Genomic DNA, 71,790 nt, shown 5'->3' with positions numbered 1-71,790 from the left:
TTTAGACTTGTGGTTTCAGCCCTGACACTTAAAAGCATCTGGAGGAAAGTCATTCATTGAAACGTCAGTTTTCTTATCTGTATAATGTGGTCAATACACCCAGGCTCATAGGGTTGATTGCTGTAAGGATTAAATGAGGAAATGCCCAGAGTAAGTTCTCAGTGGGTATTGGCTCTTATAGACAGGGCTGTAATGAACCTTACGGTCCATACTTATCACAACCAATCATTTCCTTAGGATAAATTCCTAGAAGAGGAATTTCTGGGTTACAGTTTCTGCTCATTTAGAATACAGTTTCTGCTCATTTTCAGATACTGAAAATTGTTCTCCAGAAGGGTTTTTCCCATTTCTCCAGAACTTCATTATCTTTGTTGATTTTTTTAAAGGCAAAAATAGTATCTCACCTTTTTCTTATTAATTTTTAAGTCGGAAGTATCTTTAATGACTCATAAGGTCAATCGCTTTCTCACATTTGTTGATCGTTTGAATTTCTTTTGCAAATTTTCTACTTTTACCTTTTGCCTGCTTTTCTGTTGGGTCTTCAGAGGTGAGGGACACGGAAGAGCTGAAGTTGGTTTGGCTGATGCAGTGGCAGAGGAAATGACAATTAATAGATGGATCTGAGAGAAGTTTAAGTGGTTTAAGTTTACATGGTGGTTTTGATGATGGTTTGGATATGGGTAGAACAGAAGAGAAGGCAGTTAAGGATGACATCCAGGTTTCTGGTTTCTTCAGTTGGTGGGAGTGGGAGTTTCTTTATTTCTTCTGGTTAGGTGTAAGTGACCTCTTCTGCAATAGGGAAGATTGGGAAAGAAGATGATGCTTTTTCTTTTGGACATTTGAGTTTGAGATGCCCTGTGGAATATCAAAGGCTAGTAAACAGTTGGGTTTGCAGGTCTGGAGCTCTGAAGACAGATGTGAGTTGTAGTTGCTGCTCTGCTCCTGGAGACCATGAAGAAGGAAGACCTAGAGAAATGGGAGACATCCCAATACTAAAAAGATGGAGAGAAAAAGATGACTGGGAAGGAGAGATGGGAAAATAAGTGAAAAACCAGGCATTGGAGGGGCCATGGAAGCCAAGGGAAGAGAATGTATCAAGAAGGAGAAGGGAGTGAACAATGTCCAATTAAGAATAAGACAAAAGCTGAGATATGTCCGTTCAAGTTTCCACATGAGCAGGAGTAGTTTAATGGTGTGACAGTGGTGGAATCGAGCTATAGGGGGTTGAGGAATGAGGGTGAGGAAGCAGACGTCCAATGCCAGGTCTCTATAGGTTTGGAACCGCTGAGGAAGCAAGAGTCAAGGACTGGCTGGAGTGGCCTTGCCTCTTTCCCCACACCTTCCACCAGTTCTGGATTTGGCCATTTTTTACTCTTCATCTGCCTGATAGGTTAACATGCCTTCTCATTATTTTTATTTTCACTTATTTAATTGTCAGTGCAGTTGATTGGTTATTTCTTCTTTTTAGAAAAGTCTCCTGTCCCCAGGTTGCTAGACTCAACAAATAAAAATATGCACTCCCCAGTTAATATGAACTCCAGATAAAGAAGAAATTCTTCTCTAGGATGTCCCAAATATTTCATAGGCACTCTTTGTTTTTGCTGACAAATTTCTCCTTGCCCCAAGGTGATAAAAAATATTCACCTGTTCATGTTTCTAGTACATTATCATTTCACTTAGATTTTTTTCTCATTAAATTAAAAAAACATCTTTTCATGGGTCTCAAATTCTGTGACAGCTTTTCGGTCAAGTGTTTTTTGAAGCCATCTCATGTTTATTTTGTGAGATACAGTTCGAATTTAATGTTTTCCTAAATGGTTGGGAAGTTGTTCCAGCACTACTTATTGAATAATCTAACAATTCATCATGATTTAGAAAACTATCTTTATCACATCAATTTTTTTTTTTTTTTGGCTATGCTGTATGGCTTCAGGAACTTAGTTCCCCAATCAGGGATGGAACCCAGGCCCCCTGCAGTGGAAGCACCGAGTCCTAACCACTGGACTGCCAAGGAATTCCCTCATATAAAATTCTTTTACACACTTTGGTCTCATCTTTCTATTCTGTTTCATTGTCATTTGTCTACTGTGTTCTACTAATCATTTAAAAACTTTTTTTCCTGTATTTCAGGATGCTCTGACATCTTGGGGTCTTACTAACCCTGAAGAGACTGCCTCTCCCAGGGCTAGAGAAGCTAACTCCTAGAGATGGTAAACACAAGTTGCCTGCAAGCACACATATGCAAAGGAAAGTGAAAAAGCTGGTTTAAAACACAACATTAAAAAAAAATTAAGATCATGGCGTCCCTTCCCATTACTTCATGGCAAATAGAAGGGGACAAAGTGGAGGCAGTGACAGATTTTCTTTTCTTGGGCTCCAAAAACAGCGGACTGTGCCTGTAGCCATGAAATTAAAAGATACTTGCTCCTTGGAAGGAAAGCCATGACAAACCTAGATAGCATATATTAAAGCAGAGACATCACTTTGCTGACAAAGGTCCATCTAGTCAAGGCTATGGTTTTTCCAGTAGTCATGTATGGATGTGAGAGTTGGACCCTAAAGCAGGTTCAGTGCCAAAGAATTGATGCTTTTGCACTGTGATGTTGGAGAAGACTCTTGAGAGTCCCTTGTAGAGCAAGATCAAACCAGTCAATCCTAAAGAAAATCAACCCTGAATATTCATTGAAAGGACGGATGTTGAAGCTGAAACTCCAGTACTTTTGCCACCTGATGTGAAGAGCTGACTCACTGGAAAAGACCCTGATGCTGTGAGAGAGTGAGGGCAAAAGGAGAGGAGGGTGGCAGAGGGTGAGATGGTTAAATATTGTCACTGACCCAATGGAAATGAATTTGAGCAAATTCCAGGATATAGTGAAAGAGAGAGGAACCTGGCATACTCCAGTCCATGAGGTCATGAAGAGTTGGACATGACTCAGCAACTGAACAACAAAAACAACACAAATGCAAAGCGACCAACCCAAAACCCATATCCACAATCACATTCTCTATCTACCTCTCTCACCAGACCAACATTCCTCTTGCCCTAAATTACCCTAGGGTCACGTACCAGACAACTAGGGGACCATTCCCAGAGCAGCTGAAATTTTTCAGACTGACCAATCTTAAACCTGTTTAGTTGTTTCCCTCATGAAAACCACAATAAAGGCCCTGGCCTGTGGTTTCCTCTTCCTCCTTCCTCCTGACCTGCCTGGATTTCTTCTTTACCTGTCCTGGCATGGCCCGGCATGGCCAGTCCTCTAGGGAACTGTAAATAATAAACTCTTCTTTCAAAGGCAGTTAGTTGTGCTTGCATCTATCACCCTGTCATACCTGATTAAAACAAAATCCCAGGCACATTTAAAAACATCTGTTCCAGTACCATACTGTTTTAACTTCTAAAAGGTAATATTTTAATGGATGGGCAAGTCCTTTCTCTTATTTTTCAGACTTTCCCTGAATATTATTACAGTTTTATTCTTCAAATTGTCTTTAGAATTGCTCTGTTAAATTTGAAGAAAAGGTCTTTTGGGATTCTGAGTTGGAATGTGTGAATTTTTTCATTAATTTGAGGAAAATATTTGGATTTTAAATATTGAGTGTTTCTATTTAAGAAGTTTCCAGGTTCTCTTCCATGACCCTCAATAGACTTTTTCCACCAGAAAGTTTATTTCTAGTTACTTTATGTCTTTACTGATATTATGAATGGAACTCCTTCCCATTGTAATTTCTAATGGCTTTTTATTTGATTCTTATATATTTATTTTGTAAATTGGGCATGTTCTGGGACTCAATTTTTTAAAATTTATTTTATTGAAGTATAGTTTTTAAAAATTTGTATTGCAGTATAGTCGATTTACAATGTTGTGTTAATTTCTACTATACAGCAAAGTGATTCAGTTATACATATACATACATTCTTTTTCATATTCTTTTCCATTATGATTTATCACAAGATATTGGGTTCCTCTGGCGACTCAGACAGTAAATAATCTGCCTGCAATGCTGGAGACCTGGGTTCGATCACTGGGTAGGGAAGATCTACCTGGAGAAGGAAATGGCAACCCACTCCAGTGTTCTTGCCTGGAAAATTCCATGGACAGAAGAGTCCATGGGGTCACAAAGGGTTGAACGTGACTGAGCAACTAACACCTTACTTCACTTCACTGAATATAGGTCCCTGTGCTATACAGTAGGACCTTGCTGCTTATCCCTCCTATATGTAGCAGTTTGAATCTGCTAATCCCAAACTCCCAGTTCTACCCACCACCCCCTGCCACATCTTGGCAACTAGAAGTATGTTCTCTATATCTGTGAGTCTTTTTTTGTTTCATAGATATATTCATTTGTACAGTATTTTACATTCCACAAGTAAGTGATATCATATGGTATTTGTCTTTCTCTTTCTGAGTTACTTCTCTTAGTATGATAATCTCTAGGCTGGACTCAATATTTTTAATAGATTTTATGGGGATTTCCGGATAAATAATCACATTAACTCTAAATAATGATTACTTTGCCTCCTCTTTTCTAATATTTACACTGTTTTTCATGTGTTTCCCTAATCAAATTAATGAGTATTTTCAGAACCCCGTTAATGAAGAGTCATGATATCATATCTGATTTTTCTTTATATCTAGAGTTTCATTATGAAGCACAGTGCTTAAGGTTGGTTTGAGACATTTAAAAATAATAATCATTTGAAGGTATCATTTCTATTTTACTAAGATTTAAGATACTTAGTTATGGATATAAAATGTATCAAATGTATTTTCATTATTTTTAAATAATATATCATTTTCTTTTTCTACTTATTAATGAGATAAATTATATTCATAGATTTTCTAATATTGATCTATCTCTTTTTATTCCTATAAACAATACCCGCAAAAGCCATGATATATTTTTCTTTTAAACCAGTATTTTAGTCTATTTTTCAGAATAAATTATATTAATAGACATTAATATTGTGCTATCCTAACATTCCTATAATAAATACCTCTTGATCATGGCATATTTCTCTCTTAATACACTATTAGTCCTCTTTGTTAATATTTTTAAGAGTATAAACTCAGTGTATAGCTTAGTTGCACAAGAAATATCACATTTCTCATTCTGCCACAATTTTCTTCAGCAGTGTTGTATCAGTATGAGTAAGTGAAGTTGTTCTATTCTCTTCCTTTTCTACACTGTCCTTGAGTTTAGAGCACAGGGGTTTTGTAAAGAAAACCAGGAATATTTCCTTCTTTCTCTTTCGCCTGGTACAGTTGTCCCTATTAATTGACGTAACTGCCTGCTATGGAGGCGGCATCATTCCCTTGTGATACCTGAGGAGACTGAGGTTCAGACTTGCCATCATTAAGCCTGGTGTCAAGGTCTCTGGGATGCAAACCTCATCAATGAAAAACACGGTAGTGTGGTGGAAAAGTCTGGGCTCGAGGGCTAGGCTAACTAGCCAGTGACCTTGGGCATCCTTCCCCCTACCCTGTCATCTCCAGTTTCTTAACAGAGTTTTAACAAGATGATTGTGAATAGAACTGAGGACAATGCCTGACGTATAGTAAACACCAAACAGATAACATCTGAAAACCAAACTGGAACAGGACAAAATCCAGAAGGCTATCGGATGAACCAGATAGAAGGCAAAGGGAGAATAGTCCTGAAGATGGCTCCTTTGAGCTGAAGAAAAGCCTCAGAAAACATCTCTGCCCACAGCAGGACCCCCGCTCTGGCACCCACGTCTCATGTGCATTTCAAATTCAGCATCTCTTGCCGGGAAACAGTTGCAGGGATAATTGCAACAGTCATCTTTCTGCCTGGAGACCTCAGATTCTCCTAAACCAGGCCCTACGTGTGGGTCCATTGTGACCTGGGACTGCATTCGAACAAAGGCTGTTCAGCCACCAAAATAAAAGCAATTTCCATTTTTCCTGACGTGTCCTGAGTAATGTCAAAGGGGTTCAAATGAAAAAATCTCGTACCTGAAATGGCCTTTCTCAACTTCACTCACACCTCCCAGTTGCCTTGAAGACTCAGCCTTTGCTCAACTTCCACCCTAGCTGGGCAAGCATCCTCTCTCTCCTTCCATCCCTTCCACCCCTGTTCCCTTCCTTCTCCATCCTATGCCCACTCACAGCACTCAGCTCTTACAGGACCCTCCCCAGCAAGGTATTTTGTCTTGGGCTCTGATCGCTTCTCCCACAAGGAGCAGCTGTCCCTGGGATTTGTTGATGTTGTTCTCTGGTGCCCTTGAGGATGATTTTTGTCTGTAGAGAAGACTATTAAGAAAGTTTAGTTTTGGTTTTAAAAATGGAGTCAGTTTATTAAAATTACAAATTCACAGACTGTGGTTCTTTCTCAGGCTCTTATGTTCAGGTCACAAATCTTATTATTCTATTTATAACCCTAACACATTTTAAGAATAATTTTTAAGGAGACTTTGAATAATGTTTGGTCCTGTTTATGAGCTCAGTTAATTAAACACCTTCACCAACGTAAACTGCGTTGATAAATTTAAATAGATTTGACTTCTTTTTAAGCATTTAAATTTTCTCACTTAACAAACAAAACCTTCCTAAGTGCAAAATAATTTTTATCAATCTAGAAAATTAAACTAATAAATATGGTGAGCCAAAAACTCACTTTGATGTTCCAGCATTGTGCATTAGTTTAGTAAAATTTCTACTGACAATCATACATCTTAATCAATTACCCCATTACACATTTATGCTAGAGTTACACAGTTAATTTGTCATTCTAATAGACCAAGTGCTCTTAAACATTCCCAATACATAAAATACCAAATATGAGTAGATTTCTTCTTATCACAGCATTATTAATGCTATAGTTCTAGTTCTCTTAGACCTTTCGGCACTTAATTTTAAACAATAATAGATAATATATTGCATTTTCTATGTGCCAAATTCTGTTCTAAGTGCTTTTCATATATTATGTATTAGCTCATTTAATTCTCACAAATTCTTGACCACAGACTTCAAGTGGGCCCTGAAGGCTGCCTGGCAATCACACTGTATGGCAATGGACCCTTCACTTTCACATGCTTTTAAGTGACTATTTCATGCATTTTGTTTCAACCTCCCAACACCTCCTCCCCATGTCAGCCTCAGTCAGTGACCTGTCACAATGATTCACTGGGATTATTTCCATCAGAAACAGGCATATTGTGATTTCTCCCATCTTATAAAGTAAGACAAAAATAAATCTTTTTTAAAAGCCATATTTTCTTTGCTAACTATCAGCCCATTTTGCTTTTTTATTTTTTTGTTCTAAATATTTGTTTGGCTTGCAACAGGTCTTAGTTGTGGCTTGAGGGCTTAGTAGTTACAGTGAGTGGGACTAGTTGTCCATGTGGGATCTTGGTTCCCTGATCAGGGATCAAACCTGTGTTTCCTCCATTGGAAGGGGGATTCTCAACCCCTGGACCACCAAGGAAGTCTCAGATTAGCCCATTTAAAAAAACCTCACTTTTGCAACCAAATTCCTCTAAAGCGTTGCTGCCCTTGATCTCCACTCCTTTCCTCTTGTCTCCTCTAAACCTGCTCCCAGACATCCTTCTCTCCCAGTACTCCACTTTTGTTCATCTTTTTGGACCCATCAGCAGCATTTGACACAATTAATCACTCTCTCTTCCTGGAGACACCACTTCCAGGACCTCCTTGCTCCTGGCGTGTCCTCCTTCCTCACCACTCTCCCCAACTCTGTCTCGTTTATGGTTCCTCCTCTTTTCTTTTCTCTCACATCGAATGCCCCAGGCTTGGGCCTTGTTGTTCCTCTCTTCCCTTTGTCCTCTCATTCTCCTGATGCTTCCATCCAGTTACATGGTCTTCAATACATTTATTTACACACCTATGATTCCCAAACTATATTGTTTTCCCAATACTCTCTTTTCAACTACATGCTCACATATCCAGCCACATATTTACTCAATATTTGTACTGGGTGTCTAGCAGACATCTCAAACTGAACACATTCAAAACTGAATTCCTGATCTTTCCCTCATTCCCAAAGACTGTTCCACCCAAGTCCCCCCCACCCTACCTCAGTTGATGAGCATCCTTCTAGTTTCTCAGACTGAAAACCCTGGATTCCTCTCTTTCCAACTGGGAAATTCCACTGGTTCTGTCATCAAAATATACCCAGAAAAAAAAAATATATGCAGAATTTGGCCATTGTTTCCCACCTCCACTGCCTCACCCTCGTCTGAACCATCGCCTATCACTTGGATTACTGCAATAGCTTCCTTGTTGATCTCCCTGCTTCTACCTCGCCCACGGGACATTCTGTGCTCAACATAGCACTGAAATGGATTAGGACACTGTGATCCCTCCCCCCTAGCCCCATGTCCTCAGCCTGCCTTTTGTCTGTGGAAAAACTTTAGCCAAAGAATAAGTTTAATCAGAGAAATGAGAACATGTGGAAACAAAGGAAACAGTCAAAGGAGACCAAATAATAATAATGTACTCATTAAACATAGTCAAGGACTTTTAGTTCCTTCTCAAGGGCTATACATAATATTCTGAGCCATATCCTGTGAGCTGTCTTATAGATCCTGAAAACCCCACCAGGTTGGAGAAGTTAACTTCATGATGATCAGACTGTAGCCATGACATAAGCTGCCACAATTCTGAGAATTAGCCTCAAAGAAATGGAAACAATACAACCCTGGAACTGAAGATTAACTGTACCTAAAACAATCAACATAACACTGATTAGACCACCGATGGCCAATTTCAAGATGATGGCCAGAGCTGACTGTACTGTTTCTGCATGTGACCCCCTTCCTCTGTCTATAAAAGCTCTTACCCACTGACTGTCCATCAGTGGGGAGTTGGCCTTTGGACAGACGTCTGCCCCCTCCATCTAACACCCCTGCTCCAGGTTGCTGGCATGCAAAATAAAGCAAACTTTCCTTTCCACCAACTTGGCCTCTTTATTGGCTTTTAAACAGCGATCAGCCAGACCCCACATTTTCAGTAACAGGACTAGAGGGATCCTTTTCTTTTTGGCTAAGCTGGGTCCTTGCTGCCGCGTGAGGGCTTTATTTAGTTGTGGCAAGCAGGGCTACTCTCTGTTTGCCATGCTCAGGCTCCTCACTGTGGTGGCTTCTCTTGTTTCAGAGCACAGACTCGAGGATGCCTGAGCTCAGTCGTTGCGGCGAGTGCGCTTAGTTGCCAGTAAGTAACCGGCCCTCCCAGCCGTCTCTGCATCTTACCCTGCTCTGCTGTTTGTCCCCACAACATTTATCAGCTCCAAAAAGACACAAAACCTACTTGCTGACTGTGTTTACTCTTTGCCCAGCTAGAGGCCAAGATCTTTGTTTTGTTCCCCAGTGTCTCCTAAATGCCTAGAATGATGCCTGGCATTTGGTGGGCACTCAGGAAATACTTTTTCAATGAACAATTCCATTACATAAGTACAATTTTAATTTGCTTCTTATAGATGAGGAACCTGGGGCACAAAGAAGATAAGGAATCTGTCCCAGGTCACCCAGCCAATGAGTGGTGGGGCTGGGATTTGAACTGACAATCCTTGTTCCTAAAAACAACACTGAACTGCCTCTTTGAGACTTAATACATGGGAAGGTCTATGTAGGCTATTCCCGGGATTCAAGTTCCTTATATTATCTAATTCTTTTTACTCCCCAAAGAATGTACTCCCAGGAATTCCTTGGTGGTTCAGTGGTTAGGACTCCTCGCTTTCAGTGGTGCAGCCAAAAAAAAAGTGCATGACCATTCAGGTTGAGGCTGAATTTTGCTTTCTTTTTTCCTCTTAAGATATGTAAACATGATTTTCCATTTACAGTAAAGACCTTTGAACTGGATGGGACTGTTCATTCTGTCACGTTCTTATGGTCACGTAACTCTACAGATGAAACACAAGCTCTATGAAGACGTGTTTTTGGATATTCTGTGTCTTTTATTCCTTACTGATTCCCCAATATCTAAAACAGTGCCTGGAGCAAGGTAAGTGTCCCACAGATGTTTGTCAAATGTTAGATAGATGATATTTGAGATGATAGCCAGTTAAATTTTAGCTATGTTATATGGCTTTGTCTGATACAAGGTCACCATTCATCATGCCATTTTCCAGTTTATTGCACACGCTACTTGTTCCTTCCTGTTTTCACTGTCTGAAAGTCCTGGAGCACCTACAGTGGACGGTAGTCCTCCCCTGGCTTTTACTTCCTTGCATAACTCCTCCCAACTCCATGTGATCTGGGTAGAGTTACCAAACTTGGTGCCCCAGCCATTAAGCCATGGAGAGGTGAAGCATGGCCTGGCCCAGGCCAGTCCTGTGACTGGTGGACCCTGTGACTGAAGCTGGCCAATCAGCTGGGAGATTTTATTATTATTACTATTATTATTATAATTAACAAGATGGATGGTACACTTTCATATGTTTCACAAGGGAATGAGGTGTAGGCTGTCAGTGAGGTTGCCCCTGAGGATGTCAGTGGATCTCTTTCTGGTCGCAAAGAGAGTATGTGACCTGAGGGCATGGAAGGAACATAAGGTTAAAGGTAGGGAGAGGAGAGGGAGAGGGAGACCTATGCCATGTTTTAATGGCAGTTCTTTAGTAGTCTTTAAAATCTTTGATTATTGGTCAGTTCAGCTTTTCTACTTCTACTAGAGACAATTCCGGTAATTTGTTTTGATAGATTTTGATCCTCCTGTGAATTTGCACATTAGTTGCCATGATGTTATCTTGTTATTTTTAAATTCCCTTAGCTGCTTCTATATTCATATATATATGTATGTATGTTATAGCTAATTAGGCTTGCTAGTGATTTTGTACTTAAAAAAAATGTTTTTGAAAACCCAACTTTAGTTTATCCTTTCAACTCCTTTTTATTTCTTTCTTTGCTACTTCATTCATTTTTTATTTTATTTTTATTCATTTTCTTCAGCTTTTCTTCATTTTGTTATTTCTCTAGGCCTTAGGCTACATGTTCAGCTTATTTGCATTCAGCAGTTTTTTTTTAACAGTAAAATAATTTGAAGTTATAAATTATCTTCTGAATAAAGATCACTGGTACCCCACAGGTTTTGCTATAATGGGTTTCTCTTTCCCTTAATCTGATATTATAATTTCTGTTTTTATTTACTCTTTACCAGATATTGTCTTCCACCAACTTTTACTGGCTAATCCTTACTTGTTCATCAGATTCAGCTCAGACATTCCTCAGGAAATCTTCCTGACTCGGCAAATCAGGTTAGGACTTCTTGTTGTAAACTCTTCCAGAACTGATACTTCTTAATACATCATGAATGATTATTTGTGCCGCCATCTGTTACTTTCTCTTCCTTACCAGACTGAGCTCCTCTGTGCAAGGGCCATGTTTATCTTGTTCAGGGCTTCCATATGTATTTATTGAATGAATGACTGAAAACTGGTTATTAGGGAGAATGTGAAACAGTACAACTCTTTGGGAGGAGAACTTGAAAATACTTTTTAAAAATACCTGACTGCTTTTGCAATCACCCTTTAATCCAGCAATCCCACTTCCAGCATTTTAACCTAAAGACATGCTGGGAAAAAATGCTAAAATGATTTTTCGCACAAGGTTATTCATTGTGGCATTATTTGAGATACAAAAGGTTGGAACCAATCCAAATGCCCATCATTAGGAGACTGGCTGAATCAGCTGTGGTCCATTCACACAGTGGAATACTCTGGCTGTAAAAAGAAATGTGGAAGGTCACTGCAATGGCATGATCTCCAGATGTATTGCTACGTGAAAAAGCACAACTTTGTAGAACTGAATATCTAGGATGCTATTTTCTGTGTAACAATGGGGCAGGAAGAGTTATAAATATGTATACAAACTGTTTATATTTGCAAAAAATAGTAAAAGAATAAACAAACATATAAAAACCCCTGAAAATGATGACTTTTGTGGGAAAGAATAGAGCAGAGGGACAACGATGGAAGGGGAATTTTCTTACACATAGACTGTTGTGTGGTTTTGACTTCAGAATCAGATAAATTTTTTTTTTTCAGATAAATATTTTACACATTCAAAAATAACATTAAATCAAAAGGAAAGGAGGAAAAAAGCATCTCTAGAATTTGAAAGCAACCTGAAACGAAAGGACCTTGAATGTATATCAAGTTAGTGATATAACCCAGTCAGTAAAAACGATTGTTCCAATGTTCCAATGGGCTTTACGACACAACATAGCTACTATATCTTTAAAAAAAATTAATCTTTTTTAATTGCTATTTTACTTATTTACTTAGCTGTGCTGGATCTCTGTTGCAGCATTCTGGATCTAGTTCCCTGACCAGAGACTGAACCCAGGCCCTCTTCACTGGGGCTCAGAGTCTTAGCCACTAGACCACCAGGGAAGTCCATAAAGAAACATTTTTGAAGGTCAAAGAGAACTGCAAAGAAATCTTAACATTTCATTTGGAAGTCTTACTGTTAGTAAAAATACCGGCATTATTTCTGAAACTAGTTTATATAAATCACAGGATAATGCAAATAAGTAATGATGATGGACTGGAACCTAAGATCTCAGTGGATCCGAGAAAAGAGATATGAGGATAAGACCAAAGAAGTTAAGTAAAAACCTTGAAATGTTACATTTGAATTGGAAATAATAGCAGAAACCTGCAGTCATTTTATTTTTCTGTTCGAAAGTATATATTTTCCAGTTCTGTCCACTGAAAATGTTGGCAGCAATGATAACCCTTTATCAATGAGCATATCTAGAGCCCAGATTGTTTTCTCCAACTACCAAGAATCTCAGCTCCTTGGAGACTGGCTAATCCCAGATCTGTGGCAGAAAATAGACAAGATGAGCCTGGGATATTTTGTTGGGCCAGAAAGCAAGGACATTGTCAAAGAGTAAGGGGATCACGTCCAAAGGATGTATAGGCGCCAAAAAGAAAAGCAAGATAATGATTGAAACACATTGACTATATAAACATTTATATGTCCCTATTGATGCTTAGAGAAAAGAGGATTCAAATCAACCAAATATCATTAAATACCTTTGGAGGTAACCAGGGCATAATTCCTCATCCTGAGGATTAGCCATGAAAAGGAAAGAATTAGGCCTTTATCTTGTCATTTTTCTACTATTTCATCTCAACTTAAAGCCCTAGTTTATGAGAGAAAGTTCCCTATTAAAAATTCCAACTAATAAATGTAGAAGGATTGATAGGATTAGAAAATCATCTTTTTTACAGCCCTTAATAAAATAATGGGTTCAGACTATAATCACCAACGGATGAAATTATTATACTAAAAGTTGACAGGGAGTTTTATGATGGAGGGATCAGATTGTCACTGCCTGAGCCCACTGGTTAATCTTAGTATCACTGAGTGTGTTTCCTGCTGCAATGTCGTGTGACACACATAGCCCTGCCTATCAAGTGTCTGCCTTTGCTTGGATTCCCTCAAAAAAGCAGATAATAGGAAAAGGATCTGGGCGCAAGTAGCTTATTTGGGAGATGATCACAGGAAGTATCTTTATGGGAGTTTGGGGAGGTGAGGCCAGGAAGGTAGAAATATAATACAAAGTGAATTAATGAATGGCATATCACTTAGACAACTGGGTCCCAGTTCCTCTGGGGACCCTGTGAAATGCTATGCAGGCAGTGTTAGAAACTTCCTCTGAGAGGCAAGCAAACTAGAGTGTTGAGCCACCCGCTCCCATCCTGCTTGGTTAAAGATTACTCCTGGGAACCTCCCTGGTTAAGAATCTGCCTGCCAATTCTGGGGACACGGGTTCAATCCCTGGTCCGGGAAGTTCCCATATATCATGGGGCAACTAAGCCCGTGGACCAAACTACTGAAGCCTGAGCATCCTAGAGCTTGTGCTCTGCGCCGAGAGAAACCCACCCCTTCCCCACAATGAGAAGCCCAAGCACTGCAACTAGAGTAGCTTTTGCTTGCTGCAGCTAGAGATAGCCTGTGCAGTGATGAAGACCCAGTGCAGCCATAAATAAATAATACATACATACATACATAAAATTCTTTTTAAAAGGTCACTTCTATTGTATTAATACCCCCGAGAATGCCCTCAGTGTGCAAGACTCCGCAGGGCATTGGTCCAGCATGTCTGCAAGTGGAGTCTAGGATTGACCAAGAGGATCTAGCTGGGTATCAGCTCCAGTGGCTTTGTGTCTTGCTGGAAGAGTTGACTTCTGGTGACAGGATCTCCACTAGGAAGAACGAGATGAATGATACATAGAAGTAGGCAGACAAATCCAGAATGGAGGACATTCTACAGGACAAATGACTTCTTCAACATGCTGTTCTCTGAGCTAGTTACCCTTGTGAGCAATGGGCCCAATCCCACTGGGGCCCCTCTGAGGACCCACGAGGAGTAGGCCTTGGAGTTGTGCCTCTTAAGACCAGAGAGCTGAGGCGTTTATCGAGCACTCCACGGTGGAAGGTTACTCTCAGGCATCAGCTTTCTGCATTTCCAAACTGTGCCTGCTGGAAGGCTGAGTGGCTTTCCCCAGCAAAGCAGAAAGCCCAGGGAAGCCACAGAGCACATTTGAAGCCAGGTGGCAGGGCGAGGTGCACAAAACTGGCTCCCCAGCTGCCAGGAGCCTGCGGGCCAAGGGGTTGTGGGGAGTGACACCATCATTGTCTGTAAGCATCTTGGCAAATTCTCACGTGTTCTCAAAAACAAATGCCTTTTGCTACCCCTGCTAACTAGGTACCTCCAGCAGATACCTCCGGTCCTCACCAGGTACCAGAATTTCCCCTGTGAAAGCAGGCTGTGATGTGTGATGTGTGATGTGTGTGTGTGTGTGGCGGAGCGGGGAGTGTGAAGGCACTTGTAATACCAGGTGGTGCTCGGAGTTTCTGTGCTGGGTGCAGCTCATTTCCTCCTCACAGACATGGGCTCTGTGAACGTTCAAGTTCAAACATGTCACTTCCCTATTTAAGATCAGGCCAGCAGCCCTGCCCCTGTTCTGGTCACCATCTCTCATCTCTCAGGCTCTCTCAGCCTCACTCTTCCCCAGCCCTCCACCTGTCTCTGTCTCTTCCTTGCTCTCCCACCCCGACCCCTGGTTCCCATTTCTGCCTCTGTCAGGCCTTGGGCCTCCACCTGGAACTCTCCATGGCTCTGTGTCCTTCCTCCTCCTTCAGGATAGTTTTCTGCTTTCCAAACAGGAGCCAGTTTAGAAAAACAAAACTCTTATAAAATTTTGCATTGTAAACATACCATAAAGAGATATTAAAAGTTAGAAAGAGGAAAAAATTAACAGTCCCTTCATTCTGACTCAGCAGCTGTGGTCAGTTTTGGTTATTTCCTTTCAGCCTTTTAAAAATGAGTTTTTAAGCATATCATCCTATTTTGTTGTTGTTGGTTAGTCACTTAGTTGTGTCTGACTCCCTTGTGACCCCACAGACTGTAGCCCACCAGGCTCCTCTGTCCATGGGATTTTCCAGGCAAGAATATTGGAGTGGGTTGCCATTTCCTTCTCCAGGGGATCTTCCCAATCCAGGAATCAACCCACATCTCCTGCATTGGCAGGTGGATTCTTTAACCACTGAACCACCGTGGAAGCCCCATATCATCTTATACTTTTAATTTAATATGTTGCTTTTTTATCTTAATAATAAATCCCTCCAGTGGTTTCCAATGTCAGAGCAAAACCCAAAATGCCTTTAAGATGGCCTATGAGGGGAACCCTGATGGCCCCCACCTTCTGGACACTGTCACTCTTCTCCAATCACAATGACATTCTCGCTTTCCTGAATGTGCTAGGTGTGCTCCAGCCTCGGATCTTCACACTGGTTAACCCCACTGCCTGAAATGTCTTTTTCCCCAAAGTCTGCATGGATCAGTTCTCACCTCCTTTAACGGTTTACTCAAGGGTCACTCTCTTGGCCAAACCTGCTGTGACCCACCCACCTAAACAGTGATAGCTGCCCTCCGAATTTGCTACCCAATTTTTCACTCTAACAATGATGTTGCAGAACAACTCTACTGCACACACTTTATCGATGCTTTTCTCAACCATCCTCTAGAGGAACATTTTGATTGAAGTGGAATTCCTGGATTTAAAGGTATAAACATTTAAAATTTCTATGGAATTGCCAGATCACCCTTCACTAAACTTCACCAGTAAATACCTCCATCAAGGGCACATGACTGTGCTCTGTCCCCTTATCTGACTTTTAAATTTTTGCCAGTTTGCTAAGGAAAATGTATGTTAGTGCTGTTTTAATTTGCATTTCCCTAATTAGAACTGACACTGAACATCTTTTCATGTATCAATACTTATTGGATGTTTGTATTTCTCTGTGAATCTTATTTTTAATACCCTTTGCCTATTTTTCTATTGGGTTACTGTCTATTTTTTATTGGTTTATAGGAGATATTTGTATGTTGTGGATCTATTTAGCCAGGGTAGGTTTTACCATTATTTGGTTCTAGTCACATGTAGGTTGCAGGGAGTCTTCATTTCCCTATTACCACCTCTTCTATATGAATAGCAAGGAGAGATAAGAAAGGCTTCCTCAGTGATCAATGCAAAGAAATAGAGGGAAACAATAGAATGGGAAAGACTAGAGAGCTCTTCAAGAAAATTAGAGCTACCAAGGGAATATTTCATGCAAAGATGGGCACACTAAAGGACAGAAGTGATATGGACCTAACGGAAGCAGAAGATATTAAGAAGAGGTGGCAAAAATACACAGAAGAACTATACAAAAAAGATCTTCATGACCCAGATAATCATGATGGTGTGATCACTCATCTAGAGCCAGACATCCTGGAATGTGAAGTCAAGTGGGCCTTAGGAAGCATCACTATGAACAAAGCTAGTGGAGGTGATGGAATTCCAGCTGAGCTATTTCAAATCCTAAAAGATGATGCTGTGGAAAGTGCTGCACTCAATATGCCAGCAAATTTGAAAAACTCATCAGTGGCCATAAGACTGGAAAAGGTCAGTTTTCATTCCAATCCCAAAGAAAGGCAATGCCAAAGAATGTTCAAACTACCACACAATTGCACTCATCTCACACGCTAGTAAAGTAATGCTCAAAATTCTCCAAGCCATGGAGAAGGAAATGGCAACCCACTCCAGTATTCTTGCCTGGAAAATCCCAAGGATGGAGGACCCTGGTAGGCTACAGTCCATGGGGTCACAAAGACTCGGACACGACTGAGTGACTTCACTTTCACTTTCTTTAAATGTATAGTTAAAAAAAAAAATTCTCCAAGCCAGGCTTCAACAGTATGTGGACTGTGAACTTCCAGATGCTCAAGCTGGATTTAGAATAGGCAGAGGAACCAGAGGTCAAATTGCCAACATCCATTGGATCATTGAAAAAGCAAGAGAATTCCAGAAAAACATCTACTTCCGCTTTATTGACTATGCCAAAGCCTTTGTCTGTGTGGATCACAACAAACTGTGGAAAATTCTTCAAGAGATGGGAACACCAGACCACCTGACCTGCCTCTTGAGAAATCTGTATGCAGATCAGGAACCAACAGATAAAACTGAACATAGAAAAACAGACTGATTCCAAATAGGGAAAGGTTGTATATTGTTACCCTGCTTATTTAACTTCTATGCAGAGTACATCAGGTGAAATGCTGGACTGGATGAAGCACAAGCTGGAATCAAGATTGCTGGGAGAAGTATCAATAACCTCAGATATGCAGATGACACTACCCTTATGGCAGAAAGCGAAGAAGAACTAAAGAGCGTCTTGAAGAAAGTCAAAGAGGAGTGTGAAAAAGTTGGCTCAAAACTCAATATTCAGAAAGCTAAGATCATGGCATCTGGTCCCATCACTTCATGGCAAATAGACGGGGAAACAATGGGAAACAGTAAAGTGACTTTATCTTGAGGGGCTCCAAAATCACTGCAGATGGTGACTGCAGCCGTGAAATTAAGAGAGGCTTGCTCCTTGGAAGAAAAGCTATGTATGACCAACCTAGACAGCATATTAAAAAGCAGAGACATTATTTTGCCAACAAAAGTCCATCTAGTCAAAGCTATGGTTTTCCCAGTAGTCATGTATGGATGTGAGAGTTGGACCATAAAGTAGGCTGAGTGCTGAAAAAATTGATGCTTTTGAACTGTGGTGTTGGAGAAGACTCTTAAGAGTCCCATAGACTGCAAGGAGATCCAATCAGTCCATCCTAAAGGAAATCAATCCTGAATGTTCATTGGAAAGACTGACGGTAAAGCTGAAACTCCAATACTTTGGCCACCTGATGTGAAGAACTGACTCATCTGAAAAGACCCTGATGCTGGGAAAGATTGAAGGTGGGAGGAGAAGGGGATGACAGCAGATGAGATGGTTCGATGGCATCACTGACTCGATGGACCTGAGTTTGAGTAAACTCTGGGAGTTGGTGATAGACAGGGAGGCCTAGCATGATGCAGTCCATGGGGTCGCAAAGAGTTGGACAAGACTAGTGAACTGAATTGATTGACCTTTTCTATGGGAGCTGAAGATCCCATCCCCTGGTTTGGGAGCCTGGTGAATGTCCTGAACTGTTTGAAAAAGGAATGCATTAATAAGGGTAAGTGTAGAAGGGGCTGCTCAGCAAAGTTGAGCAGGACAAGGGTGCTACTCAGCATAAGGGTAGCCATCACTCCCACTGAGCACTCCACATAGCTGCCAACGAAGGCCCATGTTGGTCACTGAAGAGCCAATGGCTAATGTGGCTCTTCAGCCAAGGTGGCCTCTGGTGCCCACTTAAGTGGCCCCAGAAGATCTGCTGGTGATGGTCCAGTGCCCAGAAAGCCCCCTGGTAGTGGTGATGGAGAGGCCTTAGCAGTCTCTGGGCACTGACTCCCTTCCCCTCCTGTGATCCCACACATCAAGTTTCCTCATCCCAGGCCCCCTACCCACTGACCTCTTCCAAGGTCATGCCTCCTCCCGCTCCTTTCCCCTCTCCCAGCTCAGTGACCCCATTTACTTCCCTAGGTGGCACGTGATCTGAGTTGTCTCTGTTCTCTTTTCCATCTATAGTTAACACATAAACTCTGCCTCCAGCTTCCTTCAGGACCTTCCCTTTCGATTTTCAAGAACATTTTCTTCTCTCGGCAAAAGCAGTCTCTTGCAAATCAAAGGCTCTGCCTTTCAAACGTGTGGTTTCTGATGTGAGCTTCAGCAGACTATCTGGGAAGTTAAAAAACAATGACATCTGAACGTTGGCTGTTTCCTTCTCTTTATATTCCTGCTATGAAAGCACTCATTCTCCTGGAGGTAAAGTGGGACCTCTGATTGACGTGAGGAAGTGGGGAAAATAAAAGAATAGTTATTTTGAGATGTGCTTGTGTTGCTTTCCTGCATGTCAATGACAGGTTTGTTTTCCAGGCTGTTACATGTCTTTTAACTTTGCTCCCATAGTCTTCTGTCATTCAGAAGTGAAATGTTTCTGTGTAGTCAAATCTATCCACCTTTTCCACTTTTCTTCTAATGGTTTATGAGGTTTTGTGTTTTACATTTAGTTCTTTAAATCAAAGGTACTTTGTACGTGTGCCTGGTGTGAGGTGGAGTTCAAATTTTATGTTTTTCAAATTGGACAGTCATTTGTCCTCATGCCATTGATTAAATAATCTGGATTTCCCCCATGGATTTGAAATGTTATACTTGTGATAGATAGATATTAGACTTTCTCTTGTTTTATAAGTATTTTTGTTTCTGGATTGGCAATTGTCCCTTAGTTTTATTCATTAAATTTTTTTTTGTGTCGGAGAATGGAAGAGATGGGGAGTTATTGCTTAAGAGGTACAGAGTCTCAATTTGGGATGATAAAATAATTCCAGAGATGGATGGTGGTGATGGCTGTATAGCAATGTGACTGTACTTAACACCACTAAACTATACGCTTAAAAATGATTAAGATGGTAAGTTTTATGTTATGTGTATTTTACCACAGTAAAAATTCTAAAATTGTTTTTTATTTGTGTGTATTTTCTGTATATCTTTTCTTCCAGTTTAACCTGAGAATCAGCTTGTCAAATTCCATTAAAAAAAACCTTCAATATTTTGATTGAAATGACATGAAATTTATAGGTGACTTAGGGGAGAAGTGACATCTTTATAATACTGAGTCTTTCCATTCAGGGACATGATGTGTCTCTCCACTTATTCAGATATCCTTTTATGTCCTTCAGTAAAGTTTTATAATTTTATTCACATCAGCTTAGTCCTAGATATATAGTGGCTTTAGTTCCCATTGTGAATGGAATCATGAGTGTAGCACAGGCTGTCACTCAAGTCTATCCCCAGCCTAGACCCTCAGATGAATGATGGGGCCCAAAAGACACATGAGGCAGGAAGTAAAAATTACACGATTCATTTCACCAAAAGGCTCTGCAATAGGCAACGGGCGAATCCAAGCGAGCTGAGCTGAAGAGATGGCAAGAGGATGGTCGACCTTCAGGATCAGAGAGACCCGAGTTTGTCATCAAAAGGCCAGGAAGAGGGAGAAATGCAGATGCTGGAGGTCGGCACTGATGCTCATCATTAATGCTGATATAGCTAAAATGCCTCTTTCACTTTGCAGAGCAGACTGTGACTCTGAAACCAGGAGACCCGAGTTTGAACCCTGACTCTGTCACTCACTAACTGAGTGGCCTTGGGCCAGTTGCTTAGCTTCTCAGAAACCTAGTGTCCTCATGAGCAAAATAAGTGTAAATGCTTCCCTGATGGCTCAGGTGGTAAAAAGTCCACTTGCAATGCAGGAGACCCAGGTTTGATCCGTGTCGGGAGGATCCCCTGGAGAAAGGAATGGCTATCCACTCCAGTATTCTTGCCTGGTGAATCCCATGGACAGAGGAGCCTGGCGGGCTGTTGTCCACGGAGTCACAGAGTCGGACATGACTGAGCAACTAGCACTTTCACTTCACTAATTATACATTCAGCTGTTTAATTATTTGTCTGTCTCCCACTGGACTGTAACTCCACATGGGCAGGCTCCAACTCGAACTGCACATTCATAAATGTGTAGGGTTGCTGCTAGCCCATCCAGTGCTCTCCAGGGAATTTGAAAAAGGCATCTTTTTGAACAGACACAGCTCTGTGAGCCCCTATCTTCGTGGTTGGGCATGTGTTGCATCTTGGTCCCAACTTATCCTCGTCCTGGGTGCTCTTGTGCAGTGAGTGACCCGCCCTGTGGGTCACAGGTCTGGAACATCAGAGGCTCTCAAGAAATTTATTGAATAAGTTGATGATTAGATTCAGGGTTTAGAGAGAAGGGAAGATCCCCTGGAGAAGGAAATGGCAACCCACGCCAGTACTCTTGCCTGGAAAATCCCATGGACAGAGAAGCCTGGTAGGCTACAGTCCATGGGGTCACAAAGAGTCGGACACAACTGAGCGACTTTACTTTACTTTAGAGAGAAGGAGATGAGGAAGCCCCTGAGGGGTTCTTGTTTGTGCTCAGAAGTTCTCTACTTGCAGGTGCCCAATAACATGGAATTGGCGAAGTGCTTTATTTCCTGTTGCAGGGGCTCAGGATGGCATCTTCCAGCACCCAGCCTGGGACCCCTATAGGAATGGGCCAATCTGATGATCTGGTGAGAGAGACCACCCAGGGCTTTCTTGCATGAGGCCTAGGGAGCCTTCAAGAGGCAGCCTCCCCAGGGAAGAGGGAGCCTGACTTGGTAACAAAACCTTGAGCAACCCAGGGAAGTAGAGATGAAAAGTAAGTGGGGAAGCTCTCTGTGGAGGGGAATGAAGTGGTACCCTGAAGGCTGAGGAGGAGCCAGACACCTGAAGAGCAGGGGAAAGCATTCTAGACACAAGGATGGCGTGTGCAAAAGTTCTGAGGCTGGGGAGAGGTTGCTTGGCCCCTTTGGGGAGTTGAATGTTGGCCAAGGTGGCTGGCCCTCCATCTGTCTTTTCTTTTTTAAAAATTTTTATTTATTTATTTATGGCTGTGCTGGGTCTTCCTTGCTGTGCGCAGGCTTTCTCTAGCTGTGGTGAGCAGGCTTCTCACTGCAGTGGTCTCTCTTGTTGTGGAGTAGGGGCTCTAGGTGTGTCAGCTTCAGTAGTTGCAGAGTGCTGACTCAGTAGTTGTTGGCACACGGACTTAGGATGTGGGATCTTCCCGGATCAGGGCTCGAACCTGTGTCCCCTGCATTGGCAGGAGCATTCTTTACCACTGAGCCACCAGGGAAGCTTTCCATCCACCTTTTCATAGACTCTTCACTAATCAGGTGCCTTTTGGAATGTCCTGCAACCATCCTCCTCTTCGTGAACTCTGTGAAGTTCAAATAACTGAGTCATACCCTGACTACACCACTGTCTCCCCAGCATGTCTTTTATCTCTGAGTACAGCCAGCCTAGGAGTTGATAGAGTCGTCCCACTAAGATAGAGAAGAACCCTGGCTCCACTGTGTATCGATTGTGGACTTTGTCAACCCCTCCTTCTCCATCTTGAAAACAGGGATGAGAAAACCAATCTTACCTAGCTGTTGGGAAAATTTGTAATAATAGGGGCAAGAACAAAGGAAAGATATTTTAAAACTCAGGAAAAAGATAAAGATGCAAAATAAGGAAATATACAAGCACATTCTTTGTGCTTGAACAGTATTTATATGTTTACAGTAATCCTTAATTTTTTATTTTTCTTCTTTCTGTGCTGGCCAGAGCTTCCAATGCAACATGGAACAAAAGCAGTAATAGTGGGCAATGTTGCTTAGTTCCTGACTTTAGAAGAGATAGTTAGAATGTGCTCCATCCAGTATGAACGCTAGCTTAAGAAACTGTGGGAATGGTGAAATCTGAGTCCTCACAGAACTTCTGATCTCTTTCTTCTTGCAACTAAACAATGGTTTTCGTGTTTCAACCACCCCAGGACTCCACATTGCCTAGGGCAGTAAAGTTTTTTTTTTTTTTTTTTTAAGCACAGAGTTAAAGGCCTCTTACACTTTCCCAATCTTAAATAGTTCACACATTCATTCCAAATGCCTGAACACCCTAGAACACACCCTTGATGGCATCTTGAATTATAATTTAGAATGTTTTTTTTCTGTGCCTTTATGCCTGCCTGCCTTCGCATAATGATCTTCCCTCTGTCTGGGACACCCTCCCTTTCATGTACTCCCACTCATCTTTCCAAGGCCAGCTCACTTCTCCAAGGAGGCTCTCCTCCCACCCTCTCTAGCAGTTAACATCAGACTCTTTTATGCATAAGTCTTACATGCATAGACTCTGAGGCACAGGCCCCAACACATACAAGAATCTTTAAGTATCTGTTACACAAACACACACGTGCTGAGTCACCTCAGTCGCGTACAACTCTTTGTGACCTGACCCTATGGACTGTAGCCTGCCAGGCTCCTCTGTCCATGGAGGATTCTCCAGGCAAGAGTACCGGAGTGGGCTGCCTCCAGAGGATCTTCCCAACCCAGGGATCGAACCGGTGTCTCTCATATCTCCTGCATTGGCAGGCAGGTTCTTTACCACTAGCACCACCTGGGAAGCCTGTACAAACACATAAATGAACCCTAAGAGGCTGGATCACCAAAAGGATAAAAAAGTTCCATTCCTCCAACAAATCTAGATGGCTTTGCCTCAGCCTCCAAACTCCCACACATGTTCAAAAATGTTGTCTTCTGCCTTTATACTGGATCAACACTTTAGCTGAAAATAAAATTCCTGAGTCACACTTTCTCTCCTTGCTGACGTTGTAGGTGGTGCTCTATTGAATTCCAACACTGGATTCTGCCACCGAGTCAGAGGCCAGCCTTGTTTCCCCACCTTGTAAGTGATTTGCTCCCTTTCATGGAGTTGCCCAAAGGATTCTTTCTGAACTTTGGAAAGCCCACCACTTTCCTAGAATATATTTGATATGGGTCATTTTGGTATGGATCAGTTTTCATTGGTCTCATTAACTTTTCAATGTCTCTTTTTCCACTAAAATATGTTCTTGAACTGTATCTTGTAATAATATTGTTTGATGCCATTATTTTGGTTTACTTCTTCTGTTAAGTACATATGGCTTCTCTTTGTCATTTTATAAATCGGTTAAACTTAAATCTTTTCATTTCATTTTTCTCACTTTTCTTATTTCTTTTCCCTCTGTCCCTTACCATGTTTCAGCAAAGCCTGTTCCCTTTCGTGCTACTTTCACCTTGACTTTCACTTCTGTGATATTGTATGGGGTTGGCCAAAAAGTTCATTCATCAGATATTATGAAAAAACTTGGATGAACTTTTGGGGCAATCCAGTAATTTCCCTGAACCCTGATAGCTTATTTCCTTTTGTTACCATCTCACTCTGAAAAATGAATTCTCTGCTTCCCCCTGAAGCTCCATTCCGAGCTTCCTTGCTTTTATCTGCTTCCATTTCGGATTTCTCCCGATTTCCTCAAAGATGGCCTTTGCCTCTTTTTTCCCCTTCTTGTTGCTTTCTGGGAAGAGAAGTGGGGAAGGAACAGCTTTTTCAAATAGGACATTACAACTGCATCACCAATAACCTCACTTCTCTCCTCTACAGTGATTGGCTGCTGAGCCTACAGGATTCATGGGATCGGCTTTTGTTAACCTCTCTGGCCTCATTTTCAGTGTTCTCCACTCTGTCCACAGTGAACTCTGGTTTCATTTCCTTGAAAGCCCAGCATCTTTCCTTGTTCAAGACTTTGAATCATCTTTCTTTGCCTTTCCTCTGCTCTTTACCTGGATGACTTCTACATATCTTCCAGTTCTCAACAGAAAAAGTCACCTCCCCAAGGAGCTCTCCCTGACTCCCCCAGCTGGTGTTCCACAACCCTATCAAGTCTCCAGCACTCAGCACCTTTCCTCCTGGTGCTCGGAGTCAGGACACTCCATTATCTTCCCCCTATGTTGCCCTAATGTCATCCAAGCAGTGACATGGGACACTTCAGTAGCCCATGAGGCTTTGTTCAGGGTGAAAGCACAATTCCCGTTTGGCCTTTTGAAATTCTGACAATAGTAATGGGATCCCCACTGCAGGGGTATCCAGAGTTCCTGGGATACCTTGGGTGGAAAGGAAGGTCTTAGTGAGGAAAGGCCAAGTGCCTCCCAGGGGTTTTTAATCCAATGAAGCGGGACAGAAGATTCAGCAAGGTTTTTCCCCTGATATTGTTTGGGCAAAACCATGGGCATCAGCCAGAGGCAGGGTGGGGCGCTGGTCCATAGAACTCTCGGAGGGACCAGGGCTAAGCTGCCTGAGACAGCTTCGGTTGTTCTTTTAATTGTGTTTTGATTGCACACTTGACATTTAAACATCACTAAAGGCAATGTTTAATAAGAAAGAGAAGCCACTGGACCCCATCCATCTTACACATTTGATGTGCTGGAAAGAGGCCTGGGCTTGGAGTCCAGCACACCAGGCTTGGCAGCCTGCTTTTCCGATTCCTGGCTGTGCCACCTTGGGCGGGCTATTGGCCTTCCCTCTGCCTTAGCTGCCTAAACTCTAAAGGGGAACAACACCTTCCTCAGGGGGATTATTTGAGGACAGTTGGGGAAGTAAGTGAGATCAGGTTTGTGGGATTCCTTAGGCATAGTGACTGGGGTCTGCTGGACACTCAGTAAAGTTTCTTTTTTTTATTTCTATAAAGGCAACGGCTTTCATTTTCTTTAAATTTTCAGAAAGCTTCTGCCAAGCTTTCATCAGGTCCATATGAACATTTTGCACTTGTGATCTTGCTTGAAATTTAATTTTGCGCTCTGCTTGTAAACTCACTGTATCCTAAGCACTTGTTTCAACGTTTTCATGATGATTTCATGGTGGATGTGCCATTGAATCAGTGTCTCATTATTTATGCAACCATTTTCCTGCTATTTGGACATTTTTCAGTGTTTAAATAATTCCACATCGAAGTCTGTATTCTATATTATTGTTGCTTTCATTGGTATCTCGTTTTTATTTCTCCTGCGGAAGGTTGAATATTCTCCCATATTTCCTTACTCCTCTATTTCCTCACCTGAACTGCCTGCTCATGACCTTTGTCCAGATTTCTCTCAGCTGCTCTGATCTTTTTTACCGTTGTGCACGAAATCTTTACGTAATGAAGGCGTTACCCGTTTGTCGTTTTCCCCGCTCCCCGGGTTCACTTTCATTTTAGTTGTTTTCTAATAGAAAAACTTAGTGTTTCATCTATCAGTTTTTGTGTTTTTTTTTTTTTTTAAAGATCTTTATTTTATTTTTGGCTGCCCTGGGTCTTACTGCCGCTCACAGGCTTTCTCTAGTAGTGGAGAATGGGGGGCTACTTTCTCGTTGTGGTGCTTGGGTTTCTCATTTGGTGGCTTCTCTTGTAGAGCACAGGCCCTGCGCACTGGCTGCAGAAACGGGGGCATATGGGCTCAGTAGTTGTGGCGCCCGGACTTAGCTGCCCTGGGGCAAGTGGGATCTTCTGGGACCAGGGATCGAACTGGCATCCCCTGCATTGCAAGGTGGACTCGTAACCCCTGGATCACCAGGAAAGCCTCCTTTGCGCTTGTGATTTCTTTGGTTGAGTTCATCAATTACCCAACAGACACCACATGGTAGATGAACCTCATGGAAAGGTATGGGGCAAGGGAGGAAAAGTTACCCCAGTTCTTGATTTCCAGAAGGTCTCAGTTAAGTTGATGTTACAGACATGAACTCAATCATGATGCTGCCTCATCATGAACAGAAAGGGTTGCAGGAGCTCCAGCATCAGCAGTGGTCTGAGTTGTTTCTCTGCAACAGGCCCTGTTCTGAGAATTTGCTTTCTCTCTCTCATTGAAGCAGCACAACTCTGAGACTTAAAAACTATTATTACCCCTTTTTATAGATGAGGGAAATGATCCTCAGAATGATTACAAGACTTATAGAGCTCCAGCAGCTAGTAAGAGCTGAAACCAGTATTCGAAATCAGCCAGCCAATCTGTAAAGCTCGCCTTCTTAAACACTACCCCAGGGCATCCCCAGGGTGGTGACGGTGGTGATGATGGCAGTGGTAAGGGATGGGGCTGTAAATCAAGGAAGGCCTCCGGGAGGAGGTGAGACAAAACTGAGAAATGAGAGATGAAGACACCTTCACCATCAGGTAAGGGGCTGGGGAGGAATGGACATTCCACAAAGAAGGAGCAGCTTTGGGGCTTCCCTGGTGGCTCAGCGGTGAAGAATCTGTCTGGAGGCCGCAACTACTGAAACCTGAGCACCCTAGAGCCCATGCTTCACAACAAGAGAAGCCACAGCAATGAGAAACCTTTGCACTGTAGCTAGAGAAAAACCTGTGTAGCAAGGAAGACATGGCACAGTCAAAAATAAATAAATAAAATTATTTAAAAAAAAAAAGAAAAGGAGTAGCTTTTCCAAAAGCATGAAGTTGTACCCCTCCCCCAACCAGAGACTGTAACTTGGCCAGTAGCCTCAAAGTACAGGTGTTCTTTCATTGCCCACACTTTATTTAATCTGTGTATTCCTCACAGGCTCCATGTTAAGTGCTAGAGATACAGAGGTGAACAAGACATTCAGGGAACTCAAACTGGGGCTCGGTAACAACCTAGAGGGGTGGGATGGGAGGGAGGTGGGAGGGATGTTCGAGTGAGAGGGGACATGGGTAAATGTATGGCTGATTCATGTTGATGTTTGCTAGAAATCAAGGCAATACTGTAAAGCAATTATCCTTCAGTTAAAATAAATGCATTAGATTAAAAAAAAATGCAAGACGTTCAAGATAATACCTGCCTCATGGAGCTTTTGTTCAAGGTAGGGGGAAGCAGACAAGAAGGATGTACTGAATGTTTATCATTCATTACTAACAGTTAAAAACAATTCTTTCTACATATTGATTAGCCTTTATATCTTAAGTTTCTCTTTCCCAAAGCAGAAGTCATCTCCCCTTGTAGGGTATAGGCATGTGATCAACTTTCCTCCAATCATACTCATCCTCCTGAGATATCAAGCAGAAGATAGTCTGTGTGGGAGCAGCTGTGTGTGGGGCACACCTTTTGCTGGCCTGAATGGTGGCCAAGGCAGGACTGGTTCTGGGGTTTGCGATGGCAACAGCAGTTCCCCCATCAGTTCAGTTCTGCTGTGTGCTTCTTGGAGATGCTCCTGAGCTGGATCTAAAGCTCAGTTCTCCATCGTCCAATGAGCCTAACATTCCTAATTAAATTCCCTTTCTACTTAAATTGGCCAGAGTGGACCCCATTATCTGCAAACAATATAATGAATGAATATGCAAACAAATAAATACACACACCAGGAAAACCAAGGGGTTTGCCCGGGGTTCCCCAGTGGTGGAGCTGAGATCTGAACCCAGGAGAGTGAGGATCCAGAGCCAGCATCTCATCCTAGAAGCCGCTGGGTCAGTGCCCCTGCCTCGTGGGATCATCCTCCAAGGTTGCTGGCCTGAGAAGACCATCTAGTCTTCCCTCTTTTGTGCAGGAAAACACGATTTCCTTTCCTTTCAGGTGCACGGATTGCAGGTGGCTGGGAGGGAAGCCTTTGCACGTGGTGCCCTGGCCCTGGGCTCTTAATCTCTTGCAGTGATCTCTGCACAATCCTCCTGCCTGGAGGACTGCTAGGTGATGGGATTGTGCATTTTTGTTAATATTATCATCGTGCGATTCTGGATCTATCCCATGGTCAGAAATAAGGGAGGGGCTACAGCCTGACTGGACTGTCCCAGAAAGGGAAGAAGGGGAGAAACAACCCAGGGTGTATGGCCTGGAGGTTGTGAGCCATCCAAGTCCCCTATGTCTGTGTCTTTGTGAAGGAGGGCTCACGCGCACCACAACTAGAGAAAGCCTGTGAGCAACAACGAAAATCTAGCACAGCCAAAAATAATCAATCAATCAATCAATCAAAGAAGGCAGGCTCAGTGCCCCCTGAAAGCCGGAGGCATGTCCTTGACCTCACTATTAAGAAGAACACTACAGGGACTTCCCAGGTGGTCCAGCGGCTAAGATTCTGCTCTCCCAATGCAGGGGCCCCAGGTTCGAACCTTGGTGAGGGCACTAGATGCCACATGTCACAACTAAAAATCCTGTATGCCAAAATGAAGATTGAAGATCCTGTGTGCCTCAATGAAGACTTGGCACAGCCAAAATAAATGAATAAACAAAACAATACCAAACAAAGACTACTACTACAGAAGGGAAAACGGGGGCTCCTGTCTGCAATTCAGAATCTGCTTTCGTTAAGTCAGCATCTTGTTCTGGGAGACAAGGCAACTCACCCGGAGCATGAACTGACAGCAGGGGAAGTCGATCGCCCACAAGTGGTCCCTTCACTGGCAGGACTTGCCTGTTAGCAGCAAAAGACAGGTGTTTTTCTGTTGGATGCATTTCTTTGCATTTTCCAAGGCTGGTGGATCAATAGCTACAAACAGCTTATATAAATTTCTGTCTCAGTGCCTTACAACTCTCAGGTGGGAAATTGCACCATTGTGTAACTCAGGTTCCCATCCGGTGCCACTGCTGTTAGCAGCTGCTGTCCCTGGCTTCTCTAGACCCACATGACAAGCCTTGTAAGGTCAAAACTACTGTGCCTATCTCAGAGATATGGACTGAGTCTCAGACAGGGGAGTCATTACCCAACGTCCTAGAGCAGGCAGTCATTGGCTTCAAGGCCTCTGTGTGTGGTAAGCTGTTTGTTTTTACAGACCCCATGGACTGTAGACCGCCAGGCTCCTCTGTCCATGGGGATTCGCTAGGCAAGAATACTAGAGTGGGTTGCCATGCCCTCCTCCACCGATCTTCCCAAACCAGGGGTCGAACCCAGGTCTCCCGCAGTGCAGGCAGATTCTTTACCAAGTGAGCCCCCAGGGAAGCCCATTTGTTTTTACAAACTAGGTTATTACCATTGTCAGTTTCCCAGGCTAGCAGTCACAATGATTCTCAGAGACAGCAAGCTGTCATCCCAAGGTCACAGAGCCAGTGAATAGCAAGGCTGAAATTAGAAGCCAGCTTGTGGGACCGCAAAGCCCTCTGCTAGAAGAGCTTGTCAGCCTGGGCTGGTCCAGCCTCCACAGGCCTGCCCTGGAAATAATGGAGAAAGGCCACAGGCACTAAGATTTGTGTTTCTCTGAGCAGCGCCCAGAGGGAAAGGCAGGCTCCTTCTCCATCCACGGTACCAAGGGCATCAATTCCCAGCTCTGGAAGGACCTACTCCCCAAGGCTGCAGTTCTATTTTTAGCCTTGAATCCATCAATAAACAGAGAACGGCAGAGCAGGCGACTCCTGGCTGCCTGATATTAGTTAGAAGAGAGACAGGGACCATTTATTAAGCATTTTCTGTGTGCTGGCCATTATGCGAAATGCTTCATGTGGATTATCTACTGAAATCTTTACAACATTCCTATGAAATGACTGTATTATTATCATCATTTTATGAATAAGGAAAATGAGGCTCAAGGAGGTTAGAGAATTTGCTTGAGGCTACATGGCTGATAGCTGCAGAGCCAGGGTCCAAATGAAGATCACACGCAGTTCTGTGGGACTCTAAGCCCACACGCTTTCCAACCTGGCAGTCTCCAGATAAGACCGCCTGGAAGAGCATTATGGGCAGGGGAACAGCACAGGCAAAGGCAAAGACATTTGAAGTGCAAGGCCTGTTTGGGGGACAGCTAAGAGTCTGGTGGGATTCAGGTTGACAAGGAAGACGAGGCCAGGGCCTTGAGCAGCACAAGATTCTGTAAGATTGTCAATCCCCAGGTGGGTAGTGGTTCTGAATTCTGGTTTCTGGAAAGATTGTGAGTGGAAGAGTGATATTGCCATGTCTGAACTTTACAGTAGATGATGGATTTGAGGGAGAGACTGGGGAGAGGAAGACAAAGGAAGATTCCCACTAGTAACAGTGGTAATAGCTTCCATTTATTGAGCACCTACTATGTATGTTAGGAGCATTAGATGCATTTCGAAAGTTACCACCTAATTCATGGATCAGGAGCTCACTCAGTGGTAGCTATTTGGAGGCTATTACTATCTCTCTTTTACAAATGAGAAAACTGAGGCATTGAGAGGTCAAGTGACTGCCCAGGGCCACTTGGATTGAAATCCGAGTCTGGTTGATTCCAGAGACCTTGACGGCTACCGTGACCAGATGGGAGTGCAGGTCATAAAAACAGTTTCCAGCAAAAGAACATTTATCTGACGTTCAGGAATGAAGACGATAAGGTAGGTTGCAAAGATCATAGGGAGGCAGAATTTTTATTTTGTTTTGTTCTTTAAATAATATGTTTATTCACACACACTGTGGAAAGCAATTACGTCACTATGGTCACCAAGCTTTTCTGGGGCCGAAACTGGTAGACAGACTCAGCCAGGGGAAAGGGCATTGTTTCTGCAGGGCAGTGACTGGGGAGGCAGGAAAGGGCAGGGTCCCAAGTTCAGTTTGTCCAGCAACTCCGAGGTCTCCCACAGTCAGAGGCGCAGTAGCACGTGGCTGGGGCAAGTGAAAAAGGGGGGCGGGATCATTCTGAGTCTCAGCTGCATCTAATAACTGACATCAAAAGTCTCCAAGGAGGTAGAAAATATACCTGCCCCTTGACACACACACACACACACACACAATAATGGGGGTGTGTCAAATGTCAAAGGAACACGGGAGCCAATTGAAAGAGCTCCCAGTGACCAAAACTGGAGCAGTTTGAGCAACAAAAGAAAATAAAGTAGCACTGGATTACAAACCAAAGTGCACAATAAATGCCCATGAGTTCTTACTGATTGCAAACACATGATTGAATAAATGATATAAATAAATGATTAAGGAGAGAAAAACCTCCCATGCAGAATTCCAAACAATTTATGTAGACATTCTGCCCTCAAGGAGCGGAGTGTAACTCCCCACTGTTTACGTGTGGGTTGCACACAGTGGCCGCCTTCCTAAGAGTACCGTGGGGGGCGGCGGGGGAGGTGCAGAGGAACCTTGCCAGTGGAGAAACTTGACAAATGTGACCTGAGCCAGGTGACGAAGGTCGACAGTGATAAGCAGTCACGTTGACACGATGTGTGTGCATCAGAAGCCTTGGGCAAGGTGCCAGCAGCTTTGCATAAACACAAGCATGTCCATCTGCAGCGGCCATGGCCCTGGTTTATTGCTGGCTGCGTCCGTCCACGACCCTGCGGTGGGGGGATCAGGAGCCTTGGAGTGTCTGACCAGGGATAGCCTCCGCTGGTAGGAGCTCAGAGGCACAGGAAATCCAGAACCTTCGGCCTTGGCCCGGGACTTAGAGGGGCAGCCAGGCTCAGAAGCAGGTTCAGGAGGGCTCGGTCAGAGGTCCAGCAGTGCCCAGCAACCTTGACCGGGATTGCAGAGTTCACAGTGTCCAGGGCATGCCCTTGAGTCAGAGAGGAGGTCCCAGGGGCTGGGGTCCCAACAGCTGTCAGCCTCAGCACAGTCCCGTGGTGCCTTTCCTCAGACGAGCCTGCGCCTCGGGACACAGAGCTGACGCCTTGTGTTCCAGAGTCTCCTGCCTGGCGCCCAGAGGGTTTGCTTCTGGTTTTCCAGTTCTTGAGTCAACAACCCGTCCTTCAGCAAATTGAGGAAGCTGGGAGGAGGTGGAGCGATGGTGAGCCAGAGGCCCATGCAGGCCAGGTTCAGTGGAGGGGACAGCACGGTGACCTCTGAGCCAGCCGCCCCACTGACTTCTGCTGCTGCTGGCTGGTGGAAGCCGGCCTGGGACAGGCCGTGCAGGGGGTGCCTCTGGGGAAGCTTAATTCCCAGGGACATCTGTTCTCCCATCACGGGTTTGCCTCCCCTCTTTCCCTGGGTCCCACAGCTTGAGAAGCCAGAATTGAAGAAAATGCACAAAGGTATCCATGGAAAAGAAACTTTGTCCTCTCTGCCCCTCCCCAACAGCTGGAGAAGCCGATTGACAAAAATCAGCCCATCTCAGGGAGCCAGAAGGCAATGGCAACCCACTCCAGTACTCTTGCCTGGAGAATCCCAGGGACGGAGGAGCCTGGTGGGCTGCCGTCTATGGGGTCGCACAGAGTCGGACACGACTGAAGCGACTTAGCAGCAGCAGCAGCAAGGAGTCAAGACTGAGACTTTCCCCCTAATTGAATCTGTAGTGGCCTCTGGTGTGGTGGCCAGAGGGGTATAGGACTGTCAAGGCCCAGCCTGTGGAGTAATTGACTGGACAGAATCCTGCCAGGGGAGAGCTGCCTGGTCCCTGGGGAAAGAAGGCCCCAGCCCTGGAACTGCTAGGAGAAGCAGAGGGAGAGGTGGGGCTGATCAGCCATAGACCTTATGGCTGATGAGAGGAAGGGCTGACTTCTAGGTTTCTGGCTGGGGGGACTTGGTGGATGGACCTCAGGACACGGAGATGGAGATGCAGGAGGAGGGGCAGGCGGGCCAGGAAGCCAGCCTGGGCCACGCCAGCTGGCTGGAGGCTGGGAGCAGAGATGACACCTCTTGGGCCAGGAAGACAAAGCCCTTTGTGTCGGGGTTCCACATCCACTCACTCGGCTGGTGCCCAGCCAGGAAGGCCAGCCCCCAAGCCCTCAATCAGTGGCAGTTTTCCTGCCATACATACAGCACCAAGGTCTCTCCCATCAGCGAACTGCCTCTCCCTGGTTCTCAGGAGCCCCTTTGCTTCTCCCCAGGCTGGGCTCCAGGCCTTAGCTCTCCCCATCCCTCTTCCTCCCTCAGATGCAGGAAATTTCCGACCCTGCAGCCCACTTGGCTGAGGGTCACCTCCCAGCTTCCAAAGCCAGTCTGGGCCTCAGACATTTGGGGCAAAGGAAGGGAGGGAAAGAACCACCAAGCATTGAGTAGCTACTGGTCTAGGTGCTCCGTGGTTCTCACAGCACTCTGCTAAGTTTGTTGTCACCCTTTCAAATGGCAGTCCTGGGATTTGAACCTATGTCTGTCCAGCTCTAAAGTGAGTGCTCTTTGCACAAAAGGAGAGAGCTGTAATGCCCACATGCTCTCAACACTGAGCTAGCTCCTCGCTCCTGTGTCTCCATCATCCCCTCTTCCCTGGTTCCTTCTCATTTGGCCATAAACTCAATGCTCCTTTTTCTGGAAGTCCTTTCCCCTTGACCTTGCAGTCCTCTCCTTCCTTCTGCTAGCAAACCTCCTGCTTCATTCCCTTCTGTCATTCCCATGCCAGAGTCACCAATACCCCTGGGCTCCATGATAGGCTCTTTCTTGCTCTTTTTCATTATGGCGTTTTACAGGAAATTGAATATATTTCCCTGTGCTACACAGTAGTGCCTTGTTGTCTCTTTATTTTATGTATAGTAGTTTGCATCTGCTAATCCCAAACTGCTAATTTATCGCCCCCCCCTTCCCCTTCGGTAACCATAAGTTTGTTTTCTGTGTGTGTGTGAGTCTGTTTCATAAATAAGTTCATTTGTGTCATACTTCAGATTCCACATATGTGATACAATGGGCCCTTTCTTATTCAGTCCTTATATTTCCAGGTCTGGACTTCCCTGGTGGTCCAGGGGTTAGAGACTCTGTGATCCCAACGCAGGGGGCATGGGTTCGATCCCTAGTTGGGACTAAGATCCCACATGCAGGTTGGTCAAAAAAAGAAGCAAACTATTATATAGAATGAATGAAAAGCAAGTTATACTGTACAGCACAGGGAACTATACTCAATGTCCTGTGATAAACTGTCATGGAAAAGAATGTTTAAAAAGTTGGCACAAACAGTTGGGAGCACAGAGTGTTTGTGCCAACTTGCACTCCCACCAGTCATTAGGAGAAACCCCCTAATGACTCTGCATCCTAATATGTGCTGTTTTTTCACTTCTTAATGACCACTTTTTAAAAATTTTATTTTATTTTATTGAAGTATAATTGGTTTGCATTGTTGTGTTTATATCTGCTGTATAGCAAAGTGACTCAGTTATACATATATATATATATATAATATATTCTTTTTTAATATTCTTTTCCATTATAGTTTATCACAGGACATTCTATATGATAGTTTGCTTCTGCTAATCCAAGCTCCCAATGCATCCCTCCTCCACGCTCCTCTTGGCAACCACAAGTCTGTTCTCTATGTCTTTGAGTCTGTTTCTGTTTCATAGATAGGTTCATTTGCATTGATGACCACTTTCTAATTCTTAGTACCCTGCCTCTCACTCACTTTCTCTCTCTCCTTCTTCTTTCTTTCCTGCAATAAATATGTGTTTGGGGGCATATATTTCTTTTCTATTTTTAAGGAAAAACAAATCTTTTGTTTTTTCAAGGAGCAGTTTGTTGATAGTGTCATTTGCTACAGAAGGGCCTGGAAATATATATATATATATATATTTTTTTTTTTTTTCCTTTTTTTGACCAACCTACATGTACCATACTATGAACAACTTTGAAAACCTAGGCCATTATCAAAAAGTCTATAAACAATAAATACTGCAGAGTGTGTGGAGAAAAGGGAACCCTCTTACACTGTTGGTGGGAATGCAAACTAGTACAGCTGCTATGGAGAATAGTGTGGAGATTCCTTAAAAAACTGGAAATAGAACTGCCATACACCCCAGCAATCCCACTGCTGGGCATACACATCGAGGAAACCAGAATTGAAAGAGACACGTGTACCCCAGTGTTCATCACAGCACTGTTTACAATAGCCAGGACATGGAAGCAACCTAGATGTCCATTGGCAGACGAATGGATAAGAAAGTTGTGGTACATATACACAATGAAATATTAGTCAGTCATTAAAAAGAATGTATTTGAATCAGTTCTAATGAGGTGGATGAAACTGAAGCCGATTATACAGAGTGAAGCAAGTCAGAAAGAAAAACACCAATACAGTATATTAACGCATATATATGGGATTTAGAAAGATGGGAACAATGACCCTATATGTGAGATAGCAAAAGAGACATAGATGTAAAGAACAGTCTTTTGGACTCTGTGGGAGAAGGCGAGGCTGGGATGATTTGAGAGGGTAGTGCTGAAACATGTATGTTATCATATGTGAAGCGAATCACTGGTCCAGGTTTGATGCATGAGACAGGGTGCTCAGGGCTGGTGCACTGGGTGACCCTGGGGGATGGGGGGTGGGGAGGGAGGTGGGAGGGGGGTTCTGGATGGGGAGCACATGTAAAAATAAATAAACAAATTTGAAAACCTATATAAGATAGATATAAAACATAAACTACTAAAATTGGTTCAAAAAGAAAAAGAACTGAATAGATCAATAGTCATTTAATAAATCAAGCTAGTAGTAAAATGTCTCATTGGCCAGTGGCACCACATAATTTTCCAGTGAATTTCACCAAATATTATAAGGAGTAGAAAATCACACACAATGTTACAGATGCTATATAAAAAAAGGAAATCTACCTGATTCATATTATAAGACTAGTACAAACTTGACACTAAAACTAGAGAAGGCAGAATAAGAAAATAAATCTTTAACCTATCTTTCTTATAAACATAGGTGCAAAAACCCTACTAAACTGTATTAAACCAAATGTGGTGGTGTTTGTTTTTTTAAAAAATCACACTTAGCAACATTAGAAAATTCTATCAATGCATTTTATTGCATTGTTTTAGGTAGAAAGGTATCAACAGATGTGGAGCAAACATACAATAAAATTTGCCTCATTAGTGAAAAAAGTATTTAGTAATAACAACAGAAGGGAATTTCCTTAACATAGTATATATTACCTACCAAAAGTCTACAGCAAAAATTGTGAAACTTTAGAAATTTACCATTTAAATAATAAAAAAAAAATCCCATGCATCTATTCAAAATGGCACTAGAAGTTCTACACAATGCAAGAAGATTAGAAAAAGAAATATGACATATAATGAAAATGCAGTCTAACTAAAAGATATCAAATAAAAAAGGGAACTATAACTCTAATGCAATACAAGATGAAATTGTCATTATTTTTAGACCTAATGATCATACAGTTAAATATAATTACAAGAAACCAATAGGAAAATTATTACAGTTAATGAGAGAGTTCAGCAAAATTTGTGGCTACACAGTTCACAAAATATAATTGCCTTCCTTTTCATTGGTAATAAACAAGTGGAAAAATAAGAAGAAAAAAAAGCAACAAAGATTACAGAGCACAAAATAATTTAATAAATATGCACAATATTTTGGTGGAGAAAAATCACAAAAGTGAATTGAAAACCTGAAAGTATAGAGAGAAATAAATCAAATTTATAGGTTAGAAGACTCAGTATTAAATATACTCAGTTATACCTCCAATCTGTACATTCAATGAAATTTTATTATAAATCCCAACAGAATTCTTCAGGGAACTTGAAAAATGATTCTACCATTCATATGGAAGAATAAAGGTATGCAGACAGCTAAGACAATCATGAAAAATAGGAGTGAAGTTGGGGATAGGACTTGCCCCCAAGGTATCAAGATGCAATCACAAGACCATAGAATTAAAATAATGGAATGTTAGGAATAGACAACTTGATCACTGGAACAGAACAAAGAGTCCAGAAATAAACCCAAGCTTTACTGGGAACAAGGTATACATCAGAGACGTCATAATCAGTGGAGGAATCAGCAACCAATTCAGTAAAGGGCATTGGGCTAAAACCTGGCAAAACTTTGCCTCGATTATTTTGTATGATAATAAGACATTTAGAATATCAGGAGACAGTGCAACCTGCTGGGTTTCTAAACCAATTTACTAAAGGAAATGAAAAGAGGTAAACATAGGATTAATATAGGTAAAGGATTTAGACCACATACCCAGCACTCAGTTTCCCTCATTAACATATTTTTGCTTTTTAAATTCAACATCATGTCTTTGAGATACTGGATAGGCTAAACAGTTCATTCAGGTTTTTCCGTAACAACGTATGGAAACCTTGGCTTGAAGTAGCACTATTTGTATCAGTCAAATAGTGCCTTTTATCCTCTATGCCATGCTTCTCCTTTCCTTGTCCAATTGTGGGAGACTTTCATTATCTCAATGGGCCAGAAAAATAGTCTACTTGGTCTTAATGGCCCTGGTCCACGTCTCTGCCATCATGACGAGGACATTCCATGGTGGGAAGTCATCTTCAAGAATTTTTCTTTAGAGCAGTAATTGTGGTCATTGGTAACATCCAATCTCACCTCTTAACCTTATTTGTGACCTTGACAGCCATATAATGAGAGTTTTCAATATGGATCACACTACAGCTTCTTTTTTTTTTTTCTTGAAGTAAATTTTATTTTCTAGAAGAGTTTTAGATTTGGAGGGAAAAAAATGAAGATTGGTACAGAGAGTTTCCTTATACCCAGCACTCAGTCTCCCTCATTAACATTTTCTTGCTTTCTAAATTCAACATCATGTCTTTAACATCCAACATCTTTATTGCATTGGCTAAAAAGTTCATTCGGGTTTTTCCATAACATCGTATGGAAACCTGTATGAACTTCTTGGTCAACCCAATATTTAAATGTATTAATTCTAACTGAATGTAGTAATCCCATTGACTGGAAGCTTCTCTAGGTCTCACATGGCACAAGTTTCATGCTGGGGAATTTCATCTCCCCCTCAGTCAAATCTCTAGTTCTGCAGTGAAAGTATTTACATAGTCATAATGTTATAAATGGGGGGCTTCCCTAGTGGCTCAGTGGTAGAGAATCCACCTGCCAATGCAGGAGACACGGGTTCTATCCCTGCGTGGGGAAGATCCCCTGGAGAAGGGAATGGTAACCCACTCCAGTGTTCTTGCCTGGAGAATCCCATGGACAGTGGAGCCTGGCAGGCTACAGTCAATGGTTTTGCAAAGAGCTGGACATTACTGAGCAAGTAATACACAACACCTAGAGAAAGGCTGTGCACAGCAATCAAGACTCAGAGCAGCCAGGAATAAATTATTTTAAAAAGTCAGCAACAATTTCTTTTAAAAAAAAGATATGTAAATTTATTTGGCTGCACCGAGTCTTAGTTGTGGCATGCAGGATCTTTAGTTGCAGCCTGTGAACTCTTAGTTACTGCATATGGGATCTAGTTTCCTGACTAGGGATCAAACCCAGGCCCCCTGCACTGGCAGTGTGGAATCTTAGCCACTGGACCACCAGGGAAGTCCCAGATGGAAAATATTTTTTAAAAAATTTCAAGAAAGACTCCAAAAGCAAAATTTGGATTTCCTACGCACATGTAAGATATTCATACAACATTTACACTGTACAAGGAATTATAAACAGTATAGAGATGACAAAGTATTTGGGAGGATGTACATAGGTTACATACAATGGCTATGCCATTTGGTATAAGGGACTTGAGCATTACAGAATTCTGGTGTGCCTGAGAGTTGGAGAACCAAATTCACCAATCAAAGAGATGACTATAATAGCAACTAGTAGAAAAACAAAAATATATATAAATATAAAAGACAAAAACTGGGAGGAGCAAGGGGGAAGGATTAGTAATGAAATCACACAGTAGTTAGTCAATAGACACTGTTAGCCTGGTGAGCTGCAGTACATGGGGTGGCAAAGAAAGGAACATAATTGAACGACTGAACAACAAAGACATTAATAAACCAAGGAACAGAAGTATGAGCATATCATTCATAGTCACATGAATAAAAAAAGAAAGAAAGTTGTTCCCAAGAGCTGGGCAAGTGAGAGGACATTTTTAGGTTGTAATTTCTAACCTTTCTGTTGGGGTTGGGTGTTGCGTGTTCATCTACATGAATTATATTTGAGAAAACAGTAATTAAAATAATTAATTGAGGAAAAACTCTAAATCTGATTCTGATATTTCTCTAGAGGTTCAGGTACTTTCAGTAACGCCCCATTACCATAGGATCAAGATGAAACTCTGACGCAGGCATTCAAGGCCCTTCCTTGTCAGGCACTTCCTCCCGGAAGCCCTTGGGTGGAAGAGGGCGCCCTCTGCCGGAGCAGCGACGTCAGCACGCCCGAGGTCCCGCCCTTTGCGTATCAACAGACTCCGCCCCCATCCCTCGGGGGGGGGGGGGGCTCTCCGCATCACGTGATCTCAGCCCCTTAACACCTGGGTGGCGAACCCCAAGAAGGGGAGCCCAGAGACCCCAGACCCCAGGTGAGAGCGAGTGGGTCGGTGGGTTCTGGGTTCCCTGAACGGTGGGAGACTGCCTGGTCAGGCTGGGAACGTGATTGGGAGCGTCTGTCAGGCGCGGCCCCATGTGAGGGTGATGGGCAATTAACCTGAGTGACTTAGAGCTGGACTTTTTGTCGGGGACCAAATCCCAGGTCTTCCATTTTTTATCTGCGCGTGGCCTTGGGCGAGTCACTGAATCTCAGTTTCCTCGCCTGTGGCTGCCAGCATGAAATGAAGTAATACACAAGTACATAATTCATAAATAATAATTGTTGTTTTTAAAGCTCATACAAGCAAATGTGTGAACTCTCAGAAGAGGGGAAGACCTTATAAAAGGTGGCTGTAGCTCAACCCTGTTTGGAGACAGGCCTCCCCTCCCTCACCTGGGGCGCTGTGTCCCGCTGGGGTGCTTATGTCTGTGGTTCCTGGGTGCCCTGGAGGTGCCACCTATAAGGGAGGCTGCCTCCGAGGTTCCCACTGACCTGGTGTCCTGAGTGGGCTGGCAGGTCAGACCCCCCCCCCCCCACCACCCGCCCTGTTATCTCCTCACAGGGCCTGCCTTCTGCATTGGGCCCCTGGAGGTGAACAGACATGTCTCAGGAGGCGGCTCCAGCGGGCCCCAGCACAGACGACCCTGTTCTCAGTCCCCTCAACAGCCTTGGACTTTTCCAGGAGAGTGTGGAAGAAACCAGCTCCATGTCAGGTCTGGCACCAAACCTGTCAGGAGAGAACTCGGGGGACCCGGTTTGTGCTGGCAGCAGGAAGCGGGTCCTCAGGGAAGAGTCTTGTCAAGGTGCCAGCTCCCAGGCAGTGGGTGCTCCTGGGGCTAGCCTAGAGGCCACGGCCCATCCAGTGGTCCTGGGGCTGAAAGCTGTGGGACAGAACAGGGATTCAGTGCCCAGCCCCAGGCTCAACCCTCGGCTGCCCACAGTGCCTGCCCAGGGGAGGGCTCAGGCCTTCAAGAGGGTCCAGATTATTCTGCATGATGTCTTAGCTGGAAGTTGTCCTGGGAATCTTTGTAGTGGGTGTGTGGGGTCAAGAAAAAAAAGCAGGAAGTCTGAGACCACCTCAGAGGGTCAGGAGGGTGGCTTCTTGGGGCTTGGTCAGAGCCCTAGTGGGGACAAGCCCCAGGCTGTGGGAGACCCCCTGCCGGGTGCTGACGTAGTGTCGTTGGGAGGTCTGTGCAGTCCTCTCTCTTGCAAGGATACTGGGTCTGGGCCTGGACACCCAGGTGGAAGTTGGGTGGACTGTGATTCAGGGATTCAGAAGTTTGAATATTTGCCCTCTGTAGGCAGTGGGACCCCTCCAGGTAGCCCCTGTGACCCTGTGAACTCCCCCCTGCCCAGTGGAGGACCATCACTTCAGCTAGCTGCCCAGGATCCCCTCCAGAGCCCTGAGCTGTGCCCGGGAGGGTCTGGAAAGGCTTCCACAGCACAGCAGGAAGCCGAGCACATGGTGAGGCCTGGCGATGGTGATGGCCATGGCACTTCACACAACCAGGAGGAGCTGGAGGTCGGGGCTCTACCAGTGTCTGGGGGGAGGCCAGGGCAGGGACTTGCTAACACCCCCTCCAGCTTCCTGGAGCCTGGAGCCAGCAAGGCTAGCTCAAGCTCATCCACGAGGCAGAGAAATGCCAAGTGTGCTAAACATTTGAAAATGGGCCCAGTGCCTGCTGCCCAGGATCAGGGCACTAACAGATGCCCAGACAGCTCCAACCAGGACCAACCAGAAGAATCCAGCCCAGGAAGCGGTCCCAGACTGGTAAGTTGACCCTGAGAGGTTGGGATGGGAAGGGCATCTTTATCTTTTGGTGTCAGTGAGTCATGTGTTCAAATCCTATCTTTGCCCACTTTCTAGCTGAGTGGCCCTGGAATATTTTTTAAGCTGTTTCCTCATGTGTGAAAAGGGAATACTAGTTCCACTTTAATGGGGTTGTTTTGAGGATTAAATGAGATGATGGTGTGAAATAACGTGCCTAGCACAGCATAAGGCACAAGGTAAATACATTTGTGTTAAATGTGCTTTTCCTTGAGTGTTACAACAGTCCTGTGAGATAGGCATTAGCCCTGTGTTTCCATGTGGGGAAGCTGAGGCTCAGAGAAGTTAACAAACTTCTCCAAGTTCACACAGCAAGGGAGTCAGTGCCTAGCCATATTCCCTGTGTTCACTGCTTCCCTTTTCATTGTTCTTTTATTGATAATAATTAGCATTTTATTAATACTAATAATTATGGTCAGTATGTTTATATACCAAGGGCAGAAGATGGCATTGCTGTGTTTGGTGTATATTTCTGACATAGTTGAATTTTTTTTTAATTGAAGAAACATGTTAGTTTCAGGTGTAGAGCATAGCAATTCAATTATATATATGTAAGAGTCAGACATGACTGAGCGACTGAACTGAATTGAATATATATGTATATATATATGTTCTTTTCAGATTCTTTTCCCTTGTAGGTTATTACAAAATATTTGAGTATAGTTTCCCATTTTATATAGTAGCTCCTTGTTGGTTCTCTATTTTATATATCATAGTCACATAGTTGAATTTTTATCACCTTGGTTGAATATGTGTTGTATGCTGAGTGCTTTTGACTTAGTCTTCACATGAAACCCAGAGAGGTGGTTACAGGCCCAGGGTCTCACAGCTGGTAAATGATAGAGCCAGTATGCAGACCCAGGCAGTCTGTCCAGAAAGCTTACTGCACTGCCTGCTTGCGCACATTCCCTGCTAGCATCGCAGTAGTAAAAGCATCTGGCATGCTTACTATATGCTGGGTGCTATTCCCAAGTACTTATCTTCAGTCTTCCTAACACCCTTATAGAGAAGATGCTATTGATATATACCCATTTTAATGATGCAGACACTGAGGCTCAGACAGGTAAAGTGAGTATGTCAAGGTCAAACAAGCAAATTAGTTGAACTAGGATAGGAACCAATGAGCTGCCTGTTGTGATTTATCACTGTTTGATACTGTAATTATATTGGAGATGCTATTACATTGTCTGTGTAAATATCACTCAAAACATTAATTTTTAATAAAAAATGAATACATGTTTATCATAGAAAATAAGGAAGAAATAAAAATCCCCATAATGCCAACAACATTCAGAGCTATCTCCTGTTGACATTTTGGTATGTATATCCTTTCTTCCATCTTTTTCATATGCATATATATCTTTTCTTTGCCTAGAAATGGGATCATGCAGGTCAAAATTTATAACTTGATTTTTTAGCTATTAAAAGTTGTTTTACAGTGAAGTTGTTGACATAGAATGAGGAAATCCCTTTTAATGTCTCCTGGCCCAATTGTCCTTTGTTTGATGTTAATGGTTAGCATCCTTTCAGTCTCCTTTTTTATGAACTTCTGTACATATATGAACATCTGCATATCGATCACACCTTTTTATATATAAGTAGGCTCATGCTGTGCCTCATTGTTCCGGGACTTGTACTTTGATTTTCAAATGCTTCAGTGTTTGAAAATGTTTCCAAGTTGGCAGATCTGTGCTTTCCCTGAACCCTGCATCGTGTTTGTCTACAGGCACTGCTGGGACCAGAGGGTGGGCTGGGACTTGCTTTTCTCATTTCTTGTCACTCTCGTGTAGTTAAGAGCATGAAGCTCAGAGGCCGACAGATTGGCATTCAGGCCTGGCTTTGCTGCTATCTGAGTGTGACCTAGGCAAGTGGCCTCACCTTTCCGAGCATAATTTCCTCATCTGTAAAATAGAGGTAATAAAGTACTTACCTCATTGGGCAGTGGTAAGGGGCAGGTGAGATGCCGTGTACCTGTGTTCGGTATTTAGCACAGTGCCTGGTACAAAAAAATACTAAGAAATGTTACCTGTTGTTGACTATACAATTTTGTCCTTCTCCAAGGACTGCCAATGCACCCCTGTGCATCTGGCTTCTCCCCATTTCAGATTATCTATGTGGGCCAGATGCCCAAAATTGGGATTCCTGGGTCTGCAGTGTTTTGAGGGGGTGTTTGAATTTGGTGGTGGAGGCAGGTGCCTGCCCGCCTTGACGGGAAGCAACCCATGGCTGCTCTCTGCTTCAGTCCCATCCTTGACTCTGTGACACGGTCCCTTATCCCACAGCATCCCAAACAACCGGTTGCCATGGCAACTGGTGCCAGCTGCAGGAGAAGAATGGAGGCTGTGCTGCGACAAGGACGGGCAGGTGGTTGAGACCAAGGCTGAGTGGGGTGTGGGCAGGTGTGGGCGTAGTGCTCAGCTGGTCTGGATCCCGTCTCAGGGCTCTGGCACCTTCTCCTGGAGACAGCTCGGCTCGTGTCAGGAGCCGATAGACAGGTTCAAGGTCAGGCTCTGCTTCTTACAACGGAGTGACTTTAGAGACATCTCTTCTCTGAATCTTAGTTGCTTCCTCTATGAAATGGGGGGATCAGCTGGGCCCTGGAACTACTGGGAATCTGGTGTGAGAGGCTGGCTGTGTTGTGTCCTTTTGGTTTGAGATAGAGATTCTTGGAGGAGGGTGGAGAAGTTGGTTGAAGCTCCATTTTCTTCTCTGTTTGATCCCCAGGGTGGTTAGTGAGATCCGGAGCCACTCTGTGGCTGGGATAGCAGGAGTCGTGGGACGGGCAGCTCTGCCAGGGCCCCCTGCTCTGCCCAGCACCGTTCGGGAGGTACACAGCTCCTCTGACTCCACCTAGGCTCTCAGGCTCAGGTACCCTGTCTGCAGCTACAAAGTATCAGGAGGTGTGTGAGGGAGGAACATGTCTCCAGCAGATGGACAGCCGAAGAGTAGCTCTTTTAAGTGCTTACTGTATACTAGGAGCTTCACATAGGTCATCATCTCATGTTTAATTCTCATAGTAGCATGAAAATTCAGTGTTAATATGCTTATTTTGCTGATTAAGAAAACTGGGATTCAGAAAAGTTTAATGACTCACTGAGGGTCACACAGCAAGTAAGTGGTGGAGTCAGGCTTTGAATCCCGGCCTGTTCAGTTCCACTCTGTGCCCTGAGCCTGGCTGCCAATGGCCTGGCTACAGGATTTAGACGTTTTTTCCCTCATGGGGGAGAATGCAGTTTATTTATTCTTTTAAATTAATTTTTATTGGAGTATAGTTGGTTTGTAATGTTGTATTTCTACTGTATAGCAAAGTGAATCAGGTATACATATATATATACCTTCTCTCTCTTTTAGATTTCCTTCCCACTTAGGTCTCCACAGAGCCCTGAGTGGAGTTTCCTGTGCTATACAGTAGGTTTTTATAGTTACCTCCTTTTTTCATAGTAGTGTATATATGTCAGACCCAGTTTCCCAGTTCATCCTTTCAGTGCTTCCCCTCTTGGTATCCATACTTTTAGTCTCCACTTTTGTGTCTCTATTTCTGCTTTACAAATAAGTTCACCTGTATCATTTTTCTAGATTCCACATATTATATGGTATGTGTTTTTCTGTTTCTGACTTACTTTACTCTGTGTGACAATCTCTAGGTCTGTCCGGGATTTAGATTTTTATGGGACTTTTTGTTCAGCACACAGGTGTGCTCCTCCAGGATCTCAAAGTCCAGTGGAGAGGAGACAAAGTAACCAGAATTGAAATGCAGATAGAAGCCTGGCATGTTCTGGATCCCCAGAGGACAATTGAGTCTTCCTTGGGGAGGGGTGAGAGGGCGGGCTTGGAGGTAGGGAGGAGCAGAAGGCGGGGGCTGTAGGAGCTGGGTTTGGGCAAATAAAGTGGGTATGCAGCAGGTCAAATGTAGGAAGAACATCCCAGGAAGAGGACAGAGCACATGCAAAAGCACAGAGGCAGGAGGCAGCCTGGAGCATTGGAGGAGAGGGGCAGTAGGTGGGATAGGGTCAGAGGGGAGGAAGGAGGTGGGAAAGATCTGTGATCATAACATTGCTTTATTTTTGGGGGCTCCAAAATCACTGCAGATGGTGACTGCAGCCATAATATTAAAAGACGCTCCTTGACAGGAAAGTTATGACCAACCTAGACAGCATATTAAAAAGCAGAGACATTACTTTGCCAACAAAGGTCCATCTAGTCAAAACTATGGTTTTTCCAGTAGTCATGTATGGATGTGAGAGTTGGACTGTAAAGAAAGCTGAGCACCAAAGAATTGATGCTTTTGAACTGTGGTGTTGGAGAAGACTCTTGAGAGTCCCTTGGACTGCAAGGAGATCCAGCCAGTCCATCCTAAAGGAAATCAGTCCTGAATATTCATTGGAAGGACTGATGGTGAAGCTGAAACTCCAATATTTTGGCCGCCTGATGAGAAGAGCTGACTCATTGGAGAAGACCCTGATGCTCAGAAAGATTGAAGGCAGGAGTAGAAGGGGAAGACAGAGGATGAGATGGATGGCATCACCGACTCAGTGGACATGAGTTTGAGTAAACTCCGGGAGTTGGCGATAGATAGGGAAGCCTGGCGTGCTACAGTTCATGGGGTCGCAAAGAGGCAGACCCGACTGAGTGACTGAACTGAACTGAACTGAACATTGTTTAAAGGGAATTGGAGAGACTGAAGTGTGGTCAGGTACCAGGAGGGAATCTCTCAAGGATGGGAGCCAGGGAATCTTTAACAACATCAGAGCTTACAGAGAGAGCTTTCTGTCTTCCAGGCACTGTTCTAAGAGCCTTGAATAATGATGATAATCCTTGTATTGACACTAGGAAGTTGATAACTGGTATGATCTTCATTTTACTAATGAGAAAACCGAGGCCCAGAGAGGTTAAGTAACCTTCCCAAGATCTCGTGGATCCTAGGTAGTGGAAGCAAGTATCCTATTGCATGAATATGGCACGATTTATTTGTTCCTTGACTCCATGTGGGCATTTGGGTTGTTTGCAGTTTTTTGCTGTTACATCTGGTGCTGCTGTGATGAACAGTTTTGTATGTTTCTTGGTACATATGGGCAAGAATGCCTCCATGGAATATTCCTGGGAGTGGAATTGCTAGGTTATAGAGTGTACACATCTTCAACTTGGTGCCAGATGTGTCTGAAATGGTTGAAAATAGTCTGTACTCCCATCAGCAGTGCCAAATGCTAGTAGCCCCATATCTTTACCAACACCTGATGTTATCAAACTTCAACTTTTGCCAAAGTGAGGATATGCTGTGGTGTCTCAGTGTTGTTTTAATTTTCACTTCCCTATTACTGAGGAGAATCTTGCCATAAATTCTGATATTTTCTGTTGTCTTTTGCCAAAAAGTTTTGGTGGTTTTAACTTTTTCTTATTGATCTGTAGGAGTTTTCTTTCATATGTATATATTCCAGATACTATTTCATTGCCCCATTGTATGTTTTGCAAATTTATTTTCCCAAAGTTCATATTTTGGTTTCTTTATGGTGTCTGTTGATAGGTAGAAATTCTTTTTTTGTTGTTGTTGTTTGACCACACTGCACAGCATGTGGGATCTTAATTCCCCAACCAGGGATCAAAACTGTACCTCCTGCAGTGGAAACTCGAAGTCTTAACCACTGGACTGCTAGAGAAGTCCCAGAAAATTTTAAGTATTAAAAATTGTTTTATTGTGGTAAAACATACATAACATACAATTTCCCTTTTAAAACCATGTTTAAGTGTACAGTTCAGTGGCATGAAGTGCATTCACATTGTTGTACAACCATCACCACTATCCGTCTCCAGAACTTTTTCATCTTCCCAGACTGAAATTCTGTACCCATTAAATAATAACTCCTCAATCTCCTCTTCCCCCAACCCTTCATAACCTCTATTCTACTTTCTGTCTTTTTGAATTTGACTATTTTGGTGCCTCACATAACTGAAGTTGTACAATACTGGTCCTTATGTGTCTGGCCTATTTCACTTACCATGATGTCTTCAAGGTTCATGTTGTAGCATGTATCAGAATTTCATTCCCTTTTTAAGGCTGAATTAACATTTCATGGTATGTATTTACCACATTTTGTTTATCCATTCATCTGTTGATGGACATTCAGGTTATTTTCACTTATTAGCCATTGTAAATATGCTGCTGTGAACGTGCATGCAGGCTAAGTCGCTTCAGTTGTGTCCAGTTCTTTGCGACCCCATGGACTGTAGCCATATCCAAATTTCCAATAGTCTCATAAAAATGATAATTTATTTTTATACTTTTTTTTTTTTTAAGTCAGGGTCTAAATAAAATCTCTATGTTAGAATTGGTTGATATGCTTTTTTAAGCTTCTCCTAACCTATAGATGGGAGTCCCAGGTGGCTCAATAGTAAAGAATCTGCCTGCCAGTTCAGGACACACAGAAGATGCAGGTTCAATCCTTGGGTCGGGAAGATCCCCTGGAGGAGGAAATGGCAACCCACTCCAGTTTTCTTGCCTGGAAAATCCCACGGACAGAGGATCCTGGGGGGTTATCGTCCATGGAGTCTCAAAGAGTCAGAGACGACTGAACATGCACACGCAACCCATAGCTTTTCTGAACTTTTAAAAGTTTTTTAAATTAAAAAATCTTTTTATTTTATATTGAAGTATAGCTATTTAACAATGTTGTGATAGTTTCAGGTGCATAGCAGAGCAACTCCACTATACATATATATGTATCCCTCAAACTCCCCTCCCATCCAGGCTGCCCCATAACATTGAGCAGAATTCCCTGTGGTATACAGTAGGACTTTGTTGGTTATCCATTTTAAATATGGCAGTGTGTACCTGTTAATCCCAAACTTCTAACTATCCCTCCCCTCGTTCTTCTCTCCTTGGTAACCATAAATTTGTTCTCTAAGTTTCTTGAAGTCTGTTTTTGAAGAAACTAAGTTGTTTGTTTACTAAGTTGTAGCTTATTGCATCTCCATGGTATAGTGAGACCTGATCCTCTGTTTTCTGTATTTTCTGTGAAGTAGTGGTTGAATCTGGAGCTTTGATTATATATAAATTCAAAGTTCTGGGCTAATTAATCTGTTTTTAGTGTGGTTTTTTTTTTTTTCTCTTTTTAAAATTATCTTTTTTATTAGTTTTTTTTATTTTTATTTTTTGGGAGGCAGACTAATTGAAAACATATAATGTCTCATTTTATTTCTTTGTATTTTTGATGTGCTATAAAATGGTAGTGTTTTAAAACTGCAGTTTCTAGCTATTGATGGTATATAAAATGCAATAGATTTTGCAGAAATCTTTTATTTATATAATTTATCTATTAGGATTTTGTTTGTTTTCTATATAGACAGTCATGAAACGTGCAAATAATGACAGTCTTGTTATTTCCTTTCCAATTCTTGGATCTCCCCTACTCCCTTTCCTTATTGTGATACCTGAAACCTTTATAGTATTGTATATACCTGTGTAACATTGAATATAAGTGGTGATAGCAGGGACCCTTGTCTTGTTCTGGATTTTAAAGGGAATGTGGTCACCATTTCACCAGTATATTTGCTATATTTGTATCAGGATAAGGGAACTCCCTTCTATTCCTGATTTGCTTGTTATGAATGGAAAGTACATTTTAAGAAATATATTTTCTACAGTTTTTGAAATAATATGATTTTTATTCTCTTACTAATATTAGTAAATTTAAAGAGTTGGATTTTTTAAATGTTAAGTCAGTCTTTCACTACCAAATAAACCCCAATTGATCATGTTATATCTTATTTATGTTTTCTGAAAACATAAACATGTTTTGTGTTTGTTTCCAGAACATAATTATGTGCTTTATGTTTCTTGTTTATGTTTTCATGTTGATAATATTTGGTTTGGAAATTTTGTGTTTCTGTTGATGAGCTGGTTAACTGGCCTGAAATGATTTGTTCTCATACTGTCCTTGTGAGGTTTTGGTATTCAGTTTTGCAGCTTCAAAGAATGAATTGTAGACTGTGTTCTTTTTTTCCATTTTCTGCAGCAGTTTGTATAAAATTGGAATTATTTGTTCTTTGAACATTTCAGTAGAATCACTGGTTAAAAAAAATCTAGACTGGTGTTTTCTTTAGGGAAGATAATTCCTCCCCTACTGAGTCAATTAATTCTATGCTTATGTGTTTATTCAGTTTTAAAAAATTTTTTTCATTGAGTCAATTTTGGTAATTTATATCTTCCTAGAAATACATCCACTTAATCTGAGTTTTCAAATTTACTTGCATGTTGGCATAAAGTATTTTACAAATCCCCTAATTTTTTTAAATATCATGATTACTCATTGCAAATATTGTCTTGTTGTACCTTCCCTCTTTTCCTTATTGTTGCCAGAGAGTTGTCTGCTTTGAGTCTTTTCAAAGACCTGATTTTTGGTTTTGTTGACCCTGCCTGTTTTATGTTTGTTTTCAGTGTCACGCTTCTTTCCATTTATTCTCTTATTTTTATAATATTTTGAGAATAATGCTTGGTTCATTTATTTTCTCTATTTAGTTTCTAATAAAGTCATTTAAAGTTACAAAGGAACTTCTGATGATCATGTTAGCTGCATCCCCATACTCTCGTATATAACCTTTCTTATTATAGTTCAGTTCTCAGTATTTCATAATTTTTACTACTTATTTTATTTGGCCTGTGTACTATTTAGAAGCGTATTTCTTAATTTCCATTCACATGAGTTTCTTTCTTTACTTTCCTTCTCTCTCTAATTTTTTGTTATCCTTTGTTAAATTAATTAATGAATTTTTTACTGTGCTGTCTTCACCGCAGTGTGGACTTTTCTCCAGTTGTGGCAAGCGGGGGCTGCTGTCTAGTTGCCGTGCTCGGGCTTCTCACTGCAGTGATTTCCCTTGTTGCAGGGCACAGGCTCTAGGATTCGAGAGCTTCAGTAGTTGGGGCACGTGGGCTCAGAGGTTGAGGTTCCCGGGCTCTAGAGAACAGGCTCAGCAGCTGTGGTGCACGGGCTTAGCTGCTCTGTGACATGTGGGATCTTCTTGACCAGGGATCGAACCTCTGTCTCCTACATTGGCAGGTGGATTCCTTACCGCTGAGTCACCAGAGAAGCCTTTATTATTGCTTTTTAACTAATTCATATTGTGGCCTGAGAAAGTGATCTTTATCTGAGTCGTCTGATGTGGTGGCCACTAGCCACTTGTCTCTGCTGAGCACTTGAAAGTTTGCCAGTCCAAATTGAGATGTAGAAGTGTAAATACAATACTGGATTTCAAGAAATTAAAATTTCACTAATAATGTGTTATATGGATTATTAGGCTTTTCATAGTAGCATGCATTTTAAAAAACATCAAAATTGGTGAATTCTTGTGTTCAGTTCAGTTCAGTCGCTCAGTTGTGTTCGACTCTTTGTGACCCCATGGACTGCAGCACGCCAGGCCTCCCTGTCCATCACCAACTCCCGGAGTTTACTCAAACTCATGTTCATTGAGTCAGTGATGCCATCCAACCATCTCATCCTCTGTCGATCCCTTCACCTCCCGCCTTCAGTCTTTCCCAGCATCAGGGTCTTTTCCAGTAAGTCAGTTCTTCACATCAGGTGGCCAAAGTATTGGAGTTTCAGCTTCACCATTAGTCCTTCCAATGAATATTCAGGACTGATTTCCTTTAGGATGGACTGGTTGGGTCTCCTTGCAGTCCAAGGGACTCTCAAGAATCTTTTCTAACACCAGAGTTCAAAAGCATCAATTCTTTGGTGCTCAGCTTTCTTTATGGTCCGTCCAACTCTCACATCCATGCATGACTACTGGAAAAACCATAGTTTTGACTAGACGGACCTTTGTTGGCAAAGTAATGTCTCTGCTTTTTAATATTCTGTCTAAATTGGTCATAACTTTCCTTCCAAGGAGCAATCGTCTTTTAATTTCATAGCTGCAGTCACCATCTGCAGTGATTATGGAGCCCAAGAAAATAAAGTCTGTCACTGTTTCCATTGTTTCTCCATCTATTTGGCATGGAGTGATGGAACCGGTTGCCATGAACTTAGTTTTCTGAATGTTGAATTTTAAGCCAGCTTTTTCACTTTCCTCTTTCACTTTCATCAAGAGGCTCTTTAGTTCCTCTTCACTTTCTGTCATAAGGGTGGTGTCATCTGCATAGCTGAGATTATTGATATTTTTCCCCACAATGTTGAATTTTTGTGTAGCTATTTTAATATTGAAGATGAAAGATAAAAAGAAACATTTTCAGCATATTATGCTTTATTATTTCAAGAAAGGTAAAAACACGACTAAAATGCAAAAAAAAGGTTTGTGCAGTGTATGGAGAAGGTGCTGTGAGTGGTTAAACATGTCAAAAGTGGTTTTCAAAGTTTCATGCTGGAGATTGCTTGCCGGATGATGCTCTATGGTTGGGTAGACCAGTTGAAGGTGGTGCTGATGGTGGTTTAGTTGCTAAGCTGTGTCCAACTCTTGCAACCCTGTGGATTGTAGCCCCAGTCCATGGGATTTCCCAGGCAAGAATACTGGAGTGGGTTGCCATATTCTTCTCTGGGAGATCTTCCCATTGAAGTTGATAGGGATTAAATCGAGGCATTAATTGAGAACAATTAAAATTAACATTATACCCAGCTTCCCAAGTGGATCAGTTGTAAAGAATCTGCCTGCCAGTGCAAGAGATACATGAGATATGGGTTCAATCCCTGGATCCGGAAGATCCCTTGGAGGAGGAAATGGCAACCCACCCCAGTATTCTTGCCTGGAGCATCCCGTGAACACAGGAGCCTGGCGTGCTGCAGTCCATGGGGTCACAAAGAGTTGGACACCACTGAGTGACTGAGCACACATGCAATGTTATACCGCATGAGAGGTAGCTGACATACTCAGAATATTCCAAATCAAGCACTGAAGATCATTTACACCAGCTTGGTCATGGTAATTGCTTTGATGTTTGGATTCCACATAAGTTAAGTGAAAAAACCCTTCTTGACTGTATCTCTGCATGCGATTGTCTACTTAAACATAATGAAAACATTCCGTTTTTAAAACAAACTGCGACAGATGATGAAAAGTGAACACTGTACAATAATGTGGAATGGAAGAGATCTTGGGGCAAGTGAAATGAACCACCACCAACCATACCAAAGGCCAGTCTTCAGCCAAAAAAGGTGATGTTGTATATATGGTGGGATTGGAAGGGAGTCCTCTATTATGAGCTCCTTCTGGAAAACCAGACAGTTAATTCCAACAAGTATTGCTCCTAATTAGACCAACTGAAGGCAGCACTTGATGAAAAATGTCCAGAATTAGTCAACAGGCTACATATATCAGGATAACACAAGACCACATGTTTCTTTGATGACCAGGTAAAAACTATTACAGCTTGGCTGGAAAATTCTGATTCATCTGCATGTTCACCAGACACTGTACCTTCAGATGTCTATTTAGTTTGTGCTTATAAAATTCTCTTAGTGGAAAAAAAAATTCAATTTCCTGAAGACTATAAAAGGCACCTGGAACAATTCTTTGCTCAAAAAGATAAAAAGTTTTGGGGAGATGGAATTATGAATTTGCCTGAGAAATGGCAAAAGGTAGTGGAACAACCAGTGATTGGATTGCCCAATGAAGTTCTTGGTGAAAGTGAAATATGTGTCTTTTGCTTTTAACCTTAAAACTGAGGGAACTTTTTGGCCAACTCAATGTTGAAATGATAATGTTTTGGATGTGTTAAGCAAAATATAAAATGAATTTCACTTGTTTCTTTTTACTCTTTTTTAATGTGGCTGCTGGAAAACTTAAACATATACCTATGGCTCATTCATATTTAATTGGGGAGTGTTGGTCTAAAAAATACTCGGTTTTTGAAACTTGCTGAGATTTGCTTTATGGTTTAGGCTGTGCTTAATTTTCATATATGTTGCATGTATACTTGAAAAGAATATGTACTCTAGTTGTTAAGAACAGTGTTCTATATATGTACACAGATTAGGCTTCTTCATTGTTTTCATTGAATCTTTTTTCTACTCACTGATTTTTTTTTTCAGCTAGATTTAACAATAATTAAGAGAAATACGTAAAAATGTCTTGCTACAATGTGGATTTGTCATTTTCATGCTTTGCCAATTTTTACTTTATGTTTTTGGAGGTTATGTTATTAGATGCTTATACATTTAGAATTGTTGCAGCTTCTTGGTGAAACTGCTAGTCATTATGTAATAAGGTCTCTACCTCATTATTTTTTGCCTTAAAATCTGTTTTATCTGATATTAGTGTAGCTACAAAATTTTATTTTGGTTAGTATTTACCCAATCACATATTACTCCATTTTCTTCTCTTAACCTTTTTGCATCACTGTGTTTTAGAAATAGCTTTTACAAATACCTTTTTTGCCTTTTAAAAATTTTATTATTTTTAAAATTTAAGTTTATATTGGATACAGTTGGTTAACAGTATGTTTCACAGTGTACAATATGTACAGCAAAGTGATTCTGTTATACATGTATCTACTCTCTTTCAAATTCCTTTATAAATATCTTATAATTGGATTTTCTTTTTTAAAGATCTGATAATTTGTGTATTCATTTGAAGTGTTAGTCCATTTACATTTGTTGTAGTTATCGATTTATTTGAACCTATTCCTACTGGCTTATTTTGTACTTTGAATATACCCTGCATTTTCTATATGCTTTCTCCCTTTTATTATCTCCTTTTATTTATTTATATTTTCTTTAAAATCAATTTATTAATTTTGGATCACAAAATATAGGCTGCCATCTTTGGCAGCCGAGTGGGGCTTATTGCCTGCTTTTAGATTGACTGCTTTTTGTTATTCCTTTTTATCTCTCTAGTAGTTTGGAAGTCTTCTGTGTCCTATTTATATTCTCTTGATGTCTGTTAGAAATGTCAACAGAAATACCTAGGCTATCAAAGTATAAAGGTAGTTACTATCTTCCTCTGAAATAACGGGATCTTGGAATGCTTTAATTCCAGGCATGCACCCCTCCAATTTATGTGATGTTGTTATCTAGGAAGTTAGTCCTCAGTTATTTTTCCAGTCCCACAAATTACCCAAATATTATAGTTTCATAGAATCTGTGTTTGTTTAGGTTTAACCACATATTTATCATTTTATTTGGTCAGAATTCTTTTTTGCATCTCAGTTTTTCTGTCTGGATCATGTTTTCTTCCTTTTGCCTCAAGTTCATCCCTTAATGTTTATTAAGAAAGATAAAATTATTTAAAAAAACAACTCTCTTGGTTTTTCTCTATGATACCTTTATTTTTTAATTTTTAAAACTTTTTTTCAATTGAAGTATAATTAATTCGCAGTGTTGTGTTAGGCTCTGGTATAGAGCAAAGTGATTTGACTCACTGAATCTGTTCTTTTTCAGATTCTTTTCATTATAGCACAGGGAACTATATTCAATACATTTTAAGGTATTGAATATAGTTCCCTGTGCTATACAGTAGGTCCTTGCTGTTTATCTGTTTTATGTGTAGCAGTGTGTGTATGTTAATCCTATGCTCCTAATTTATACCCCACTCTGCTATCCTCTTTGGTAACCATAAGTTTGTTTTCTATGTCTGTAAGTCTATTTCTGTTTTGTAAATTATGGTATCTTTATTTTGTCATTGTTCTCAAAAAATACTTTGTGTGTACAATTGATAGTTATTTTCTTTAAGCACATTGAAAATATTATTCTGTTACATTTGCCTTCCATGTTACTACTGAAAAGTTAGCTGTTAGTTTAACTGCCATTTCTTTGTAGGTGAGATATCTTTTGCTGAGAGGCATTATAGCGTTGGGCTTCCCAGGTGGTACAGTGGTAAAGAATTTACCCGCCAAGACGCAAGAGATGCCGACTGGATCCCTGGGTCAGGAAGATCCCCTGGAGTAGGAAATGGCAACCACTCCAGTATTCTTGCCTGGAAAATTCCATGGACAGAGGAGCCTGGCGGGTTACAGTCCATGGGGGTCACAAAAAGTTGGACATGACTGAGCATACACACATATTGTAGCATTAGTGGTTAAAGGTGTGGCCTCTGGAATCAGGCTGTGTTGTATGCTCAGTCATGTCTGACTCTTTGCGACCCCATGGACAGTAGCCCACCAGGCTCCTCTGTCATGGGGATTCTCCAGGCAAGAATACTGGAGTGGGTTGCCATGCCCTCCTCCAGGGGATCTTCCCAACTCAGGGATCGAACCCAGGTCTCCTGCATTGCAGGCCAATTCTCTACCATCTGAACCACCACAGAAGCCCAAGAATACTGGAGTGGGTAGCCTAACCCTTCTCCCCTGAATCTTCCTGACCCAGGAATCAAACTGGGGTCTTCTGCATCGCAGGCAGATTCTTTACCAGCTGAGCTACCAGGGGAAACCCCTGGAATCAGACTGCCAGGATTTAAATCTTAGATCTCTGGTTTACTGGTTGTATGACACTGAGGAAACTGACTAGCCTTTCTGCACCTCCATGTGCCTCAGTTTCCTCTTCTGTAAAATAAGGGCAATAACAGTACCGATATCTAACTCACAGCATTGTGGTGAGGATTAAGTGAACTAACATGGAGAGTATTCACAACAGTGGTAGCACATTGTCAGTGCTAGATGGTTAGCAAAGTGTTAGATGGTTATTTTTTCTCAATGCTTTTAGGATGTCCTTATCATTGCTGTGGAGCAGTTTCACTATGAATTTCACCTAAATTCGCTAGGTGTGAATTTACTTTTACTTAAACTTTTTGAAATTCACTAAGCTTTTGGAATCTGTAAATTGTTGTCTTTTATCAGTTCTGGAAAATTCTTAGTCATCTATCTTCAAATACTCCCTCTGCTCAGTTCTTTCCTTCTGGAACTTTGGTTTGAGTGAAATCAGTGCTTTTCACTCTGTCTTTTGTGTTTTTTTAATTGTGTTTCATGGTCTCTGTGCTGTGAATAATTTGGATAATTTCTTTAAACCTATCTTCTAGTTCACTAGCTTATTTCAGCTGTCTAATACTGTTTGGCCTATATATTGACTTTTTAAATTTTCATGCTTATTATCATATTTTTCATTTCCAGAAGTTGTGTTTGGTTCCCAACCAAATATGCTTGGTCTTTTATATGTATTTTTGCCCTTCATCATGTTTGGACTATAAAGAAAGCTGAGCACCAAAGAATTAATGCTTTTGAACTGTGGTTTTGGAGAAGACTGTTGAGAGTCTCTTGGACTGCAAAGAGACCAAACCAGTCCATCCTAAAAGGAAATCAGTCCTGAATATTCATTGGAAGGACTGATGCTGAAGCTCCAATACTTTGGCCACCTGATGCAAAGAACTGACTCACTTGTAAAGACCCTGATGCTGGGAAAGATTGAAGGCAGGAGGAGAAGGGGACGACAGAGCATGAGATGGTTGGATGGCATCACAGACTCGATGGACAGGAGTTTGAGCAAGCTCCGGGAGTTGGTGATGGACAGGGAAGCCTGGTGTCTGCAGCCCACGCACTTGCAAAGCGTTGGGCATGACTGAGCCACTGAACTGACTGATGTGTTTGACCTCACCCTTTCTTTTTTTCCTTTCTTTTTTGGCCGCACTGGGTCTTCATTGTGGTGTGCAGGCTTTCTCTAGTTGCGGTGTGCCGGTATACTTGCCCTGAGGCATGTGGGATCTTAGTTCCCCGACCAGGGATCAAAGCCATGTCCCTGCATTGGAATGCAGATTCTTAACCACTGGACAACCAGCAAAGTCCCCTCACCTTTTATTTATTTAAACATAGTATACATACATACGTTGTTATTCTTGTCTGATAAGTCTAGTATCTGAAGTCTTTGCTGGTCTGATTCTGCTGCCTGTTGTTTGGAACCTCATAGCACTGGTATGTGGACCCCTGAGAACAGGGGCCAGCCTAAAGGTTTTAAACTTGGGAAAACCATTTTTAATCTCTTGTCTGCTTTCCTTCCCAGGTAATCCTGTTTTCTTGTCTCCTCCCCTTTTTTTTTTCTCAATTTACTTTTTTGAAAGGCTGATTCATTCCCATGGTTTAAAAAAAAAAGTGAAAAACCTCTTTCCCAGCTCCCAGTTCCTTTCCTACTGGAAGCCTCTGTTACTAGGTCTTGTAGATACTTCTAGAGGTATTTTATGCAGATGCAAACAAATACAAATTAAAAATTCTGTTTCTTTTTAAAGCAAATAGTAGCACACTATACACATTGTTCTGAACTTTCTCATTTTAAAAATAGTATGTAATTGTAAAAGAAACACATGCTCATTTTGAATAACATAAATACCCAAGTGTCTTTGAGTAGAAAGTGAAAGTCCCCCTGGAATTTTCATTCCCCAGAGATAACCTGTATTATGCATCTATAAATATATATTTACATAAATTGGCTTATGTAACACATACTGCTCCATAACCTATTTTTTTCTTTTTCTCCAAACTATACAGCTTGACATCTTTCCATGAATCTTATCACATCTGTCAGTGCTTTCCACATAGCGCAGCAGTTAAATGCCTGGACTTTGGAGTCAGACAGAACTAGATTCTAATTCTAGCTCTGCCGCTTAGTAGCTACGGGACTTTTCAGAGCTGCTCTGAGCCTCAGTTTCATCATCTGTAAAATGGGGATAGAAATAATACATAGTCCATGGTGTTGTTCAGAGACCGTAGTAAGACCACGTTTGACATGCTCCCTCCATAGCCAGCTGCTTTATAAGCCCTTCACAAATGGTGGTTTTTCCTATGACTCACTCTTTTTAATGGCCACTTAGTATTCTGGCCTGGAGAATTTCATGGCCTTTATAGTCCATGGGATCGCAAAGAGTCAGACTGAGCAACTTTCACTTTTAGAATCCATAGTATGATATGTCACTATTTACTAACCATTCTCTTTTTGATGGACATTGGATTGTACCCCATTTTTTGGTTACAAATGCCAACCCAGCGAACACTGAATATACATCTTTCACCTTTGTGTGGGTGTCTTCTTATGAATTCATTGTTGGGGGGGTGGGGGTCACTGGGTCCTCTGAATTCTAATCTTTCTATCTTCTTTCTCCCCAAGGAGGCAATGAGAATGGCCCATGGAGTGAAGCTTGTGTGTTACGTAGGTTTTTGCTTTTTATTACTGCTCTTCTTTCTCCCTCTTCTGAGGTTTGGTGGGGTGGGAGGGGTCCTCCCCAGAGACAATCCCAGTCCCTCGCCCCTGCCTGCCCTCTTCCAGAGCATCCCCACTCCCTATGATGTGAATCTCAGACTTCCATTTTTCCCTAAACCTTGGAACCTGACCATTCATGATCATTTACTCAAGGATTAGTTTTCAGACCCATCTACTTTCAAAACAACTCCTGGTGACTTGTAATAAATTGGAAGAATCAAAACACACTTAAACGGGATAAAAGTCTAAAGAAAGAGAGAAAAGGGCAAGGAGAAGGGGAAATCTTGTTACTAACAACCCGTTACTCTACCAATCCTGGAAAGGTATAACTGCTAGGCTTAAAGTTAAAACTGAGCTTCCTGGCGGCCAAAGCAGAAAGGGGAGCAGAATAGGTTCTATAGGTCATCAGAAGACCCAGAACTACTCTGCACCTTGAAAGGGTCATGAAGGGCTTCCTCTTTGGGTAATAAAGGGATGATCAGTAGGCTTTCAGAGGGGTCATGGATATGTTCACCATGTGGCTGCTTCAGGGGGAAAAGGCAAGTCACTTACCCCCAAAAAGGGGCCTGACAGAGATTTTGAGAAAGAGAGGGTGGACTCAGAACAGGATATGAGCCCCTGGTAAGATGCATCTCTGGTCATAAGGGGAGAAGGGTCTCGGTACAGGGTCCAAGTAACATGTGAACATGGCTGGGAGGAAGGGTGAAACCGAGAGGATGAGAAAGAAGCCAGGCTTCTTTCCTGGGATGGAGGCCAGGCAGTCAACAAACATTTACTGAACCCTACTAAGTGTCGGGCCTTTTCCAGGCATTGGGAGTACAGGGGGGCCAAGATACACATGCTCTCTGTCCTCATGGAGCTTACAGTTCAGCGGGGAAGAGAAAGGACTGTAAATTGCAGATGAGGTTAGTGGTCTGAAAGGCTCTTCTCCCCTGGCAGGTTGGTTCCGAACGGGTGATCTACCTCCTGGGGGCCGTGAGCTACGGCCAGGCAGTGGGGCAGCTACCTCCAAAGCTGGAGGTTCTGGAGGACATGATGGAGGCCTACTCAGCCTCATCTGCCCAGAGGCCCAGAAGGAAGAAAAGGCGCACGGCCCGGGGCCGTGTGAGGCGCCAGGTACAGAGCAGGGTCTTTACACTGACGTCGCTTAATCCTGCTGGGAGGGACACATGGGCCTGTGGTTCACAGAGACGGGGCTGCAGCCCAGAGCGATGCCCTGACTTGCCCACGGTCACACAGAATGTGACAGCCAGGGTGCGTTAGGCGGTCATCTAGCCTGGTGTCTGTGCGCTCCTTCCCCTGCCCTGCTGAGTTCAGGAGCTTGACTGCAGCAAGGGAGGAAGGGAGGGCCCGTGGCCTCCATGCATTTGGGGAGAGAGTGGTCATGGACCTTCGTTCCTGGCCAGCTGGCATGTCCCTCCATTCCAAGATCCTCTAGCCACCTCCCTCAGGGAGGGGGGTCCTGGTGGCCTCTCTGGCCCCTTTCACCATCCCCAGGAGTCAGTCCCTGCACCCCAGGGACTCCCCCTTCTTCTCTGCATCCTCGTTCTGTTGCAGGTGGGGGTTCGTGTTCAGGAGGCCAGAGCTGAGTGTCTAGGGGTGAGTGCTCCTGCTCTGGCCACGCGGTCTCCCTTGCTGCGGCACGGGTCAGGGCGAATGTGGGGGTGCACAGGCGAGTGGGGAGATGGTGCCCCCTCACCCTGGGGCCGGGAGGCTGTACCCAGGGACACGGCCTCAGTTCCTCACCCTTCCCCCACAGTGTGACCCAGTGGAGGCTGAAGAGGAGGAGCCTGGTGAACAAGCAGGGGACGAGGACTTAGGTGAGGGGCTGTGGAGGGAGCCCCTCAGCAGCCGCCTGTCTTCCAGGAATTTCTGGGGACAGTCGGGGCTCATGCCCAGCTCCTGGCCTGAGCCCTGCCGGGACTCCTCTCCTCCCCCCACCATCTGCCTGCAGTCCTTCCCCAAAGGGGTAGGGGCTGCTGGCTGCCTGGACTCAGCAGACAGACATCCTAGATACCTTGGGTCCCTGAGGTGGGACCCCTTCCTTACCTCCCTAAGCCCCTCAGCCTTGAGCTGCCCCATACCCGTGCCCCTGAGCATCCCCTGGGAGCCCATGACTCTCTTTGCCTACAGCTCAGCTTCAGCCCCAACAGGAGAAGCCACCCCTGGATACTGGGGTGCGGGACACCGTGGTGCGGGACACCGTGGTCCGTGCCATGCAGGAGGCGCTGTGGAGTCGGTAAGGCCTTGCTCCACGTCCTCTGACACCTGGACATTTTGAAGGGCTGCCCTCCCATGTCCCACCCCCAGGGGCTGAGCCGTGTTCTGAGGGCTTCCGTGTGTACCACTAGCCCTGTTTTGTCCTATGAGGTCACTTCTCACACAGCAAGCCAGTGGAGAGCCCGATTTGAACTTGGGTCTCTCTGGCTGCAAGGTGGCGCTTTTCCTTTAAGCCGCTGCAGCTCCCAGTGTCTGCTCCGTCCTCGTAGATATCACCCACAGAAAATGCTTTCAGACACAGGGTGACTCTGTGCTGGGACCATCTCAGAGGTCTGAGCTCAGGGCTCTCATTTTACTAATGGTGAGACCAAGGCCCAGAGAGGGCAGGATTTTGCAAAGGCCACACAGCAAGTCAGTGGCCGATTCAGGGTTATATCCAGGGTTAGGTCTCCATCCTCTGCCCTGACCAGCCCCTTACCCTCCCACCCCCCACCGGCTTCTGCCCCTCCATCCATACCCTGGTTCACTGGCCAGGGAGAACAGGGGCTGAGCAATCGGAACTTGCTTTTCCACTCATCATGTGGTCTTGGCAAGCTCCTTATCTTCTCTGAGCAGCGGTCACCCATCTGTAAGTGGGGAATGATAATACTTGTTCCTCACAGGGTGAGGAGAGATGGGTTCACGTAGGAAAATGTTCAGAGTAGAAACCAGAGTTGGCCCAAACCCTGTTCCCCACCCCTGCTCGCGCTCGAACTCAGTGCCCTGGCCCTGCCCTTGTTCCCCTCCCCACCCCACAGCCTTCGGGAGCACCCAGACCTGGTGCTGAGTGAGAAGGTCGTGGAGGGCATCGCTGCTGGCATCGAGGCAGCCCTCTTCAACCTGACACAAGCCACCAATGGCCGCTACAAGACCAAGTACCGCAGCCTGCTGTTCAACCTGCGGGACCCCAGGAACCCGGTGAGCGGGCCTCCGGGCCAGGTGGGGGCCCTTTCCGAGGTGGGAAGCCCTGCAGTATCTGGGAGCCTGACCTGGGAGTGCCAGGCAGGGTTGAGGTTGGGGTTCTCCAAGCGGTGTGATGCAGCCCTTACCCCCTCAGGAGCTGTTTCTCAAAGTGGTTCACGGAGACCTCACCCCCCATGGCCTGGTGCGGATGAGCTCAGTCCAACTGGCCCCCCAAGAACTGGCCCGCTGGCGGGACCAGGAGGAGAAGAGGGTGAGTTGTCGGATCAGGTCAGGACCCGGCAGAGGGACTTGGGGGAGGCTCGAGGATGGAGCTGGAGAGACAGAGAGTGAGGAAGAAGGCGGTGGGACAGGGGAGCACAGGATAGACAGAAATGAGGAAACAGAGCAGGCGGACAGGGAGAGAGTCAGAGACTCTTCTCACTGGGGGGTTGAAAAGGGAAAAGAGGCAGAAATGAAGGGAGTTGGGGATGGAGAGCCTGGGAGAGGTGATGTCCCACGAGGTGGGTCGTCCACTGGCTTTTCTGTGGAGCTGGACTCGGGGTGTGTGTGTTGGGGGTGGGGGGACTGGGGATGATGGCCCAGACTCTGAAGTCCAGGAATATCATCCACCATCCATGGTGGGTAGATCCAGTGTGATGCCTCCGCTCTTGTTCCAGCCCCAGAAGTTCCAGAAAAGGCTGGATGTCTTCCTGGTGCCCCAGGCCCGGTGAGGATGCCCACAGCCTCCCACAGTTCACAGTTACACTCCCATACACTCTGTGTCTGTGGGTCTCTCCCTCCCTGGGAATGGCTCTGAGACAGGGAAAGTGTGGTGGGCACTGAGCCAGCTTTGGGAGATGTTTGTGTAATGGCTGTTGGTGGCCCAGTGAGAAAGACGGGGACTGACTGAGGGAGTGGGGCCCGTGGATGGACTGGGGGCACTAAGGCCTTGTTCTGACAGATACTAGGCTGGTTAGAATTAATGCGTGGAATCAGGTAGGTGCATCTTTCCACTGCAGTCTGAGTTTCTGTTGGGGCACTGTGGGGTCAGGGAGTAGGGTCATCTCTGTAAGTTGTGGGCCCACGCAGAATGAAAATGCGAGCACTTTGTTGAGTGATTAAGAATTTCAAGACGACAGCCTGGGGCCCTTCTAGAACAGAACCCTGGGCTACTGCATGGAACCCATGCCCACAAAGCCAGCCCTACAGGGAGGACTGGGCTTCTGTTCTCCAGGGGTTAGAAAGGGACAGACAGGCTTTCCGGAAACATTTCAGATAGGATGACATTGATCAACAATAAGGATCACAAGAAGCAAATACTATGAACTAGACTCCGGGCTAAGCACTCTATATAAGCTGTTTAATATGACAATCTTAATTTCATTTCTAAAGAACGGATCAACTGAAGCTTAGAGCCAAGAGCTTGCCCAAGGCCACACCACGTTGTGGGTTTTTATTAGTGGCAGCCAGTGGGCCGGCGGCTGTGCTTTCTTGATGACACCACACACACTTTCCAGGACAGAGAGTGGGTGGGATACATTCTGGGGCAGATTTGACTTGTGGGAGAAGGCAAAGTTCTGGAAGACTTCCTGGGGGAGGCAGGGTTTGAGTCGGAGGGTGAATGAGTGGAATATGGAAAGGTAGGGCAGGTGATGGAGGTCTGTCCGGGTTAGGGAGTGGCAGAAGTGGAGGTGTGGAGGAAGGGAACCGGCTGGCATGGCAGGGGAGCCACGGTGGAGGGGCCTCAGAGGAGGAAAGCGAGCACGTGGGCTCCTGGTGGCCAGAGTCCCCCCAACCCCAGCTGAGCAGGGGCTGCCCCCTCCACCAGGGCCTGGAGATCATTGAGCAGCTGCAGAAGGAGCCGTGTAGCCTCCCGGCCTCCAAGCTGACCCACAAGGGGGAAGTTGAGATCCTGCGGGACATTGACCAAACGCTGACCCTGGAGGACCTGGTGGTAAGTGGGAGCCTGACCTGGTGGTTGCCAGGCAGGGCCTGTACCCACAGGCCCCAGCCCTCACCTCCCCAGCTGTGTGGCCGTGGGGAAGTCACCTGACTATGCCTGAGGCCCAGGGTTGTCACTGTAAGTCGGGGAATGTTGGTTGCTGCACAGGGTCTGGGAGAGCATGGGGCGAGACAGCCGCCGGCACAGGGCCTGCCGACACCTTCTCAGTGCTGCTCCCCCCCGCCGAGGCGCCCCCTGTGAGGAGTAGTGAGTTCCGTCTCTGTAGTTCCCCCCAACCTCAGACACTCTGACCACATCCCAGGTTGGGAAGCAGGCAGGCCACGCTGTTTGAGGCAGTGACTTTTGGGAATGTAAGGAGCAGAGGCTTACTCTACTCAGAAGGACTGAAGGATGCTCCAGCAGGGAACTGCTTGGAGTCCAGGGCAGTCTGTGCAGCATGTCCTTTTATCACTTAGGGTCTGCCCCATCCTTGTGTCCATCCTGCTCCTTCTCCCACCTCGGCTCCTCCGTCTTGCACTTGGCCCAGCAGGGTGGAGCAGCCTTCCAATCAATGAAACCATCCAATCCATTGTCAGCCTCTTGCAGCCAATCGGAGTGCCTGCTTGGCTCACTTCAGTCACTCCCAGGAGAAGGCTGTTTTGGCTTTGGTTGGGTGTTCCATTGGTCGGATGTTCACCCTGGTCTAATCAGTGTGTGTCCAGGATAGGGGAGTGTTGGGCAGGTCCCTTGAGCCATGTTTCCAGGGGAAACGGCAGTGACCATGACCAACAAGAATCCCTACTCTTCTGCACCAGTATCCAGGCCAACAACCAGAATTGCTGGCAACGCAGAGAAGAGCCCTAAGGGTGTGTGGCTGTTCCCCAACCCAAACCAATCTGTGTTCCCTGAGAAAATGTAATGTAAATATAGGGGGAGGAGCCAGAGAGAGATGGGTAGAGAGAGTGGTTGGAGAGGAGAGGAGGGGAAGATGACACAGAATAGCAGTCCTTGCTCCGATTGAACACCTACTATGTGCCCCTTTTACAAACTGTCTCATTCAGACCTCACAATGAGTGAGATGGGTGATGCCTGTTTCCTGGGTGAGGCACCTCAAACCCAAGGTCGCTTGGTTGGCAGTGGGGGAGACTGGCACCCAGGCTGTCTGACTCCAAAACCTGAGTCTTGTCCAGTGCTCTAGAGGTGGTTTTAAGGCAAAAGTAAGTTTCAAGATCTTTTCAAATCTTCCTAAAGAAATGTTCACTGTGTGTTTAAAGCTGGTTCTATTGTAAGGTAAAAGGCTGATTTAGCAATGGGCATTAGGACTTTAAAAATGTTCATTCTCCCTGATTCTGTCATCTGCTTGTAAGAACTCATCCTAAGGAGGTAAATTGAAAGTTTAGGAAAATACTTTCTGCTCAAGGATGTCCTCAGTGTTATTTGTAATAGTGGAAGCCTGGGTATGACCCAGTTGTCATTCAACAGTGCGACAGTGGTGATGCGCACACTCCAGTCCACCCCGTGAGTGCAGTGTCTACAGGGATCGTATAGCATGGCATATGCCTCTGCTGTGGTTCATGGACAAAATGAAAAAACAGGCTTGCATATATGATCCCAGCTCCATTTTTTTTTAAGTGATTTGTTTATGTATTTGGCTGTGGCAGGTCTTAACTGCCCTAGGGGTCTTCATTACAGCCTGCTGGCTTCTCTAGTTGTGGTGTGCAGGCTTAGTTGCCCTGTGTCCTGTAGGATCTTAGTTCCCCGACTAGGGATCAAACCCACATCCCCTGCAGTGGAAGCCAGATTGTTAACCACTGGATCACCAGGGAAGTCCCCCAGCTCTTTTAGTAAAAGGATTCCCAAAACTTTGGGTATAGATAAGCTATTATAAAGGAATACCCCAAACATCAGCAGTTGTTTCTGAATGGTGAGACAAGGAGTGATTTTTTGTGTTTTTTTAAAATTTTCAAATTCTCTGTGTTTCCTAAATTTTTTGTAACAAGTTTGTGGTACTTTCGTAATTAAAGAATGTATTATGCTGATGCTGTCTGGAACTTTCTGGCCAGCATCTGCCCAGCTAAGGCCAAGGTAACCACCCAGCCGTGAGACACCTCTCCTCCTAGCACCGTCCCCCCAGCCCTGAGCTCTCTTTTGCTCCAGCTCTGGAGCAGAGGCCTGGTTTACCATATCCGGGTCCAGTTCCCCCTGTGACTGCAGAACTACTGTGTGACCCTAGGCAAGTCCCTCTGTTTCTGCATCTGGAAAATGGGGACACTGTTCCTCACACGGCTCTCAGAGATTCAGATGAGACGAGGGGTGTTTGTTTAGAAACATAAAACCACATCGCTGAGGCCCCCATACACCAGGAGGCCTCCTGACTTCCCCAGCCGTCTTCCCAGCCCACCCCCTCTCTCCTCTTGTGCCTCCCAGGGACCCATGGTATCCACAGACGGCGGCCCACTGGCCCTGCCCGCCACATCGAAGGACAGCTCCCTCAAAGCAGCCAGGAGGATGGGGGATGAAGCTTTCGAGAAAGCCCCAAGCCAAGTCCCTGTGTCCTTTCCAGATATGCCCCCAAACAAGAAGAAGCCTCCAGCAGAGCACAAGGACAGGTGTGGGGAAGTGGGCAAGGAGGTGGGCAACCCAGCAGGGTGGGTAGGCGAGGCACCCACTGGGGCAGCAGACAAAGCCTGGGCTTTTCCATATGGCCTTGGGCAAATCTTGCCTCTTGTTGGGCCTCAGTTTGCCCATCTGTGCAGTGGAACTAATCACCCCCGCCTACTGGTCTCCACCTTGTAAGGCCTTACTTGGACCAGTGTTCCAGCACTCACTGGGGTCACAGGGCCTTCTCTGAAAACTAAGGAGCTGCTGGGGAAGCCCTGATGACCTGCTCTGCCTGGCCCTGTCTCTCTGTCCTTTCTTCTAGGCTCCAGATGCCTGCTGGGCCCACAAAAGCCCTGCCCATGCAGCTGCCCTGGGAGGGGTCTCTGGACATGTTCTGCATCAAGCGGTTCCGGGTCAAGGCCCAGCTGATCTCAGGACACAGCTGTCGCCTCATCCAGGTACTCCTGCCCTGCTCTCCAGGGACTCCCTTGCACACTAACCAGCCCTCTCAGCTACACACACCGCCATTCATTCATTGACACACTCATTGTTCTGAAACAAATCGTCAGCACCCTGTCTGTGCTTGACCCATACTAGGCACAGGGGCAAATGAGATGCCAGTCCCACTTCACACATGGCCAAAGGACTCCCTGTAACCCAAAGCATAAAGCAGGAAGGACGCAGGACAAGGTCTGGTGTTTCCTGGTCAGAGAAAACCAGGAGTGAGTGAGTGATTAGCTAAAGCATTGGATAAGGAGTTAGAGGAGGGAGGGAGGGGTTTCTGAGAAGCTGCAGATTGACCAGGACAGGCTGTAGGCCTCCAGGGGTAATTAGGGCCTCAACAACCATGGTGGGCCCTGATAGACTGCCTGCCCATCCTCTTGGCCACAGGCTGTAACTTCCGGGTAGCTGGTCCTGAGTCTGCCCTAAGTGGGTGGGAAGTTGGGAGGCTGACTGGCCGTCCTACCTGCCTGCAGGCCCTGCCGCAGGTGATCCGCTCTGCAAGCTGCATCGCCCCTGATGCTGTCTGGGACTTTCTGGCCAGCATCTGCCCAGCTGAGACCAAGGTAACCACCCAGCCGTGAGAACCACCTCTCCTCCAAGCACTGTCCCCCCAGCCCTGAGCTTTCTTTTGCTCCAGCTCTGGAGCAGAGGCCTGGTTTAAGATATCTGGGTCCAGTTCCCCCCCAGTGACTGAAGACCTCCTGTATGACCCTGGGCACGTCCCTCTGTTCCCACCTCTGAAAAATGGGGACACTCTTCCTCACGCGGCTTTCAGAGGTTCAGATGAGACCAGGGGTGTTCACAGGAGCAAAGCATGCTGCTGCTGCTGCTAAGTTGCTTCAGTCGTGTCCGACTCTGTGCGACCCCATAGACGGCAGCCCACCAGGCTCCCCCGTCCCTGGGATTCTCCAGGCAAGAATACTGGAGTGGGTTGCCATTTCCTTCTCCAATACATGAAAGTGAAAAGTGAAAGTGAAGTCGCTCAGTCGTGTCCGACTCTTAGCGACCCCATGGACTGCAGCCTACCGGGCTCCTCCGTCCATGGGATTTTCCAGGCAAGAGTACTGGAGTGGGGGCCATTGCCTTCTCTGGGAGCAAAGCATAACTGTTGCTAAACCTGCTCTCCTTCCTGCGACTGCAGGATGTCTGCGTGGTCAGACTGTGCCCACAGAGCTCTCGGGACACCCAGAACTGCCACCTGCTCTACTCCTACCTCAACAACAAGCAGCGCCACGGCCTGGCCGCTGTGGAGCAGGTGAGGGTGGTCCTGCTGCCCCTGCCTGCCTTCCAGCCCCTGCCCTCCAGGCTGCGCCCTCTTGGAGGTCCAGGTGAGTGACCGATGCCCCTCCCAGACCCCGCCTTCCCTTGTTTGGTGACCAGATGGGCATTTATGACACAGTCACCCATTTCTGTGGAGGCAGGCACGTCTCAGCAGGGAACTCCCAAGACAGGTGCATGTGAGAACAGATTTGTATACCACTTAGTATGAGACAGCGTTCTGAAAGCTGTACTTACATATTAATTCAGTCAGTCCTCAACATTACCCTATCAGAATGGTACTATTAGTTTCTTCATTTCACAGATGAGGAAACTGAGGTAGAGAGAAAGCAAGTGACTTGTCTAGAGTCACAGAGTCAGTCAGTAGCAGAAACTGGGCTCCTAACCACCACATAGCCTCTCCAATAAGGCTGATGAGAAATTAACCAGCAAGTCACGTTTGACTCAAACACAGCAGAGCAGAGGCAGGAACCAGGAATAATTGGCTGAAAGCCAGACCTAAATAAAAGAGGAAGGAGGGATGTTCTTACCACAGCTGTCCTGGGCCAAGCTTGGCTTTTGTGCATGGGGAGCCTCCAGGGCGTGACTCCAGGAAAGCTTGGGAGGGGGGATGGGGTATCAAGGAGTGGGATGTGCCTATTCCTGAGCAGAGTGTTGGATGTTTCTGGGCTACCTGATCTGGAGACACTACGGTAGAATCACGTAGTCTGGAGATCAAACTATCCATGCCTCATTCTCAGCCAGTGAACCCGTTCTCACACCATGAGAACCAGTCTTAAACCCTCCTACTTACTTTTCTCAGCCCTTCTTGGGCCCCATCTTACTGCTGGAAAGCTCTCTTGGGGTCTAAGCTGTAGACCTCTTGGCCACAGCCAGAATGCAGTTTCTGGGGGCTGTGAGTTCTCTCTGTCCAGGCCTTTGGTCTCTTCCCCCCATATTTCTCCAGGCCTGGAAGTCACTCACTCAAGCCTGTTGCTGGCTGTGCTGCTCCCCCAAACAGAGCTTCCGGCCACGGAAGGATCTGGCGCCTTGAGGGGGAAGGTTCGCAAAACGGTCTCCTTCAACAGAAAAGTGGAGATGAGATGCTACCAGCCAGAGGACAAGGGACCACATGTGGCCCTGAAGGGCTCCTCTCCCCCAGGGGCTGCTGTGCAGCAGAGCCAGGGCAAAGACAGCCTGGCTCCAAGGGGAACTTGTGCTTGGCAGAGACCACCCAGAGGCAGGGGGAGTCTGTGGAGAGAGCCTGAGACCTGGCAGGGTTCTGGGCGAGGGCCGTGGCTTGCAAAACCAGGCTGGTGCCAGTCCTGGCATCCTTATTCAGCATCACCAGCTGGCCATGACCAGCACCGCCACAGGGCTTCCTGTCCCAACCAAGCCCTGCTCCAGCATCTCGAATCCCTGGTGGCCATGACGCAGCAGCTCCAAGCCTCACTGATGTCCCCAGGGCAGGAGGAACTTTCCCAACCCCCTGCTCAGCCTCCCACAGCCCCTGGGACTCTTGGCCTTCTTTGCCAGCCCCTTGCAGCTCCAGAGCCCCCTGGCCCAGCCCTGGACTCCTCTTTGGGCCCTACAGATGGAGCTGGCACTAATAGTCCCCTTCCTGGAGAGACCTGACCCTCATTACTCATAGAAGAGGGGTTTTAATTCCCCCACCAGTGCTGAACTCTTAAGTGTTCCAGGGAGAGCAACGGACATAGGAGGGGGAGGGTTAGCTGTTTAAGTTTCCTGTTCTGCTATTTGCTTGGTGTTGATTTTTGGTTTAATAAAGAATTTGGCAAAGTTGAGACTGCATCTGCTGGCTGGACAGGAGGGACCCTGGGACTGGCCCTATGTGGGTTGGGGTGGGTGTATCTGGAAGATTCTGTGTACAGGTGTGGCAGAGCTGAAGTGCTAGGGATGGGGGAGCAGGGCAACTTTGCTTATCTGAGGTCCTGGGCCATCACTGTGCCCCAGGGTTCACCTGTTGCCATGGTGGGCTCTGGAAACATTTTTATAAGTATTTTGAACTGGGTGGAAGAAGAAGTGATGGGAGAGAGGACAGCTCTAGGTTGAGGAGAGAGAGAGAAATGAGGTTTTTGAAAGGGCATTGACACTTAAAGATTGTTAGGGAGAGAAGGAGAGCAAGTTGCAGTGGTTTTTAAATTTTTCAGTTACCAAGGTTTTTACCTTTGGGTGGTTGGAGGTTACCACCATAATCCCCATGCCTCTGTTTCTGTGCGTATCTGAGGGTCGCTGTGTGTCTATGTGCCTGTGAGCATGTGTGTGCGTCTGATCCTATGTTTGTCTGTGGGTCTCGGATGTCTCTTCTTTGTTTCTCTTGCCAGCCCCCAGAGACTGATACTGGAGACAAGCCAAGGGTCTTGGCTTGGGAGGTGGACTTTCAGGGTGGGTTTGGAGGCTTGTGTTAGGGTGGGATGGTGCTGCTTTGTTTGGGGGCTGGGGTGAGCTCCTAACAGCAGCTGCAGTTGTAACGTATCTGAGTGTGTGTGCACCTCCAGAGAGCTGCATGGGAACTAACTGCCTCCTGGCTGCCTAACCCAGGGCCCAGAAGCAGGGCTAGCATTGGAGGACAGAACTTGCGGCAGGACTCCAGCCTTAACCCCCTGCCTCTGCTTGAAGAGTTGTTCCACTACCCACCGGTTCTCGAAGTCTACCCACGCCGCCCTGGGCTGGGAACACTGGGACAGTAGTTGGGGCTGTCCCACCTCTCTGCCCAACGAGCTCTGCTGCTGTCCTACTCGCGATCGACAGCAGAGGGGGCCCTAGACCTTGGGATGGAGGTCAGGGATGGCAGGACGAGGCCCAGCTGGGGGCGGGACGAAGTGTGGGAATTTAGCGGTAGGAATTGGAAGCGCTTGCGGGGGTGGGGTGGGACAGAGAGTGGGAACAGGATTGACGAACGGGGGAGGGGGCAGGGTTGCGAGGGCCTTGTCTGGGCCTCCGTCTTGTATGCAAATTACTTAAATTACCATGCAACCTGCGGCTGGATGCTGACTCGGCAGCAACTTGGGTCATTATCTTAACACAAGGCAGTAAGGGGACGGCTGTGCGCCCCTTCTCAAGGCCCAGGGCTTTCTCACAGGAAGACAAGAGAGTGTTTACTGCTTTCCCAAGCACTCAACGAAGAAGCAGCTCCGTACTCTGGACTGAAACTTCCTTTCGGAGCGTCAGTTTTCCCTTCTGTAAATGGGAGTGATAATGCGGCCCTCTGGCACCCTGAGCCGCGGAGAGGACTATAGGTGATCCCGTAAATCCTCAGGCTGCTTCGAGGTCTGGACAGCATAACCGTCACCCACCTTTTGCCCCAATTCCACAGCCCCTTGCCTTTTATTTGGCAGAGATGGCCAAAAGGGCAGATTAGGCGAGCTGTTACTAGGGGGCGTGGCTGGTGGTTGCTAGGCTCGGGGTTGCCAAGCAACGCTGGGCGGGGCTCACGTTGCTAGGCCGGAGTGGGAGTCG

At 44.6% G+C, this 71,790-nt stretch overlaps 1 protein-coding gene across 1 annotated transcript; it reads left to right on the top strand.

Moving 5' to 3' along the window:
- The first annotated feature begins 41,506 nt into the window (after positions 1 to 41,506).
- On the top strand, positions 41,507 to 70,031 carry SPOCD1 (SPOC domain containing 1). The gene is made up of 14 exons (XM_061147860.1): positions 41,507 to 41,691; positions 58,752 to 58,793; positions 59,784 to 59,960; positions 60,402 to 60,443; positions 60,604 to 60,664; positions 60,978 to 61,083; positions 61,862 to 62,021; positions 62,161 to 62,277; positions 63,835 to 63,960; positions 66,376 to 66,557; positions 66,872 to 67,007; positions 67,527 to 67,616; positions 68,195 to 68,381; positions 69,278 to 70,031. Exons 1-14 carry the CDS (start codon positions 41,587 to 41,589, stop codon positions 69,943 to 69,945), a joined length of 2,199 nt encoding a protein of 732 aa, XP_061003843.1. The 5' UTR covers positions 41,507 to 41,586; the 3' UTR covers positions 69,946 to 70,031.
- Positions 70,032 to 71,790: the final 1,759 nt, after the last annotated feature.

Source organism: Dama dama, chromosome 8 (assembly GCF_033118175.1).
Source record: "Dama dama isolate Ldn47 chromosome 8, ASM3311817v1, whole genome shotgun sequence".
Classification (NCBI taxonomy): Eukaryota; Metazoa; Chordata; class Mammalia; order Artiodactyla; family Cervidae; genus Dama; species Dama dama.
Note: the sequence above shows the minus strand (reverse complement) of the source record. Positions and strands in the feature narration are given on the sequence as shown.

What these genes read in the sequence shown, in the direction of transcription:
- SPOCD1 (XM_061147860.1), top strand. Translation starts at nt 41,587, where the DNA reads ATGGGCCCAGTGCCTGCTGCCCAGGATCAGGGCACTAACAGATGCCCA. An exon ending in GGGGCCGTGTGAGGCGCCAG is followed by an intron (nt 59,961 to 60,401) that starts GTACAGAGCAGG and finishes GTTCTGTTGCAG; the next exon opens with GTGGGGGTTCGTGTTCAGGA. An exon ending in CAGGAGGCGCTGTGGAGTCG is followed by an intron (nt 61,084 to 61,861) that starts GTAAGGCCTTGC and finishes CCCACCCCACAG; the next exon opens with CCTTCGGGAGCACCCAGACC.